The sequence below is a fragment of the Cavia porcellus genome, unplaced genomic scaffold, assembly GCF_034190915.1.
Source record: "Cavia porcellus strain 051 isolate PalLab524CR breed Dunkin Hartley unplaced genomic scaffold, mCavPor4.1 scaffold_1, whole genome shotgun sequence".
In the NCBI taxonomy this organism is placed as follows: domain Eukaryota; kingdom Metazoa; phylum Chordata; class Mammalia; order Rodentia; family Caviidae; genus Cavia; species Cavia porcellus.
Genome location: NW_026947484.1, coordinates 25,162,759 through 25,234,847, shown reverse-complemented (window position 1 = coordinate 25,234,847; position 72,089 = coordinate 25,162,759).

Sequence of the window (72,089 nt, the reverse complement as noted above, 5' to 3'; positions counted from 1 at the left end):
GTGAGGTGATCACCCAGAAATAGTTACTAGTGACCTGAACTTGTATTAAAATATCATTTCAGATTATCAAAATAATATCACAAAACCTTATTGAAAACAGAAGAGGAAAGAAGAAGAGCCAATCAGGAGAATGGGGCAGAGAATAAGGAAAATAAAAACAATCAAAAGAAGCAACAGTCCCAGCACTCTGGGAGGTCGAAGCCCAAGAATCACAAGCTTGAACCCAGCCTGGGCAATTTAGCTGCTTAGGGAGACCTTTTCTCAAAACAAATAGAAATACAGGGGCTAGAGATGCAACTCCCATTTGAAGAACCTAGTTTTGATCTCCATTAATGGAAAAAAAGAAAGGGAGAAGAAGGAGAAAGAGGAGCAGAGGAAAAGAAGGAGAAGGAGAAGGAAAAGGAAGAGGAGGAGAAGAGAAAAAGGAAAAGTCAAAAGAGACTTCAAGAGTGAGAAGCCTTTGGTATGTCCCAGTGGCTCAGAGATGTATACATGAAAAATCTTGAAAAAAGAGCAATGAAGTACACTGAGTATCGGTTTTAAAGCCAGATTAGTGTCAATCTGAGCTCCATGATTTACCATTGTGTTAGTTGATTGTCATTTGGTATGCTATAAAACAATTAGAAGTTTTACTGGAAAAATATTAAAGTTTAATCAGCATGTTTATATTTCAAATCAAGTGTGATATGCTTTTTTCTCCCATGTACTTTCTTCACTCTACACAGAGGTGATGGAGCAAATTTTATGTCCTGCAAAAAGTGGAAAAGTGTTACCCTGTCCATGTGGGATTTCTTGAGTTTCTGACTGAATATAGTATATGCATTTATATTAAACAAGCTAACTAAATTTGTTAGATTTCCACCACTGTGACAAAATATCTAAGGTGAACAATTTAAAAGGAGGGAAGATTTATTTTGGTCCATGGTTTCAGAGATCTCAGTCCATGGTAATTAGCCCTATCTTTCACAGACTGAACAGAGAGAGTGGAGAGTGTGTGGTGGAGCTAAACTGCTCACATCTTGGTGACTGGGACACAAAAGAGAGAGAACAGGGACAGAGTTCCATTATAGTTTTCAAGGACATGTACTTAGTGATTTAAGTCCTTCAAGGAGGCTGCACCTACTACAGTTTTCACCCTGTAACAATAGTGCCATTAACTAGCAATCAAGCCTCCAGTTATTAGCCTTTCAGGATGATTTAAATTCAATCCATAATGGTAAGTATCATAATAGTGGCCTAGTAAATATACTACTTTATCAGTGAAATGTAACAAATAACAGGCTCAGGACTAAGGGTATATAATACTTGTACTATGAGTAGCACTTGTCTGGCAAGCATGAGGTCCTGAGTTCAATTCCTCTTACGGCCCACCCTCAATATTTCTACTATGAAAGCAACATAAAGTTAAGAACTGGTATGCAATCCACAAGGTCACATCATGCCAACAACATACTTTTGTTTTCTTCTTAGCTCGAGGTTGAGCAACGATAAATTGAGGATAACTATAAGTATTCTATAAATTGTTTTTGAAATTAAATGAATACATGTCCTTAAAATTATTGCCTTCAAGTATGGTACATAATAGATATTTAATGAACACTGATTAGTTTCATTTTCTCTTCCCCTACTGATTTACTCTCTTACCTCAGGGATCTATATTTTCCTTTGTTTGATGGTCATCTCATGAACTCATTCAATTATATCTCATTCTCAGATTTAATTCCTTGTTATCCCTAAAAAACCTTACTTTTTGCTACAGCATTTCAATCTTCGACAAAAATAAATTTGATTCTCAGTCATTAAGCAATAAAAATTATAATCATTGCTTCTCAATCATTGTCTTCAGTAAACATGTTAATAAGGCGTGTTAATGGGTTTCTTAATTCATTCTAATTACTTCAAACATAATTCAATAACCTATTATATTTTCTTTGCAATATTTAAAAATCCCCTTAAGTTGGAATCTTACATAATGGCCAATAATAAAGTTTATAATTTATAACTAATAAAGACATTTTATCTTTCTACAGATTTTGCATTACTTTTTGTGGTATAGTTACTATTTCAAAAACAGTCTTACATCATTGTTGAGATTTTAAGTTTAGCTTTATTTATTATTTCCGTATTTTGTAGTACAAAGATTGAATCCAAGAACTTCAGACTGTACATAGTCAACCCTCTTTTAGATATTGTATTTGGAGATAGGGTCTTGATAATTCACTGACTTGCCCAGGTAGGGCTCAGACTTGCAAGTCTCTTGCCTCAACCTTCCAGAATGCTGATGGCATATGGGTATCATGACTGGCAGATTTATTTTTGCCACTTCATGGTAGCAAATTAGTTTTGGAATTTCTTTTTTGCCATACTATTTTTAAGGAAAAGAAATAACTTGTATTATTAAAGTTAAACTATATATAAATATATATTTATCAAATTCTCTTTATCTTAAATTTATATCCATTCAGTGATAATCAGTTTTAAGTGTATTCCACAGCTCAAACACTAAAAACTTTTTGAATAATCAACATTTTACAAAAAAGGCATAGATTTTTCCTTAAGTATAATTTACCATCTTCTTACTCTCATGAATTTATTCTATTGCTTTAGATGAACTATATATCTAATTTGGGAACAAGGGAAAGAATTTTTTAAATTTGAATAATGATCATGCATATATACTTCTACAGACAAGTCTATGAAAACAGAAGAAATAAAATAGCTATTAAATTTTATTTAAAGAACAAGTCTATCACTTTTTTGCATGTAGTACTCATGCATAGGATGCATAGATTTCTGAAACAAGAATTTAAATTAATGTAGCTAGGATGTGAAATTTATATATACAGTTTCATCTGGAATAAGAATAAATGAATTCATTAGAATGATCTATATAAAATCTCTATATTAAGAAAAGGGAGAAGGGTAGTATCTGGGCTGAAAAGAAAAAATGTTTTTATTAATAAAAATCATGTCTAAGAATGGAAAGGATAGAAACTTGCTTTCTTATCCACTCTTTATGATGCAATATCTAGGATTTGACAGTTAAGGTACAATAACTGCAGCTTAACTACAGCTTTTTGGGAAAAAAACAATTTTTTAAGAGTTTATATTTTTCAATGCAACAAAAATTAATGTAAATATATAAGTAGTCAAAAGTAGGGTGGGGAGGGCAATAGGAAAGCAATTTGGTGCCTTGGCAGTTTACAGGGTTATCGATCAAGTGAACACATCACTAGTAAAACTGCAACTATTTCTGCGAGAAAAGTGGCCTTTAACAAAATGACTTTTGGACCAGCGGTCTGTTCTCTTAATTGTTCATCTTGTGTTTAATCTCTTGTTCATCTAATTTATTCTTCTCAGTACTGCCATGCCTTCCTCAGCAACCTCAGATCAACCCACAACACCTACAATTTTCTCTTCAGTGACTTTCAAAATCTTTCAATGTGTTTACTGAATCCCCTCATGAAATCATGGTTTCACTGGACAGTTTCTGCTCTGTCTTACCATCTTACATATCTTCTACATATTTTCCATATTATTTTTCTTTTTCCATATTATTTGCAGGAATGGCATGTACTTTACATTTTTTTCTTAGGAAATTTCAGTGAAGGTAGTTCCAGATATTTTTCATAACTTGGCTTTCTTCACTTTTCATAATTAAACCCATATATATATATGGGTTTATATATATATATGGGTATATATATATATATATATATATATATGGGTTATATATATATATAATTTACCTTACTATATAAATGTGTGGGAAGTTGATAGAACAAAAAGAGAGAAAGACTGCTCTGGCTCACTTATTGACTGAGTTTGGGTGACATAATTACAGACTTGAGTAATAGCATCAACGTATTTGTTGAGATATTGTTCTTAAAACAAGATTTTAAAAATATTTTTATCTAGGGGCTGGAGATTTAGCTCAGCGGCATAAGCGCCTGCCTTGCAAGCAGGCAGTCGTGAGTTCGATCCCCGGTACCGATAAAAAGGAAAAAAAAAATATTTTTATCTAGATTCAATCTGGCTGCACATAACCAATGTATACTGAATTACTTTACAATCAACTAGTATTTCATAGATCATACATTAACTTGTTTTTCTGGAAATGAAATAGTTGACTCAAGAATGCAGGCCAGCATTTAGCATTTAGAATTAAATAAATCTTCCTAAGAAGAAAGAGTGCATATTATACCTGGCAAGGTAATTATTATAAAAACCTTCAAAAGGTAACCAACATTAGAGAATTCTATATAAAAGAGCATTCTTATATACTTTTTAAAAATAGTATAGCCACAATAAAAAGTAGTGTGGCGATTCCTAAAATAATTAAAAATAAAACTGCCACTTTTTCCTATAATCTCACTTCTGGCTATATATCCAAATGAAATAAAAATAACTATACTGAAGAAATAAAGAAATATCTTCAACTCTCATTTTTAAGTAACATTACGCACAGTAGCCAATGCATGTAAGAAATCTAAGCATCTATTAACAGATGAATAAATAATATGGATGCATATTTTCTATAAAATCTAACCTGAATTGTAAGTCACTTGTTCTGCATGTGTTCTGCAAGATGGGAAAAGAGTTCTAATAAATTTTACCTTGATAAACAAGCGATATCTTGCAATACTAGTAGTAATGATGCCAGTGTCACATGTGACAACTGATCCATGCCTCCTCACTGCAAGACTGTGAGTAATGGTCACCTATCAGCAACAAGTTATGGAGCAGAGAAGTAGGAGAAGAAAACTGGAGAAATCCTTCACTTAAATGAGATTCAGAAGATGTGTAAAATGTAGGAAATAATCAAAATTTTACAGAAAATCACCACCTAAATAAGATTACAGCAGTGCTAGCGATGAATATACTTAATAACAATGGAATGTCACAGTTCCAGGAAATCCTCCAGAAGGAAGTAGAACCAAGCCCCACTGAACAGGTTCTTTGTTAAAATTGAATGAAAAGAGGAATAGTCCACTGAGCCAATTGAGAGCAGTGATTCTAACAGTGATAGTACAAGGTGTCCTACACAATAACTCTACTAAATCTTGTCTCTTTCACAGCAGTCTCAAAGATTTTCAAATGTAAGTGCAGGTTAATTTGTTTCATTTTCTTTATATTTTGTATTTTTATTCCTTATTTTGTATTGCAGTATTATAATCATTTTATGAGAATATTTTGGGGTTGTGGAATGAATCATCTGAGTTTCCATTATTTCTTATGAGGAAATTCACTAAGATAAAGAAGTGCCTTGGATTAAAAGCATGTTTCTGGAATGAATTATGCTTGCCAATCAAGGTTTTAATATATACTGCTCACAAATACAGGCTGCCTGTAGGCTATCTCTTAATCTCTAACCATGAATTCTGGGAGATTTTGGGCTTGTGACTCCAAAAATTCCTTATCTCTGCATATTTATCTCATGTATACCTCTGACCAATGCCTCTACACAACACTAATCCTAACCCTAACTAGTTCACTAACTCTAAGTTAGGGATGGAAAAGAAAGATACCTACAAGTAAGCCTTAAGGTAAGCTAATATTCAAGGTTGGAGATATGAGCATAAACAGCTGAGGATAATGAAGAGTTAGAAAAGGAGAGAATATCTGACAGTCAGTTATTGTTAATTGTTCACATCTGGTTGAGAATTAACCTCTGGACTTGATGAAACTTTAGTAGAGTAAGAAAAGAATACGTGAGTCCTGATGAGATTGAGACAATGAGAAATTACAAAAAGCAATAAAAAAAACAAGTACAGAAGTATTTGACTTCTGATAGTTAAGAACTAGTCTATGGATCAAAAATTTTCAGGCACATTTCAATTTGTCTCGGGAGAATGCAATTAACATTCTGTTGAAGAATCAAGTTGAGACTGTTCATGGCCACATAAAATCTCCTAACATTTCTAGAAAGAGAGATTGTAGTAGAGAAAAGCTTTTGTAGATCTTGGTTTCAAATAGACCTGGAAGATAGAGTTGCTATGTGACTTGACAAAAGTTAATTCACAGTTTTAAATTCATTTTATTCAATTTTATTATGGGACACATTGCTTAGCATAAAACCAGAATATAGTTGGCACTAACATGACCTTGTGTTAATATTTTTATTACAAAACTAGTTTTCTTTGTATGTGATACTTTTATTAATGGCATATATTTTTTTTTACCAGTTAAACTTTTCAGAATTTAAAAAAAACTATAATATTTTTTCACCAGTTAAACTTTTCAGAATTTAAAATCTTACCGAGTTTAGCTCTCTCCATCTTTGATAGTGAGCTAGGTAACAAATGGTAGGAAATCCTCTCTTCTTGCTGATTCTTCATAGCAAGTTGCTTAGAAAAGTGGGCCAGCTTCTATTGCATGGTGATTGAACTTTTCTTTCTCTAAAACTCTTAAAACTTGCATGTAGTTAAAGTTATCATGCATCATGGTGTATGGAATAGTGAGTCGGTTGACTCACTATAATTCTATTGACTAAGTTCAGAGTGCCGCTAGTGTAGATAATACAGTGTTGTATGCCAATTTATAAGTGGGGCTGGCTTTTACCTTTGGATTTCTTCAGGTTTCCTGCCCTTTCTTTACCTTCTTTTGAAGTCTATTTCTGTTCTTTTTCCTAATGCTTTTCTTCCACATGTTTTCTCAATATACAGTTAACAATTTTATAATTATGATGAATTATTTTGAAGGTGTTATCAGAATACACATTTTAACATGCAGAGATAATCTGTACTTTATCAGTAAAAGAATATCTGTAAAATCCAGTTTTCACATACCTTTAATAATGGGTTGTTTTAAAACTCATTTGTTAACAACCACTAGAAGCTCTTAAAGCATTAACTAAGGACTTTTGTTGTTGCTGTTGTTAAATTTCAAATCTAATATTATAGGTTGTTATTGAACATTGTGAGTTTGACAGTTTAATTATATCTGTAAGATTATTTCCTGTTGAATCTTTCCAAAGTTATATATTTTAATATCAATGAATATAACTTTAACTTTTATGTTTTACACCTATCTGATAGTTATTAAAGAATGACTCTTGATGTGAAAAAATTTCCTTTTATTTCTAGTAGGATTTTTTATAAAGTATCACTTCCCCCAAAGAATATTTGAATTCTCATTTACATAAGATAAAGAAATGACAGTATAGGAATAGTAGGTCAGTTATGAATATATCTTTTCTATATTGCTTCTCAGTGTCTCTATATGCTAACACTGAGGGCAGGCTTTTAGTTCACACATTCTTTAGTGTCTGCTCTCTATCTCTTAAGAGAACATGGTCATCTACTGCATATCAGACTTCATTCATTTTTGAGGTATAGTTCTAATTTTCTCTTTTTAGTGTTGATTGCTATAAACTGTTCTCCTTTTCTATCTTAATGACAAAAAGAAAAGGATTGTTTGATAGAGTGCTGAGAAGGCTTTTAAGATAAATGACATATTTACATCATTTCTATTCAAACAAAATGGATAATGTATAAATGATAGGAGATAATACTCCATCATAATATGCATGGAGTCCAATTTGATTAATGTTACAGAGTGTTATGTTAGTGTTTTAAAGAATCATAAATCATATGAAATATGACAGGTTTCAGAATCAGATTTTAAAAATTCTAAATGATTTCCTGTGAGATACAGAACTTTAAGTATACATATTAAATATTTGGGTAAAGTTTTTGAACATGCCATTAATGTAACATTTATAATACAATTTTATCTTTAATACTCTGCTTTTCTTTTTCTCCTGATATTTGGAAAGAAGAGCTAGAATCCATTTCAAACTAAAGAGAAAATTCAGCATAGACTCTTTCTTTTTCAAGTAAATTAGAGTATGAATGGAGCCCTTTATCCATCAGATTCAGTGTTCATTAATTAATCATTTTTATCGGTGGCATTTAAAGGTGAATGTAGCATATTCTGCTTCCTTGAAATAATTTCTAGTTTTGGTCTTGCTAAAAAACATTCTTCTCACCATATGTTATCATTTGTCAGCCAGATATAAATTAAGTCAAATTGCATCTAGCTATTTCTTGCCTTGCATTTACTTTTTAATAAGATAGTCATTTAAATAAACACTTTTTCACATTTTAACTTAATATTTTTGTTTGTTTGTTTGTTTGTTGTCTTTTTCCTTTTTATCGTTACCGGGGATCGAACTCACGACTGCCTGCTTGCAAGGCAGGTGTCGCTGAGCTAAATCTCCAGCCCCCTTAACTTAATATTTTTGAGAGTGGCAGAAAGAAAATGGGGTATCTTTCTGTTACTCATCATTTTCATAATAGTAGAAGGTGGAATTCATCCGGCATTGTAAGTAGATATTTTCGGCATCATCAAGAACATGGCTTAAAGTATAATGTCTCCAGGACAAGCAAAAAAAGCATTCTAGTAAGAAAAAGAAATCTGGTCAGCTATCAAGCAATGTCTGCATGATTTTTCTCCCTTTTCATTCAATATTTTTTCCATGAAAAAGAATATTGGCATTTAGTTTATCTGTTCCAGCTACCCATTGTGCATCTCAGACCACATATATACTATGATCAATCATTTGCTTTAAAAATAATTATTATTTTACATTTCAAACAGAGACCATGGAGTTTCAAGTAAATCTTGAGAGAGCAGAGCACAACTTCCTTTGGAATTTTATGTTTTAACTGTTTCTGTACAGGCATCAGCTGCTTCTCTATTCTCCCCCACCCCCATGGAAGGCTGTGCTGCTGTACTCACGCCTGCTAGAAACCAGGAATGGGAAGGCATTCTTGTTACATGGATATTTGCCCATTTATGCTCACCTTTAACACAAAGTGACAAGCATGTCACATTTCATCAGATCATATCAGATTGTGTCTCAAGGAAACAGAGAATATAAGTTAACCCACATCAAAATAACATGTCTCATCCAGGAAGCCCAGCAGAAAAGAATAATCAATTCCTTGGGATTACAGAAGGAAAATTATAACCTATCCACAAGTGGAAGGCTGCCTAAATTTTGATGATATGTTTAGTAACAACAACGATAATTGTGTGCCTTTCTGTTTGTATACGATATAATGATGGCCTTTTTATTCCTGAGATACGATAGTCTTTGCTTATTATAAGAATGTTTATCAGCACAATTTAAAATACAAATTAATTTTATTGGTTGTTTCTTGGCATCTGATGGATTTTCTAAATTGGGTTGGCTAACGGAGTAGCCACTAATCACATATGGCTGTTAAATTAAAATTAAATTAAAATTTTCAGTCTTATGAGACACATTTCATGTGTTTGATAACATATATACTTAGTTGCTTCCACACTGCAAAGAACCAATTTAGAATATTTTCCTCATTATAGAAAGAATTACTAAACAATGCTACTGTATAATATTACAGGTAATATACGGAAACTAAAAAATTGAAAGTAGTTCCTGTATCAAAATAACTATTAGTTGAATACTTGTGACTTAAATACATAAATATACTAAACATATTTATAAATTACATACGTATTTGTATGTGTTAACCTGGCTTATTGCCTGAACTAAAAATAAACATTGCTATATCAATAAGAATTTAAGGCAAATTTCTGTAATTTTCCCAATATTTTCTTTTGTTTCAAGATCCACTAGAGACTGGCACATTCCATTTGGTTGTCATGTCTTGTGAGCTGCCGATAGACCGCGGCAGTTTTCATTCTTCTCCTGTCTTTCACAAGCTTGACAATTTCAAGATTGCTGGTAAGACACTTTGTAGACTGTTTCTTAACTTAGAGTTTAAAATTTTTTTTTCTACTGGTACATTTTTGAAGTATATAATGTCTACATTCATTTTAGGGAGTAGACAGTCTTAATGTCACTTTATTCCTGCTATTCCTCTTTCTCTCCCCTCCTGTCTCCCTCCCACCATGTCTAACCATGTCTACATCTCCTCCCAGTTTCATATATATATATATATATATATATATATATATATATAAATATATATGAATGTTCTTAGCATATAATGAATATAATGATTACATTCATTGTGGTTACTTGGTACATGTACTTAACATATCTTAATTATTTTTATGTCTCCTGTCTCTCCTACTTTCCACCTCTTGGAAATTAAGTTAAATTGGTACCCTTTCCATTTTCAAAATACCCTATCCTTATTCCTCTTACCTATCTTTCATCTGTCTTTTATTTTGCTGTTATTTAGATTTCTCATATGAGAGAAACTACATGCTGTTTAAACTTTGTGTTTCATTTATTTCACTTAACAATATGTTTTAAAATTACATTTATGTTTGTTTGATATTTTGTTCAGTATTATTCTGGAGCTATGCCTTTTTTTTAAAGAATATCACAGTGATAAAGTGGCTTTCTTTCTTTCTTTCTTTCTTTCTTTTTTTTCTTTTTTTTTTGCCTTTTTCTTTTTTATCAGTACAGGGGATCGAACACACGACTGCCTGCTTGCAAGGCAGACACTTATGCCGCTGAGCTAGATAAAGTGGCTTTCAAATCATGTCACATTGGGGAACATGATAGAAGCATGGGATTACTTCACTTTACCCAATTGGGAATGATCCCGCCTTTTACTTGAATACTTTAAATTTAGTATCTTTGCATTTCCATATTTTTTTCTTTCTATTTTTCGGGCTTACTTTAAAAATGTTTTTCAAAATGCTCACGTGTTCAGAGTATGGGCTTTGGTAAAACTATTGGAGAGTAAAACTCTGGTTTCATGAACTGATTGATTCATTGCTATGAAATCATAATCTAATGGAGTTACTGGATGAATGGAGCTGTAGTGTATTTGAAGAAATAGGGCAATGTGGGCTCATCTTCCCAGGGGATAATCTGACTGATTTCCTGATATACTAGAAACACAAAAAGAGGTGTGGTTACTTTTCCCTGCAATATTAAGTTAGAAGGCAGTAGTTCAGCAATGAAACGGCCAGCTCAGCAATGCCCTCAGGAGTCCATGCTCTCATTTTTTCCCTTTTCCATCTTTACATTTATGCCTCAAGCTTTATACTTATAATTCAGTGGAAAGACAGATGTCATAACTGAAGATCTATGTCTGTGCTATAGATAAATATGGAAATACCGAAGGTAATGGGGGCTTAATGGAATTATTATTATTATTATTATTTTGGTTTTATTTGAGACAGGATCTTGCTTTTGTACTTCAGGCTGAGCTTGAATTCACTATGTGCCCCAGGCTGGCCTCAAACACCTGGCAATCCCCCTGCTTCAGCTTCTAACAGTGCTGGGATTGTAGATCTGTGCAACCAGGCTTACCTTACAGTGGTGTATCAGTTGTGCAGCCCCTTTGGACAAAGAATACAAAATATATTGTGAAGTTTTGTTATGTGATTTTTAGAAGAAACATGAAGATAGTAGAGAGTTCATAGTGTTTCTCCTACTTTTGACTACTTGCAAGCAATATTTGTCATAATTAATAATGAATGTTAATATATTCTTTTGAACCAAACCTGTGTTTACTCAGGTTTTCTTAGTTTTTATCTAGGGTCTTCTCTATTTCCTGTCACAGTCTCCTGTTCAGGATCCTAGAGTATATTTAGTTTTTGCGTCTTTTTAGGTTGCTCTTGTCTGTAATATTTGCTTACACTACTCTTGTTCTGGAATGATTTTGACAATGTTAAAAGGCACTGGTCATATACTCTGTACAATGTACCTCAAATGAAATTTTTCTGCTTTTCTTCTTGAGATTAAACTGTGCTAAGGTGTTTTGGGAAGGAGGAACACAGAGATAAATGCTATTTGCTGCATAGCACATTGAAGAAATAAAAATGATTTTTGACTATGAATGACAAATAGATCATATGATTGAAGTAGAAATTTTGGGGTTTTGCCACTAAACAGCTGCTTTTTCTGCCACCCCATCCTCTGCCATCTGGAAGGAGAAAAATTTGTGCAACTCTCTCAACAAAGGATACAGATTTCTGCTGTGTCTCCATGAATGTGGAAAATCTACACGAATTATTTAGAATTCTTCTGCAGGAGGCATTTGTCTTATATATTCATTAATTTATTCAGGCATTTATGTAATTTTGGAAGCAGTATTTACTGAATGCTATTTAGAATAAACCAGTACTAGTTTTTTTGTTCATGAATCACTTTTTGGCATGAAGAAGTCTTAGTTGGCTCTTATTTCTTTTTTGATACATCAACATCATTGTGTATTTCATCATTAGTTTTAATCCCTCTCTTACTTAGGGCCATTACAATATACTTTAGGGCAATTTTGTATATTTCTTTCCCATGTGCTAGATTCTGCGGTTTCTTCAGTGTGCTGCTTTTTCCTTACTGAAGAATGGTGTGAGATAGCAAGATCTGTAACCTTCCAAAAATTGGTCTGAGATTGAAGTGGGAAGGAGCTGTATGCTTTCACAAATTCAAAGGAAATTCAGGGGGAAAATAATCAATTTCTTAGAGACATGGGAAACATGTTAGAATAGGAGGTTCTTAGCTTTGCCTCCTTCCACAGGCACCCAGAATAATCATCAAAATTCTCCTTTAGAGAAATCCAGAAACTAGTTGAATGATTCCTATGTACCAAATCACAGAAAAAAAATCTCCATGTCACAATGGGACACATTGACACACAAACCATGCTGTAGCATTTTACCTTAAAATTATGAAGGAATCACAGCTCTCAGCTTGTCTGTGAGAAGTGAAAGCTATGGACCACGTGCTTAGTCATAGGGTTTGGATTTTAAATCATTTTGCCCTTGGAGTATAAGACATTCAACATGTGTGAGTTTCCCTGGACCATGCAGGCTAAAGCAATGGCTTTGAATGGATATATGAGAATTTGCAGCAGTTTCAGTCCTCAGATCATGTGAATAGATCAGGCTAAAATGCCAACACACAGTCTATCTAGCAGGGAGTTTATTTGCACCACTGAGGTTTTGGCTGCTAGATAAGCTGTACCTAGGCGTTACTGTGAAAGACAAATGACATATTTTAAATGGCTTTATCACATACTCAAAATTAAATAGCAATGGAAGGAGCTGGATATATTATTATCCTTACCTGTCATAGTCATTAATCTGTCTCTCTATAATGTCAGATATCTTAAATATATATTAAAATCCATTTAGAATAATTATATATTAACAAAGTATTCAACTTTCTATTTCTAGTACAGGTAGAAAGGGGTCAGGTAAGGTGACAATATGGAAACCTAAATATGGGACCTGAAATATTTAAAACAGATTCCATGTTTTTTGATGTCTGAAAAAATATTTTAAAATGCATTCATAATTCATGCTCTCTTTTCTTAAAATGAACTTACTATTCCTTAATGCCTTTTTCATCTTACAGATTCACTGAGGTCTCTTTGTTCAAGTTTATTCCTACACTAATAACTAATGATATAAAGCTGAAACAATAGACTCCCAATTTCTCCTAAACACGTAAGAGTTATAACTCTCTTTATTTGTTCTATTTGTTGTCCATCTTTAATCTTTTATATTTTTAAAGCACTATTTCTGAACATAATATCTAGGTAAAATGTACATCCCAGTTTAGAAGATTGTGTTTTTATACATTTTATAGGGTCTTAATCGCACAAAAACCCTAACTAGACCAGCTAATCAGGACTCTCCCTTGAGTGACAGAGGAATGCAGTGAAGTCAATAGACAGAAAAAAATTATGTTTATTAGTCTGAAGTAGATGGGAGAAAGAATATATTGCAGGTATGTAACAACACTATTTTCCCCATATTATATTAATTAATATTAAAGAGATTGGTGTTTCTTAGGTCACATACAAGTTCATTAAAACATAACATAAGTCTGGGCTGGGGATTTAGCTCAGCAGCATAAGCGCCTGGTCGTGAGTTCGCTCCCCAGTACAAAAAAGCAAAACAAAACAAAAATAATGTAAGTTATTTTTTGATGCAAAAATTTTCTTAGTGTCCACTGTGTTTTTTGAGAACAGTGGCTAAAATTACTATTCATAATTAGTCTAGATGCAAACACTGTTTCATTGTCCACTAATGCAAAATTAGGTACTTATTTAGAGATTAATAATGAGAAAGTTAAAATAAAAGTTGGCTTGCTTCTGTTATTCTAGAGAGTACAGCACTCACCTTTTCATAGTCATGGTTGACAGCAAGCATATTACAGGTAGAATATTGCTTATAAATCTAATCAAAATATATTTCTTTTCCAATTGCTGATATGAGTTTTTATATTAAGTGAATTTAAGTGGTTCATACTTGAACCAATATTCTTGAAAAAGATAGGATGAAAACAAATTTTAGAACTACTTATAATATTCTGAAAATAAATTAACTTTAGTATTTCTAGTTCTATAGGCTTTTCTAATAACTCTTCTTCATTACCCTCAGCTATTCATTTCATGATGTGCCTGTGTCTGTTGCAATATTTCCTGTGGGACAAGTGTGTCTTAATATTTTAGCAACAGCACAGCCATGTAATTATCTGTAAATAATTTAGCATGTATTTCATTCATGTGGAAATGATCCAATTAGCTAAAGTGGGAAAAAATAAAAAGACTTCCTATGAAATGTTAAGCCACTCATAGTATAGTTACAGTTCTTAGTATTTCAGTTCTTCTACATTAGTTAAAAATATTTTCTATTTCAAATTATCCTCTGTGTTCCTCCAATTCATGTGAAGCTATTAAAACTCATGTACACTTCATTGAAGTTGGTGACACCAAAACAAATCTGTGCCTATGGTGGTTGTGCGTTTTAAGGAAGGTTGGCTGGAATTGCTTTAATTATAGGTGAGACTTTCTTTCTAACAAATTAATTGCCTCTCTGTATTCTATGCCTACATCACCCTAGAGATATAAACTATGACTTACATCATGGCTGTGAACTTTCCCTCTTGTCTACTCATCACTAATGTAAGGCGAAAGGTGCAGAAGTGACACAAATAATTAAACTTTGTAGATGTCCTATACTCTCTTCTTTGGAAAGGTTGAAGAGTTTAAGGAAAGAGAGAAAACAGGAAGTTTTTGTGGTATGTGTGTTGTAACTTATGACTGAGTAGTTCACATTGTAGACACTCTGACTGCATAGAATTCATCATAACTGAAGTTAAATGAGCAGTTTTTTGTGTTGTTTTCTCTTCCTATGAATTAAAAGTTTGATGTTGATGATTAAATAGTTTCGTTCTAAAAGCAGGTTCTCCAAAAAGATGTTTGATTGTCTAAGGGAAAAAAAGAGATTCATTGCTAATCCTAGTGGATTCAGGTGAGCACCAAGCACACAAGCAAAACTATCATCAAGATAACCCATTCATTTCAAAGTGAGATTGATTGCACAGCTTTCTCCAAGGGCTCCGGCTCATTTATACACTTAGCACCGCGCTCAGCACTTTCACCTGTCAGAACCTGCTGCCTGACACACCGGCTCACAGTCTGTCTTTACTCCAGACTTCTCTCTCAGGAAAGATTTTCTCCAGGTGAAATGCTTTTAAATTTCAATGGAATACTAAAGAAATAGAAGGTGTATATGTTTTAGCGCTAGCTGATTAAATTGCAATTTGCTGATGTCAGTGTTGAGGGTCATTGTAGGGTTAAGGGTTAACATGATTGTGACTATTGTCTAGTTTCTTACCTTACAAAGCGTTGCTTATGTGTGTTTGTTTAAGTTGGTTATACAATACAAATCATTCATTGTTAAATTATTTTGCTAGTTCAGACACAAAATTTTCTGTAGACAAACCTGGAAGGAAACACTACAGTATGACTGAAAAATAAATTGAGCTTTCTATCCCAAATATGTTTGTCCTTTAATACTGTACCTCTTTTTTATTGAAAGTTATATTTAGACCATAGTGATTTCACATTGAAATGACAGTGATTTCCCTTTATTTCCTTAATTCAGGGTCCCCCAATGAATGCATTTTTCAGAATGTAGCACAATGTCACACAAGATATATTGGTGCAATCCACTTATCATACTATGATGTCTCCTCCAGTTTTTCCTGTTTCTTTTGTGAGTCTGTATGTACATACTTAGCTCTATATAGTTTTTCACATTTGTAGATTTGTGTATCTACTACCAAAGCAAGATGCTGCACATTCCATCGAAAGAAGGATTCCATGAGCGGATCTTCAGGTTTACACCCACTCCTACCTCTCTCTGCACATTAACATTTACTGGGTAGTCTCATCTAGATCACAATATTGTGTTCCCTTTTCCTTTCTTTTCCTTTTCCTCATCCTACTTCCTTTCTCTTGTTGAACATTTTTTTCCATTTCACAATATGTACTGTATATTTTAGACCTTATTTACTCATTTAGTTTCTCACATCGGTGAGAATATGATGTTTACACATAGAAGTCTGATTTATTTCACTTATGAGTATGATTTCAAATTGTTTCATTCATCTATAAAAGCCTCAAATTTATCTTTATTTATAACTGAGTAGCACTCCGTGGTATAAAAAAAACACATATTTTTTATCCATTTCTCACGGTGATGGACATTTGGATTGTTTCCAAGATTTAAATATTACAAATTGTGCCACTATAAACACAGGTGCACATATAATGCTGTGGTGTGATATTTTTAAGTCTTCTGGGATAATACCCAAGAGACTAACTGGGTCTAGTAGGAACTCTAGTCCTAGGTTTCTGAAGAGTCTCCACACTGATTTCCACAGTGGTTGCACCAGTCTACACTCCCCCCAACAGTGGAGAAGCATTCCTTTTCCCCTCCAACAGCTCCAGCATTTGTTATTGGTTGAATTATTGATGATGGCCATTCTTTCTGGGATGGATGAAATGGAATCTCAGTGTTGTTTTATTTTCCATGTTTTGAATGATCAACTGCATTGAACATTTTTTCATATAATTATTTACCATTTGTATTTTTTCATCTGAGAAGTAATACACTCAGATTATTTAAAGTTTGTTGATATTCTGAAAAATTTTAAGTGACTATTATATCTATTGCATGAAAACAGATTTGGAAATAGGATCATAAAATAGACAACATATTTAAATGGATAGTATATTTATTTTAATTTATTAAAAATCATTTACCATCATCTTATATGCAACATTAGTTTGAGAAGAAACTTATGATCACTGAATATATTTAAAGTTTCTCTTATTCATTGAGATTATATTGTAATCACCATTCAATGATCTGGGTAATTTTATTTAAAGTAGTAGAAACTTTTCTAAGATTTTGTAATTTTATGGTGACAATTCTGTTTTCATACATGCACAGCTTTTTATTCTATACACAAAATGTAACAAATTGACTCAGTGGGTAAGAACCTGCTTAGATACTCACTAAGCCTCATTTTAAAAAATGATTGAGTCAGTCATATAAAGTTTAATATTTTCTAACTTGTCATAAGAGGAGATGGCACTAAAAATGTTTAATATAAATAAATCTAAATATATTGAAAAATAAAATTTTTCCACATATATGCTTTTGAGTTATCTAGGAAGTTATTTTAAAAATTTAGCACTATGTTTCCATTTTACTTTCTAAAATTTCAAAGTTCCAGATTCATCTTTAAATGTGACTTCCTGTGGTTTGAATGATACTGTTCTCTCTAAAATTCATTTTAGTACTTAATCCTCACTGTAACAGCTTTAAGTGGTGGTGATTTTTAGAAGAGTTATTATGTGATTAGATTTCCTCCCATGGGAGAAGGATTAAAGCCTTTAAAAGAGATTTTCATGTAGGTTGCCTTCTTTTACCTTGTGTCCAGCTGTATGCGAGGAAATTTGATCTTGATCTTTATAGCATTTAGGACATGAGTGTCCTATTTTCTCTAAATTATTATTTTTTTCTAAATTAATTAGTCTCAGATATTCTGTCATAACAGCACAAATGGATTCAGACTGAAAATGGCATCAAGAAGTAGTGATGCTCATACATATATCTGAAAATATTGAAGAGGCTTTGGAACTTGGCAATGGTTTGAGGATTGTCAAGTTTGGATGACCACAACAGAAGAAGCACAGATCGCTATGAAAGGAGTATTAATGGCAGTTCTGATGAGTGATCAGAAGAAGAGAAGAGTGTAGAGAAAGCCTTATTTGAAAATTATGTAAGTATACGGGATCAGAATACTGACGTAAACATGAATAGTAAAATATTGAAGTCATAAAAATAGTAAAATATTGAAGTCATAAAAAGTCATAAAAGTCATAAAAAAGGGCGAGTAACACCCTGTGTAAGGTGGCATATAACTTAGCCCAGCTCTGTTTGTGTTGCACCAATTATGAAAGGTAGAATTTAAAAGAAATGAACCAGGATATTCAGGAGCAGAAAAAGCTAAGCGAAGTGTTCAGAATGCTGCATGACCTGTGCTAACTGGCTATATAGTTAAATGTAAGAAACAAGTTAAAGGCACAATCTATAGTCAAAAGAGAAGCAGAAGGATAAGATATGGAAAATTCCTGGCTTGGACAAGGTAAAATCATCAGCAGAGACTAAAAAGCACATTCCCAAGCAACAGCTTAATAAAGAGATGAATCAGTGCAAGGAAACTGGTTACTTATTAAGAAGCTGGGAGAATAATCTAAAAGGCATTGAGGGGATCTTTAAGGTTGCTACTCCCACCAGAGGTGTGCAACACCACGACCTTGAACAACTTCCATTACCATGACTCTTGATACTTTGAAGCTCACTGTTCAGGAGTGTGTTGGGTCTTTGCCCCCGGCATTTTGGTGCAGTGCTCCTTGGCTACCTTCTAGGAGGCAGAAGCCATTAACCTTGGTGATATCTTCATTTGTCTACAAAATAAACAAGCTTCAGACACATAGGTATCTCAACCAATATTTCAAAGAATAACTAATAGAATTTTGGGGTCCAGGCAGAGAAAGGCTATAAGTGTAGGCCACCACAGAATGTCTCCACTGCAACAATACCTAGAGGAGATGTGAAGGTAGAGTCACTTCAGGTCCCTTCATAGAGCAATGCTTAGTGGCCCTGAAGGAGCAGAGCAAGTTCCAACCCGAGAAATCAAATGGAGTGAGACCATTGTCTGTGAGGGTTTTTGGAACCTAACTTCAACCACTGAGAAGGATGGAAGTGCTTCACCTCTGTGGAAGAGTGTTTGCTTAGCAAGCAAAATACCCTGGGTTCAATTACTAGCACCATAAAAATTGGAAAGAAGACCAAAACGCATGAAAACCAGGGTGTGCATTGAGCCAAGCAAAACTATATGGGCAGGTGCCTCCTGGATTGGGGTCTTCACATCCTTGTGGGTGTGAAAATGCAGGTTATCCTTAAAATTCAAGATCTTCGGGTTTTGGATTTGGTTGAGACTTGGAATTCTTTTCTTCTCTCCTATTTTCTCTTTTGCAAAGGGAATATTTGCTCTATGCTTGCACTGTCATTGTATTTTGGAAGTATATAACATGTTTGGCTTCACAGAGTCACAGATGGAAGATGGGCCAGCGAATGAATTGCACATCAAGTCTCATTTGTAGCTAGTTTAGGTGTTTAGTAGAGTTATCGCATTTAGAATTTTAAAGTTGATGTTGGAACAAATAAAGATGGTGTTCTATGGGAATTGGAATGAAGTTAATCCATTTTGTGTATAAGAAGGATATAAATCCTTCTTTGGATGACATGGGTGGAATTTTGAAATGCATTTCCCAGAAATTTCACATTGCAACTTCTCACTGTGATACTATTAATAGGTGAGTGCTTTTAGGGACTGATCTGATCAGTAAGGGCTCCACTAATGAATAGTGTTATGCTTTTTAAAAGCAAATTTCATATGAAATTTGGCCTCTTGAAGCTTTTCAAAATGCTATTCAGGGATATAGATATAGACAGTGATAATAGGTTGACAATTTCTTATGATTTAAACATTTATTCCAATACATGTGACGTAGTCATTTTCTTAATGAGTTTTTAAAGAAATTCAGCTAGCCTCTGATTCTCTAATTTATTTGTAAATTATTTATAACATTATGTATCTCAGAATAAGACTGTGCCTTATTAGGATTATTCTGGCAAAGCATTCTTGAAGTGGATTACTGTTTTAGTTTAATTTTTTAAAAACCCATAAAGAAAATTGCTTTGGTATGTAGCTTGTTTCTCTTTTCTTGTTGTAATAGAAGCATAGATATTTTTAAAAAGCATTTTTAAAAGCATGAATGCTGGAAAATTAGCTTTTATTTTGTCTGAAATAATTTTAGTTAAAAAAATTGATGGATAGGTTTACTTGATATCATTGTAAATGAGTTAAGAGAAGATACACTCTTAGATGAAATATATTTAAAATTTGGTAGGGCATTTGTTACAAGATAATGACATCTTAGCAATAGAATGAATTAAAATTGCTTAGGCATGAGTAAGTTTACAAGAAGTGAAAATCAGCCCTGGAATTCAAAATAGAGATGATAATAAATAATAATACCTTCCTCATAGAGCACTTAAAGTTGTCAAACACTTTTACTTCCATCATCGCCTTTGATTCTCACCAGTATATTTTTAAAAATAAAAATGTCATTTTATGTAACAAATTTACAATTTTTCCTGGAGACTGACACCGTGTAAGCAAAATAAATTTACCTGTGCATTCAGTCATATTGCGGTGGATCAGGAAAGCATTAGGTTTAATTCTATTTCTCTTTCTCCAGTTTTTCCTTTAATTGTATATGCGATTTCCTGGTTTTCGCCATAGTTAAACTATTTTGGATGCTAACCCTTTCTCAAAAGAGCTATGTTCCTGTATCCTGTTATACATCTTTTGTATTATTCTTTAATTCATTTGTACTTTGTGTCTCTGATGCAAGAGAAACCATGGGATAGGAAACTGGAATTCTTGACTCATAGCATGTCTTCAGCTGTCACTTATATCTGTTAACATTTTTCTCCTTTAATCAAAATCCCTATGGAGGAACCCTGGATCTATTGTCTTCTTTCCAAACTGGAAAAGTTCTCTGCCTCTTTCTACTTCCCTATCTTTTCTCCACTACTTTCCTTCTTCTCTCCCTCTCCTCTGAAATTTCAAAACCTTAATTTTATCCTGGCCCCAGTCTCCATCATGCAATTCTCTCCTGAATATATGTACTTTGCAACATTCAAATATTCAACAGACTTGGAGCTGAGCTTATTGTCTGTGTTACAATGTGTTTTTGCTTCTCTGTACTCCTTATTGGTGAATATGGATTTATCAGCTCACTTCTTTTCTGATCCTCACTGTTTCCCTGAGGCGCACATAGACTCACAGATACACATACAGAACAAATTATATCTACTGGTTTATTTTATTCTACATCATAACTATCTCTTGAAAAATGCTTGCGAGTCTTCCAATTCATGGATAATTGATTCAGAAATGTATCATGTTTTTCATGGACTACTTTTTTTTATTCATCTCCATATTCCTTTGTTCTTAATTCATTCTCCGGTTCCTTTCTCACAGTAATTCCCTAGTTTCTTATTGCTGCTATACAAGTTCCCCTAATTCCTATGCAGTCAATTGAAGCAACTTCTACCTGGGCTTATGTTTGAAATTGATTGCATAGCTTTGCTACACAAAATGAGGTCTGGTACCAACAGCACTGATAGCATTTTGAAACTTGTCAGAAATATACATTTTTATCCCTTTCACCAAATATGCTTAATGATAATCTATATTTTATCATCATCTCCGATTGCTTAACAAGCACATTAAAGTTTGAGAAATACTGTATGGTTGTTCTATTACAGGCTCTGACAATTGGTGTGTTGTAAATCCTGAGAGTATGTGGGCATTTTTATCTATTCTGTAGCATTAGGAGAAAACTCAATTCTATTTGTCTCCGTACAATCTTCCTTTACCTCTTGCAACAGAAATTCTATCCAAGGTTCAATATTATTTGTTTACATAAAGTATTAAATTGTAGCATATTCTTTTTATGTAAATTAGAACAAAGTCCAGAAGTCTTAGAACTCTATTTGAATATTTTTTTCATTTCCTAGATTTCAAAAGTTCTAAGCACAGGGGCTGGGGATTTAGCTCAGCGGCATAAGCACCTGCCTTACAAGCAGGCGGTCATGAGTTCGATCCCCGGTACCGATAAAAAGGAAAAAGACAAAAAAAAAAAAAAAAAAAAAAAAAAATATATATATATATATATATATATAAGTTCTAAGCACAAATTCTAGATAAAAGGTATTTCTCAGTATTCAATAAGTTGCCATAATCTTATAATAAAACTTTCTTCATAAGTGTGAGTCTTGGGACCAATGTGTTTTATGTTTCTTAATATATTTTAATTTAAACTTCTGTGTATACCTCATCATAATTGTTACCTAATTTTATATTTTTGGATGTAAAATATTTTCCAGGATTCTGTAAGAGACTGGTCAGTGTGTACACTAAACCAATAGCATAAGTCATAGCAGTAAGAATCTCTTGTGGACTCCAGGAAATGTAAATTGTTGCACGAATGACACACTGAATGTTCATTCTCTTTAAACTCCTGATGTGTGCTGTCATGTTTCGTCTAGGTCAGTGATGGAGAACCTTATAGAGCTTTCAGTTACAGAACAGCCCACTAAAGCCTGCATGCCTCAGGTTTGCCTCCATTGCTCTAGATAATGAGAATGGAAACTGAAGTTTAGGAATGATTACTATGTCTAAAGTAATTATTCTGATTTCATTTTTACTTGTCAGTGTTTGACTGAGATATGGACATAATATAAGCAGAAGTCGTAGAAAGTGAGAGAAACAGGAGGTAGAAGTCTCTTCTAAATGTTCTCATTCTTCTAAAATAATGAACAGAATGGAATGAAATGTTTCCATATCTGAGTATTGATATGCTATGTGTGACTCTCAAAGTGGCTTTTGCCATTTTACCAACTTAATGCAAAAGTGTCACTTATATGTTAACGTTGGTTGAACTGAACAACCGTAAATACACATTTTGTGGATGATTCATTGAGCCACAGGATAAAGCAGTTCTTGTGAGGTATTTGTGCTGAATCACTTGTTATATGAAATAATAAATCATCTTATTATATAAATAAATTGAAGTTACTTTCTCTGTAATGTGCAGTTGAAAATACCTCAATTTGTATTATATAAATTCCATTTATAGTAGATAATAACATAATAAATGCTACTTAAAACCACTGATATATAAAATATTTAATAGAATTTTCTATCTCTATCCATAAAGATAATACATACTGTATTATAATAACATAATATAATAATGTTTATATCTTATAGTTAGTATACTCTGGGCTATAGGTTTTGTGAGGCAATGACTTCTAGTATAAAAAGCCTAATAGAAGCTAAAACTGAGTCAGAAGCTAAAGTGGATAACATTAACAACCTATGAATAACTTTGAATTATAAAAAGGCCATAATGTAATTAATAATTAAGCTGGATTATATTAGGGCTTCTCCTTTAGTTTCGTAAAAGACTTAAATGTATAAAAGTGAACAAGTACAGTTATTAAAAAGTTCAATAAAATATGTCCATTTCATGAAAATAATCCAATAATAATAGATGTTGTTTAGTAAAAAGAACTGCTACAGGTCTATAGTGAGAACTTACAGGGTTTACAGATATGATATAATTTGTCAACATTGCTATTAAAAATTCTTTGTGATTTACCATAGATGAGATTGAATAACAGGCAATATTATTAACTTCCTTTGCTCTGAATTTACACATGCATGATTGTAAATTTAGTTTTTTGACTATCTTAACAATAAAATGTTTAATGATAAAAATATCATTGTATTATATTCAATGCAAAATAAAATATTTGTACAGAGCTATACCCCAGCCATCATATTCTCTCTTACATAAAAAATGTATTCAGGAGTATACATCAATATTGATTAATGTGATTTATTTGCCTACAAGTTACCGACTTATCAAGCAACCAATTTACCTCATGGTTATAAAACAATTTTTATTTTCCAAAGCTATGAATCAAATTTTGTGTAGTGACTTTCCTGCCACATATTTTATGGGGTATTTTTTTTCTCTTCTGCTAATCATGTTAACTAACTGATTGTTACAACAGCTCTATTATCTTTTTCCAGTGGAATTTCCCATATATCTTCTAAGAGAAGTTTTACATTTTCTTTCTAGTTTGAGCCACCAGTACTACATGCATAATTGTGCCATTGGGTGGCTTGTACCACTGCTGGTATAAATGGATCTAATTGCTTTTATTGGTCTTTATACTAATAAGATTAACAAAAAGCTGCCCAATGTGACAATCATGCATATATCAACCATCATTCAAACAAAACGTTGGTGAGAATTTTTTATTAATTACAGTCCCACATGCGTATATTATTGTGAACAGAAACAAGAAATAATTTCTTTTCATAAGTAGGGCCATGACAACCTTTCCAACTATTTTCATGAATTGTTAGAATATTTACCAGTATGTTAAATTTTCCTGATCTTCTTGCTACTTCAGAATAAGGGCAGAAAACATTTAAACAAAAGTTTCACTTATTTTGTAGACACATTTTCTAGTGCAGGCTGAGCAAAATATGGAAGGCTGTACAATAATAAGTGGTATTATTTTTTCAGCTAATGAATAATAATTCTTATAGGAAAATGTAGATCATTATTCTCCAGAGTATGTTTACTTGTATGGTATTGTTTTGAATTCTATATATATGATATTAAATAGTAGAATTTGTCTTTAAATTTCTGAAAAATAAGATTATAGCAAACCCATATGGAATGAATTTCAATAAAAGTGATGGAATTCTCCATGCTTCTTGTATTCTTGTGGACAGTACTGAAAATTACTTGCAAAGTGTCGGCTGCTCTTCAGTGGTTTTCTTTACCTAGGATGGAAAGATAGGATGGGCTATTTATTACAATTTCTTTCACTGCAGGGGAAAATGTAGTCTTTCTGAGGTCAGAATATAATTCATTCTTTCCTTCACAAAATTATTTGACACTCACCTTAAAAAACTTAAAATCTCAACACTCGCCACGCATTTTCTGATAGACTTTCACTATATTGTAGGAATGGAGGAGTTTTTTTTTTTCAATCTTTTTTTCATGAAATAACTTAGTTAAGCAAAAAAAGGAGTAAAGGCGTTTTGATACCTCGTCCCCTATCCTGTTCATCAAACTACATAATCCTCCTCTTCGCTCTGTTTGATTTTCCTGTGATGCATTTTGCTTTCTGATTTTACTTATTAGATTAAATCAAATTGTGTATGTCCAAAATTATCCCTTTGGGACAGCAAAATTCTGTTTCCCGAGAGAAAAATGTAAAGAAAATTTACTTAGAGATGATTCCTCAGCTTCTGTTATTATCCATTTCCAATTCCATTTCATTTTCCAGAGTAAGTTTGCCTCTTTTCCCAGTAGTAAACTTCCTTCCCTTCCACTGTGTATCAAGGATGAGCACCGGTCATCTATAACAGATGAGTCCTAATGTGAAGTGCAGAAACTTGAGATTGATATGACAGGTTACATAGGACAGATCAGAAAACTTTATCACCTGTGATTGCAGCGACTGCTTTTTCTAACCACAAAACTGCCTCACTGAACCAAGAATTACTTAGAAAATTTTGTTAGGTCATCTAACCAACACACAAGTGATGCTCTCTGGGTGATTATGATGGAACTGCTAAAGATGCGTCACTAGGATGTGGAAGCTGAGTGACATTATCTACTTTGCATTCTATTTCCTCTCCACACCGGTGGAAGGGAATGCTAGCGTGTACAGCCTCGGTGGAAATTAGGTTTCCATTCTTCACAAACTGCTGTTTAAACTTCAACCTAGAGATTTGCACAGAATTTCTTTATTGGGTTTCCAAAATTGCTCAAAAGCCGTTTAGTATTTTATTGTGGTGCGAAAATGAACAAAACATCCATTGTGTTTCAAACTGTAAGTATATTATATGGAGAACCTAATGAATTGTGGGTTTAAATGCCCCCACTGTGTGTGTGTGTGTGTGTGTGTGTGTGTGTGTGTGTGTGTGTTCTCTAACCTCGCTTCTTAAATTCTCATGAGGTCACCCTGTCAGCATCGGTTCTGTGGCCTGGATTTACTTGAATCAATCCTAATTGCAATTCTGCACAGGTCTGGTCCTCTGGTGGAGATTGCAGATGAATGACAGTGCAGTGGCAGGAAAGATAAATATGCTGGCAAATAAGATCCAGGCTCTCCACAGAGGATGGAATAAATTACTTTAGAGTGGAGGTAATATGTTGGAGAAAGAAAGTGAAATCGAAGCCAGTTTAATACAGGTTTGTTAAAGTTCAGAATGAAGCATTTTACCTAAAATACTGATGGTGATTCTTTCCATTCAGAGCATATTCCATTGTTCTGAACCATAAAAAATAATGACTTACACTAATTTTGTTTATGCAGATGACAGCTTGAACAATTTTAATTCATGTTGCATTTTCTGGTAGCTAAGATCCTTGTAACTGTGGTGTAGCATATTGATTTGTAATTTGATAAATACACAAAATGGCACATTAAACTTTAGGTGCTTCATGTAATATGCATATAAATGACCTTGATTAATTGGTGTGTATAGTTTCAAGGCAGTACCTTACATACAAGTGTCTTTTTGTCAGCTTAGAGATTTATGTAAGTTTTTGACAGAAAATCAGAAGACAACTGCACAAAAACATTGTAAGTCAAGGAAGTAGATTTAGAATTCATCAGCAAGACAAAAGCTCATTTTCTCTGGTAAGAATTGTTACCTATGTACTATTAAATTAGTCCAGCAATTTTATAAGTAAAATATATTTCACAGATATTTAACTGAATTCTGGTAAATTGGTTAACACTTATTTTATTGGGATTGAAAATTAAGCCATGAGTTTTATAGCAATCATAAAAGATCATATTATATTCTGCTCAAAGGTAATACAAATTCTTCATATTTCTTATTTCCTTCAGCACTTAATAGCTATGTGAAATATAAATTTCCAAATGATGATCCTCCTATTTGATACATATTTATGATTTAGTAATACATATTATGTTAGGTGCCTATAATTGTATCTTAAATATTATAATTAAGTTTTGGGGACAAAGTTTATATTTTACTGCCTTAATATGGAAAAAATACTTAGCAAATATATGTGGAGTGTTTTAAATATTCATAAGAATAATATTTCAAAGTTCTTAGAATAAGTCTTCAAGATTCACCTGACTGCATATTTACATAACAACCCTCTCTAATAAATTAAAAATATCAGATCATATACAAGCAACTGGATTTTATTCTTTGACCATATAATCTCAGCATTTTTCTGAAGTACACTGTTGTTATAAACAGCTTTTGGAAGCAATGTAAGCAGGGACTTCAAGATGAGATTTCTATACGAATACTCAAAATCTCTGAATTGAATTGAGGCTCATGGGACTGCTCCTAACAGTGTTGGGTACACCTGCAATTGTGCTCACTTTCTTCAGCATGCATATCAGGTGCTCTGGAAGAAACCAAGCACAACTGATCTATTGTCTATATTTCAATGCATTATGCACGAGTATTAGAAATTTGCTGGCATGCTTCAATTTGGGGTGAAATCTGTGCCCTGGATAGAAAAAGCATGAATTAGATTCTTCAATAACTTAGCTCTAAGTCAATATCCCTTTTTTCTTCAATTTCAAATGCCAGTTAATTTCTACTATCCACTCAGAGCATCTCTAAGTGAATTTAGGCTATGTCAAATACAACTTTCTCTGACTCTTGAAAATCACACTTCTCCTCACGTAGTTGCTTAACAACTTCAGAGAGCTGCCAGAGACTATTTCAATTTGGTTTTCATTGTGAGAGGTGTGATTTTGAAAGAATAGATTTTTTAAAAGAATTTTAAAAAGCCACAAGGAAAAGTCTTCAGGGATACTGATATTTTCTCTTTCCAATCCCACTCACTGTAAGTAGAGAATATTTTTATACTAGAAAAAACCCTCAACTCTTAAATAGGCCTAACACTCTGACAATAAATAATAAAGGTATGATACTGATTATAACAGATTATATTGTTTTCAATACTAACATAAATATACATATCTATATCTTTATCTATATATATCTATCTATATACATATCTAATGCTATAATGACCAAGGAAGCAAACAAGATATATAAAAAATGATATTCACTTAAGACCAGCTACACGTTCTACTATGTTTACAACTAGGCATGTAATCAATCGTGAAAAGTAGTATTATGAAGGATAAAGTACTTCATGATAAAAATCATGCAAGCATTGTGGTAATCATGAAAATGTAAAACTTGAGAAATTTAACAAACAGTTGAGAAAATTATTATAAGCAAGAAATAGGATTGAGCAGAAGATGAAGGCCGTGTAGTTTTTATCTAGAACAAAGAGCAAACAAGGATGAGAGCTGTCCATTTTAAATCAGTTTCAACAGAGTTCTCAATGGAGTCCTTTAGCTTAACACACATTTTTCCTGGTCAAATTAAGCTAAAATCTTTGTAAATGATTGATGAAACAAAATCACTTACTTAGATGTTTTAATTATGATGTTGTATACTTGTGACAGATAACTTGTGACAGATCAACAAGCCAGGCTTTAAGGCTCACTCCCCTGAAACGTGATACCTGATATCCACAATTTTAAAGGAGGAAAGATTATTTTGGCCTATGGTTTCGGGAAGCTTCAGTGCATATTCCATTGACTCCAAGGCAAGGTATCATGGCGGAGGGCATGACAGAGGAGAAACAGGATAGAATGGAAGCAGGAAGCAGAGACATCAAGAGGGGAAGCAGGGAGACACACTCTACTGGACTATGCTGCCAGTGACCCATCCCTGGGTTAACCCATGGATGAGTGTCATGCACCTCTGATACAATCATCTCCCAAAAGCCTTCCCTATGAGTATATAAGTCTTTGGTAAGACATTCAGATATAAGTATAAAGTTAAGCTTCTAGGCCCAAAACATTCATGTTTGTCCCTCTCTGTAAAATGCATTTTTAGTATGTCTTTAAGCATTGCTGAAGTCTAACACTTTTATCATTGTTGGAATGTCCGAGTCCAAAATTTTTTAGCTGTGAACAAGACAAATTTTTAACTATGCACCCCTGTAAAAGAATGCTAACCTCTGATCATATATAAAGGCACAAGACAAACATTCCCACTCCAAAAGTGAGAAATAGGGGAGTAGAAAGGAATGGGTTGAATGTAAGACCAAAACCCACAATGGCAAACATCAAATTATACAATTTCATGTTCAGCATATTGGTTGGATGTGAAGTCCAAGGGGCTTGGGTTGCTCGTCTCTATGCCATAGCAGGTGGTTGGAGCAGGTGGCCTCTCTTTAGGGCTGACTTTGTTCACTCCTTGAGACTTTCATCAAAAGTTCCACATTCCTGGCTTTTCTAGGGAGAGATTTTATTTTATTTTGTTACCTTTTTTATTGGGAAATGAACTCATGCTTGTGCTTGCCAGGCAGGCACTATGCCTGCTAAGCCATACCCCCAGCATCCTGGGATCTCCACTATGTTTTGGCTCAGTCTCCCAGGATCATACTCTGTCCTCTCAGGAGCATATGAAGTGGCCTCACAGAACTTCTTGAACCTGGGTGAAAGCCTTCCTCAGTCTAAAACTTTTGCATTCTCTATGTACACCAAACCAGCACTACGTGGAGGATAACAAGGACAGCTGCCAGAAGCGCAGGAGCTGATCCCTTTTGCACCTTGCTGGTGGCTCTAGAGGCCTCTCAGGGCCTGAATGACTAAGTATTGTGAACTGAATCCTAGGGAATTCATTCTGCTTCCTTAGGCCTGAGCCGTTCTGGAGCGTGATATCCTATGGTTCTCTTTACAGAGCAAAGTCCTTCACTTTTGAAATTTTGAGCCTGTAAATCATGGAGATCTTTCTGTGTCCTCCCATCCTCTTAAGGCAGTTTTTCTGCTGTCCAGTCCTAAAGTGCTTGTCTTCTTACTAATGCTAATCACTAATCTTTTCAGCAACCAAGCTCTCCTGTGCTTCACATTTGCTGGTTGCATCTTTACAAGACCTTCCTTTTATAACAGGATCATATTAATGGGTGCCAATGATTGGCTGAATCTTTACTACTTATAATTGACTGAAGTTTGAGTATTTGTTTTAAGAATGATATTACTGATCTATTTGCTTACTAATTTTTACTTCAATTCATTTCATAGAAACTCAACACAGGGACAGCCTATGAAAGCAAAACTTAATTAATGTAACACCTATTTCTGTTTATGATAACACTATGTACCCAAGCAAGCAGCACCCAAATGTTTGCATTAATTCTTAATTCAAACAAATTCTACTAATTTACTCTACTATTTGCTCCAACAAACTCTACAGATTTCAATATAATCAATAGCTATTAATCTGATTTTTTTCTTATTCTTCTACAATTTGTATTTTACTCTTAAATTTTCTTTCCAGCTCTACTTCTGTTCTTTGTTGTCTCTGACTCAGAGAATTATTAAATCTTTCATTTGTTTTCTTGACTTCAGTCTCAGCAGTACCAAAATACTATTGTGCTGTGACATTAGTGTATTAGTTTTCCTGTTGCTGGAACAAAATACATGATGTACATAATTTAAAGAGGGAGAGGTTTTTAGTGTCTCATAGTTTTGCCTGTGATCATTTGGCTCCAGTGCAAAACATCATAGCAGAAGGATCCACTTTATGTCAGGAAAGGAATCAGAGCAAGGGAACAGCAACAGACAGGAAGGATTCTGGCACCAGATGGAGACCCTGAAATGGAATACCCATTTGAAGTATGAATCTTCTAGATCCTATCGAATATCTAGGTTACTGAAAAAAAGGAAGTAGTGTCACTGCTGGTCTGCATCTCTCCAATGCACCCTTTGTCCAGAGAACAGGCCACTTTGGGAGCAGGTTTTTTTCTATTTTCTTTTTTCTTTTCTTTTCTTTTCTTTCCTTTCCTTTCCTTTCCTTTCCTTTCCTTTCCTTTCCTTTCCTTTCCTTTCCTTTCCTTTCCTTTCCTTTCCTTTCCTTTCCTTTCCTTTCTTTCTTTCTTTCTTTCTTTCTTTCTTTCTTTCTTTCTTTCTTTCTTTCTTTCTTTCTTTCTTTCTTTTGTACTGGGGATTGAATTCATGACCTAGTACTTGCCAGGCAGGTGCTTATGCCACTGAGCTAAAACCCCAGCCCTGGGAGAATTTTTTAACAGCCTGAAGGAAGGAACCAGTGTTGCAGAGTAAAGGCTTTTGGGACAGGACCCCCAAACAACATTTTTTCAATCAGGAAGAGGAAAGCTGGTACAGAAGTAAACAGTAGTTGAGACGCCAGGGAAATCAGGAATGGGAATAAGAATAAAGGAGATTTAGCCACATAGAAACTGACTGTAATTCCATTGCTCCATAATTCTCCCAAACACCAGTAACACTGCCTTCTAGAAGCATCCTACACACCACTCATGCCCTATGCTGACAAGAAAATTCCCCCAACTAAGACAGGGGAAGTTTGAACACTATGATGGTGGTGTTATGGAGCCCCCCAGCAAGGAACTATGACTGTCTTTTCTGAATGTATGGGAGAAGCAGATTGAATGGAGCCTGCAAAAATGGGTGTTTTCCTATTGTTTCTCTAACGACAAGAAAAGTTTGAGTCTGGGAGAGTCTAAGCATTGTGCAGCTTCCCACAATAGGAAAGGATGCCTTCTACTAGACTCAGAGATTGTGCCAGAGTTCACAGGTTGGAAAACAGAACTTTTCAGTCAGGCATGGTTTGGGATCCGAGTGTGATGAAATACAGGTCAGCTGAGGCAGAAAATTTCTAGCCAAAAGCCCCTAGCGTGACAGACAACACAGGATTTGACTGGTAGCAAAGAGAGCAAAGATAGGCAATTGGAAAGTGCACAGAAAGCTTGGTGTTGAATGAAGTATTTCAAAATCTCTCCTATTAATTGATATATTAGTATTTTAGGACAGACATATGGGTCTATAAGGATGTGAGAATATATATTAAAAGTTAACCATGCCCAAAGTACCATTTGCAGTTAAGAGATGGATTCAGAAAAACTGACAGTCCTCACCACTCCCATGCAGGCAATTAAGCAGTCTGAAAAGGTGTGACAAATTGCCCTGCTAACCTGCAAGTGGAGTATGAGTACAGCAGGAAGGAAATTTGGGGACATGACTATAAGGTATAGTGCTGTTATAGTGTGCTCAGAAGGCCCCACTTAAGCCTCATGTACTCATGGGCGGGATTGAGTCTGGCATTCGTGATTGGTTCGTTGTCTGGCACTGGGATTGGTGGTGTGAGTGCTGTATGTGCCCAGTGGTGGAGCTAGGATATAGTGTAAGAGGGGGAAGAAGGCCTGGTTTCTCTCTCTTGGCAGTTCATGCCTTGCTGTTTGCCTTAGCCATGAATGGCTGCCCCTCAGCCACACCACCTTCCATGCAGCTTGCTGAGTATGGACTGAAAACTCCAAGAAGTGTAAGAAATAAGCCTTTCCACCCATCATTTTGGGTGTCAGGGATTTTGTCTCAGCTAGAGAAAAGAAATAAAACAAATGGCCACATATTTTCTGGCAACTGTGTCAGTTCTGGGTTTTCTCTGATTTTTTCCACTCTAATTATTGCTTCTCCACCAATATTATTTATTCTTACTTTTAAATGTTTTATCTTTAGAGTTTTTTCTTTATCTTTTTTCTTCTTTGTGTTTTTTCTTTTCTGTTCTAATCATCACATTTTCCTACTCTATTCTCTTCACTCTTCCTTATTTACCTATCCCTGTCTTTCCTCCCTTCTTCACTTTTCATCACACATACACAAATGTATATTATATAAACATATATATGTATTATATATTTATGTACTATATATATATATATATATATATATATATATATATATATATAGCATTGTTATATATGTATTATACCAATGCTTTAACTTGGATGGAAGCATTCATACTTATATCTGGTAATCCTTAACCGAATTGAGTTTAAAGTATTTAAACAAAAGTAACCACAAAAATATTAACATGTTCCAAAAATCTCACAGCTACACTTAATATCTCATTATATCTCTCGCATCCTACTTACCTCCTCCTGGCTGCTAAAATATTATCTTAAACCCTCTCATGGCTAACCCTTTACTCCAGTGATAAAATAGCTCTAACAGAGTCTGGTCATCTATTTATCTTATTTATTTAACATTTCCCCTTAGTCACTCTCCTCCTACTAACTCATTCCCTCTACTTCCCCTTTCTCTTCCCCTTTGCTTCTTCTTCTACATGCCAGACTAACTGCCCATAAAGTTTGTAGATTGTAAGGGAAACTGATTTTTAAAAAGTGTAAAAAGAAGCTTCAGTATTTGTGATTGGTATATGGGATTTGTTAATGCTATGACAGCCAGGAAAATTTTTCCCCTTAAAAAAGTGACACAGTTCAACCCACTTAAGTGATAAAATGTACACCTTGAAAAATGAGGCCAAGAATACATCATTGGAAAACAGAATCTAACTAACGATGTTGTCATAACTACAAATTCTCTTCACTCTCTATGATTCTTTTTGGGGAGTACTAGGAATTGAACTCATGAGATCAGGCTTGTAAGACAGGTGTTACACCACTGAACTAAATCTCCAGCCCCCATTCTCTATCATCTTAACCGTAAGTAAACACACATACTCATCCCCCCGACGCCCCACACAAATAAAAACATGAAAATATAAAACAACAGAATGCCTCGAAAGATTTTCAACTCTCCCAAATTAGAGCCAAGGAAATCAAACATAGCTGAGCTGGATGAATGAATTAAAGAAGAGGCACGGAAGCTCAATAAGATCTATGATGAAAAAAATCCCCAAAATAGTGGAACTAACAAAGTGACAAATTTAATTATAAAGAAGAAAATAAAATATTACAACACTTTTTAAAATATGAATGATGAATTGACTAAAGAAAAAGATTCCATGAAAAGGTGACAAACTAAACCCCAGAAATACAAATTATATTTAGTACATAAATAGCAAAAATGATCAATATGAGGACGTCTCAAAAATTGCAGGAAAAGATACACATACATAAAAATATAATGTAAAGAGAACAAGGGAAATATATTCTACACTTATTAGGTGATGCTAAGACCCACAGGAGTTAAGGTGAAATCAGAGGGCAGCACCCATGGAAAAATATCTGCAGAGATTAAAGAACAAACTTTCCAAGTATAAGGAAAAATCTCAGCGTACAGGTAACTGAGGGTTACAGAATGCAAACTACAAAGAAAAACTACAAAGAAAAAGAAGCTCCCCATGCCTTATCCTAGTTAAAATTTGAGAAGTCCAATTCAAGGACAGAATTTTTAAATGTTTAAATTTCACTTTAATAAGCAAAACAGAAAAAAAGGGTAGAAATGATACAGAATTTCAAAAAAAGGGAAATTAACAATAGTTAGTATATTTCATATTCTTATCTTAGAGGTAGTTTTTCAGGTTATAAGATTTAGGCACAAAATAATCAAAAAATCAAATACTGCTAGTGAGAGGCAAAATAAAAATCTCTTATAAAATCTTATGATTATAGTAGACTTTTCTGTAGAAACTCCAAAGGCCAGAAGAATTTGAAATGAAATATTTCAAGACACACAAGAAGCCAAATTTGTTCCCAGAGTAACATATTCTGGAAAACTATTCTTCAAAATTGATGGAGAAATAAAATTCCTTGGTAAAAATACACCTTAAGACAATCATGAAGATCAAAGAAACACATCAAAAACTACTCAAAAACATCCTCAACTGTGACAAAAAGAACTCATAAGGCCAGAATTTCAAATGGAATTCATGAAACATTATTTGAACAAAAATGAAAAATAAAGGAGGTAGCAACAGAAAAGGAACATAATGATAGAAATAAATCAGTAAATTTTCAGTAATAAATCTCAATGTAACTAGTCTCATCTCCCCAGTTAAAAGATGCACAGTAGTAGCCTAGAACAAAAAATAAAGCCTCAAGGTAAAATTGATCAGAAATAATAGAGCTGCCACATGTTAATTAAGGAAATAAGTCAACAGAAAGAATTAACAATTATAAACATATACACACCAAATATTGTTGCATATAGCTTTATAAAACAAACACTACTGAATATAAAAGATCAAAGAAATACAACATAGTAGTTGATCTCAATGTTCCACTTTTACAAATGAATATATAAACTAAACAAGTAACAAAAAAACAGAAGCAAAGCACATTTTTGACTGCTGCTTTCTAAATGTTCTGCCTTACTACAACAGAATAGACATTATTCCCAGCAGCACACATTTTTCCAAATCAACTATTGTTGCCCATAAAAATTACTTCAATAATCAGCAAATAATCAAAATCATTTCATGTATACTATGAAACATGAAATGTATACTATGAATAATTTCACATGGTGAAATTAAAAATCATTTGCAAAAGAAACCACAGAAATTTTACAAACAACTGCACAGTGAGTAACACACTCCTGAATACTCAGTGAGTCACAAAAAGCAACAAGGAAGAAATAAAATAAATCCTAGAATCAAATGATAATGCCAATACAACATACAGAACCTACTGGACACAATGAAAAGAGTCCTAAAAGGGAAGTTCAGTGACTTGAAATCTCACATTAGAATAACAGACTAAGCTCAATTAAAGAAACTAATGATTCACCACAAAGTTGTAGACAAACAAGAACAGTTCAAAGTCAAACCTAGCATAAGGAAAATGTTCCTATAAGTCAGAATTGAAATGAATACAGTTGAGACAAAATAAACAACGTAAAGAATGCACTGGAGAGATGGTTCTTTGAACGAATAAATGAAATAGACAAATCTCTATCCAAACTTACCAAAAGAATGAAATAAAATTACCCTCATCAATAAGATTGGAATTCAACAATGAAATGCTGTAATGAAAAGCATCAAAATTCACAAAATCATTAGTAACTAGTATCAAAAATCTTATTCCAAAAAATTGAAGAATCTTGAAGTAACTGACAGGCTCCTAAATAATATAAATTATCAAAACTGAGCTAAGAAAATGATGAATAACCCAATAATAAGCTACAAAATTGAGATTGTAATAAAAATGTAGTAACTAGAGAATTCAAGGAGAGAATCACAACTGAGTTCTTTAAGACCATCAGAAAGGATTAATACCAATAGTCCTTCAAATGCTTTGAAGAAATGTAACAGGAAGTAGTGCTTCCAAATTTATTTCTGGAGGCTAACATTACCCTAGTTCTAAAACCAGATAATGACCCAATTAAAAAATACCTTGACAAGAGACTAGCAAACAGAATTCAAACTTCATCAGAAAAGATCTTATATCATGACCAAATAGAACTCATCTGGGGGATGCAAGGATGGTTTAACATAAAATCAGTAGTATACCACATAAACAGAAGCAAGAACAAAAATATCACATGTTCACCGTAAATATGTTAAGTTCTTGAAGAAAACAAATACTGAAAAACTTTATCTCAATGTGAGAGTTACTTGTGACAAATGTACTTCCAAGTCATCATATTAAATGGGGAAAAACTCTAACTTTTGCTGTTAATATGAGGAAGAAAAAAAGGTTGTCCTCTTTCTGATGATAAATAGTACTCAAAAGCATAGTCAGGGCAATCAAGCAAGAAGAAAAAGTAAGAGGGATGCCTGCAGGAGATGAAGAGGTCAAATCATATTTATTAACAGTTTCCAAGACCTTGTACATTAAAGGACTAAAAAATTCCACCAAAGATTTCCAAAATTAATAACTACATGCAGCAGTGTATCAGGATACCAAATCAACACATAAAGTTAGTAGTGTTCCTATGCAACATTAATGAACCAGCTGAGAAGGAAATTAGTAAAAGAATTCAACTTACAATAACACCAAGGAAAGAAAGCAGCATACATACTAAAATCCAAGAACACTACATACTTAGGAATTAACCTAATTAAGAAAATGAAAGACTGCTACAACAAAAATAGCAATATTTTGAAAAAGAGAACTTAATAAGGACATAAGAGAATGGAAAATATTCCATTTTCCTGGATAAACAGAACAATTAATGTCAAAATAGTCATATTTACAAAATGGATATAGAGGTTTAATGCAGTCTCAGTCAAAATACCTACAATCCTAACATTCATCTGGAACCAGAAATACCCAGAATAGAAAAAGCCATCTGGGGCAACAAAAGCCAAGCAGAGACATCACAATTCTGGACTTGAAGCCATAGCAAAAATCTACTGAAGGAAAAACAGCATGGTGCTGACACAAAAAAACATTAGGATCACTTGAATAGAAAATAAGATGAAGAAACAACCCCACATCATCACATTATTTCCAAAAGAGCCTAAAACAGAAATTGGAGGGATAATAATGTATTTTGCAAATGGTGCGGGAGTAATTGGATATAAACAACAATTGAAACTAGATCTATGGCTGGGGATTTAGCTTAGTGGCATAAGCTCCTGCCTTGGAAGCGTGTGGTAGTGAGTTCGATACCTGATGCAGATTAAGAAAAAAAAACTAGATCCAAATCTCTTATCCTGTACTAAACTGAAATCAAAATACATCAGAGATCTAAATTTTAAAGCTGGAATACAATCCACTGTAAAATAAATGCATTAAATTCTTGAGACATAGATATAGGGAAAGATTTTTTTGAACAAAATCCAACTCTACAAAAATATCAAGAATCAACAAATTTGATTGCATCAAATTATAAAACTTCTGCACCCCAAAGGAAGCAAACAGAATGAAGAGATGACTTAGAGAATAGAAAACGTTTTTTTGCTTGCTATACTATATAATATCCAGACTGCATAAAGAACTAAAAATTTTAGATCTCACAATCAGATACCCAATCAATAAATTAGCAAATAAAACTAATTGACACTTAGAAGTATGAATACAAATGGTCAACAAATACAATAAAAATGTTAAAAATTCTGGCTAATATAGAAACACATATTAATTGATCTTTTTATACAATGGAGTACTACTCAGTTACAACGAAGGATAAGCTGGAAACTTTTATAGGTAAATGGATGCAACTCAAGACCATACTCATAAGTGAAATACACCAGATGCATCTGTGCAAACACTGTGTTGTCTCCCTAGTGTAAGAAGCTGAAAGCCTAAATAAGATTCAAAAGGTACAATAGATATTGTGAAATGGGAAGAAATTGTTCAAAGGAGACAGAAACTAGGATGGAGGTAAAAGAGAACAGAAAGGAAAAGCAAATAGATTTTAAGAGAGTTGTACTGCTAATTTTTCTTAATCCACTGTAAAGAAAGATTTGCACTAATATTTTCTGGACAATTAAATATCTGTATTTGTACTCTTTGTAACTATTTTAAAGATAACAATATGCAATGCATTAACCATTGTTACCCTCCTATTATCTTGTTTTGGAATTTTATTTTATATTTTTTCTCTTTAAAATTAAAATAAAGAAATACAAATAAAACACCAAGATTCCATCTTACTCCAGAAAGAGAGTTGTACTTAAGAAACTAATGACAAATGCTTCTGTGACTGCAGGAGCCTTCTGCATTCATGGTAGGATTATGAAGTATTACAATCCGTATTAAAATTAATGTGAAATTCCTCAAAAATATAACACTAGAAATTCCATTAGCACAAGTATTCCTCTTTCAGGTATTTTCCCAAATGAATTAAAGACATTGTACTACAGTTTTTCATGCATATTCATGTTTATAGTAGCACAATTCATAACTGCTAAATCTTAGAATCAATCTATGTTCACCAACATATGAATGGGAAAATAAAATGTAGCATTTCTACCCAATGGCATTGCACTCTTCTATATAGTAGGATAGATCTGAGTCATTCTGAAGATAATGGCTGCTCCTTGAGACCCTAATACTAAGCAAAATAAATCAGACCCATAAAGGTAAATATTACATGGTCACTCTTATATTTGAGATAAAAAATATAATTGGAGAGCAAAATAAACAAAAAACACAGATAATAGTAATCAGGAAAGTAAAGTTTTAGGAAATATGAGGGACACCAAGAGACAGAGAGGGTATGAAAATGGGGAAGGCGGCCTAAAATGCTTTAACATGTTTTCTGACCATGTACCGCTGCCCACAATGAATGTAATCGTTATGAACTGCAAACGCATTGCAGTGAAACAAAAATTTACAAGAAAGAGAACTTTCGGAACTACTTCAGAGGGTGGCAAGATCAGTGCAATAACACTTTGAAGCAAGGGCTCTATTTTAAGGGGAGTTATTGCATTTTTTTTCAATTTCAATTACATTTTTCCAATTTAAATATTTACGTGTTTCAGCCACACCCCGTGGTTATTTTGGTTGTGGAAATTTAGAGAACACTGACCTAGACAATTTGCAACAGAACTGTAACTGGTCACAGTGGTCACCATTCTTTTTCAGCCTTGAACTTTGCTACCAAACTTATCTTAGGGAACAGCACTGTGCCTAGTACATAACTTTTTTGGTTTAAAGCTTTTTCTGAAAATGTTTAAATCTGCTCCATAATTGTGGAAAATTATTCATAATGTCATATCTCTGAAATCTTACATTTCCCTCGTTTCCCACCAATAAAGTATCACTCATGGGCAATAAATTGATGCATTCTATTTTCATGTTTTTAAATGAAAATGTCAAGTTAATTCACAGAACTAATTATACATTGTCTGTCACATCTCTATGTCATTCTCTGTCCCCCTGCCTTACTCTCCTTTGCTCTACTTTACCTATATTCCACTTGTGGCTTTTTTTTTTTTTTCTGAAATAAATTCTGCTATCTTTTACTCATACTCACATTGCTCTTCAGCACTTTTGGGAACAGCTGCTTCTCGGGAACAAGAACATATTTTTCATTTCTTTGTTAAGCAACTTTCCACATTGCAAATGTGGTAGGCACTCCCTGATAGTTTTGAATTTAAAAAGTATGAAAAAATGTTAAACACCTCATATTTGATTTGTAAGATTACTATTAGTGGTACGATAGTATGAGGAGTTACTCTTAATTAAATATCTTCTAAAATCATAATTGCAACTACAGGCTTTTGAGAGTCATTGAATATATGTGAAATTTCTGATTTTTTTCAATTTATATATGGTTCATGTATCATTTGATTAGAGATCTGCAGAATAACTTCTAACTTTTAGCTTATTGAATGTTGCATAATACCACTAAAAGACCTCTGCAATAATTCACAGAAAAAACCTAACACTCTTAGTTTTTATTTATGTAAATCTATATTTTGGGGATTTGTAGATGGAAGTTGTTCTAAGATATACAAGTAGGTATATTATATGTGTAAATACATACACAAGCACACACATATTCTCCTGACTCTTATGGAATAACTGATTTTTACTATTATCATATTTTATAAAAATATAAAAAAGTGGAGAGATTACTCACCTAAAAGTCGCCTTCAAAAAACTTCAATTTGAAATCATGAATTTAAATGGCTTCCAAACTGAATTAAACCTGAAAATATTCACATAGTAACAGGATTGTGAGGTCTTCTTTGTCTGTCACTGAGCTATCTTGGCAGCATCTGTGAACTGAATTTATCAAAATACACATCTTCATGGTCATTTCGACTTTGAGGAAGACAAATAGGTTGCAAAGTGCCAGAGTCAGTAAATAAGGTAGATGAAGACACTAAATTTTTCTAGTCTGCCTTTCCATTGCATGGTATTCAGTGGTAACATTCACCACGTTTTTGACTTCATAAAATCACTTGTAAAAGACTTTTAGACCTGCTTCAAAAAGTGGGATGAATAATGTAGTAGGCATATCCAAATTAAGGGGAAGTATTTTGTTGGAGGTTAGTGACAATGTATCTTTCTCTGTAATGAATTATTTTATTAAAATACTCAGCATATGTTTTAGTCATACATTAGAATCACAGATTTATGGAAAATTTGTAGAAATAGATGTTAAATGTTAACATTTTATGCATTTGTATGAGTTTTTGTTTTGATATTTGTTTTACACATTTATCTCACATATTTGTAGCCCTTTGCATGAAAGGTTTCACATACCAGATTAATCACTTATTATTAATTTACATATTAATACCCAATTTTAGATTCTTTCATTTGTCTATTTATGAGCTAATGTCATGTGATTTTAATTATAGAGGCTCTCAGTAATACTGGTGCTCCTTTATGGGTACACAGAATGAAAAATTTCTATGTATGAAAACGACATGTATATGAAAAGACAAAACATATTCAGAATATATTCAGGGTAAACACATTAAAACATTTGAGCAATGGAAAAGTATAAAATATCAGAAATAATAATATATAATAGTCATTAAATAAATAAAAAATGAAAATCAGTGTTAATACACTTAAGCAATCACACACTATATTCAGCATTCTTTCATAACTTTAAATACATTAGATTCCCTCAGCTCTAAAAAATATTGAAGGATCAGCTATTACTCTTCTTTATTATTTTACCAAAAAGTTCAGTAATTTATGCTAAATAAAATTAGTATGTCTGAATGCCTTCAGAATCTGTCTATATAAACAGTATGTGGTTTATTTCCTCGCTCTTAAACCATAATACATTGTTTTAATATAGAACTGGATTAGAAAGTGGGACAAAACAAAGAAATCCAATTTGAGTTTAAAAGTACCAAATTATCAAGACACACAAATTTGGGGAAAAAATTCTAGATTGTATAGAGAATGCAAAAAATAGTGAAGAGAATAGAGCAGAGATTCACATAGACAACCTACAGGAAGACACAGTGATGGCTATTACCTGTCATTCAATACGCCAAACAAATATGTGGAACAAGAAGCTGTAATAACATGATATTAAAAAATACAAAGTTAAACTTATTCCAAAAGTCTCAAATATTAGATAGATTTAGATAAATTTTCCTGTTAAAAATAAAATAAAAATAATACACATCAAAACAAAGGATTGTAAAATTTTTCTGAATTAAATGTTTATGTATATAAAATAAAGGTAGATGGAATTTCAAACAAGAAGTGTAAACGTATAAGGTAATTTTTATAATTTAGAGTGACAAATGACTGCAACCCAAGATTTGTTGTCCAGTTATCATCCAGATTTTATATTTATTGGAAAAAATATCAAAAGTCATTTATATTGTGATACTGAGTCACAAATAAAAAAATCCTCAAGCATAAAGGCAACAAAAGTAACAAAACTGTTATTATATACTGACATTATTCAAAAATTACTATTTGACTAATATCACTAAATTTAATTGCATTTATAATTTTATTTGGGTGCTAAAAAGCCTAAGTGATAACTCTAACCTTGTAAAATATTTAATGGGAACAAATTAAAAATAATTGGGTTCAATGTAGAAAAGAAAATTTACACTTTGGGCTTGGTAAACAGCATTTAAATCTAACTCTTTAATACTTTTGAAATTTATGTCAAAATTATTTAACTTACATTGTTCTATAATCACATATTTTACTGTATCAACTAAGAAAATTAGATTTTATCTGCAGACATATACAGTTTGGTACATATGATAACATACTATGGCAATATGACTAGAAAATAATAAATTTTTATGTTACAAAAAACCTAGACCTAGTGATTCTACTTTAATATTAAGAGTTTAATATCATCTTAACAGAGAATCAATCACATGGTCATAAAAGATATAGGACCTCTTTTTCAGAATTGGTCTTGATGATTCTAGATGTGTGACTTAGGGTAGATTATGCAACCATTTCAAATTTCACTTCTTACTTGTGTAATTAATATATAAATAATAATCTTTTAAGGTTTTTGAAAAGTTTAATTATAAAATGTGTAGTACATTACACATCAGCAGCAAATAATAACAATTATTATTTATCAATAGTATTGTTAATTAGCTATCTTTCTAATACTGAATACAAGATCAGGTAATTCACAAAGAAAGACTTTTAGTTGGCTCATGGTTGTGGATGCCAGGAAAATGGTTTTGCTGAATGAGATGAGAACTTGTCAAACATGGCAGAAGGGCATGGATACTTTTGCAGGAGAAAGCCCAAGGGCCAGGTTTCCTTCTGTCACACCCTGCTCTTGAGCTAAGCAGCCCATTTCCAAGAGAACTACATTAAATCTACTTCTGGGGTTAAACCACTGTGATAAGATCCTCCCAACGTAATGGAAGTACTCATCCAAACTTGAGCATTGGATACATATATCATTCAGTTCAAGATAGCTAATTAGTTATCAATGCAAAAAGGATCAAACAAAGAATAGTTTTACAAGAATACCTCAAATTCTAGACATACTGAAAATTAGTTAATTCAAAATATGTAGTATTTTAAACAAACTGACTTGAATTGGCATAGAAAAATGATCAAAGTGAACTTTATTATCAATCTCTGTAATTAAATTACAAATGGAGGAGAAACTTTTTATTAATTACCAAGTAAGGTTAATTAAATGAAAGATAATGAAGCTTTCCTGTCAATTTCATTAAAGAAGATTGAACAGGAGAATAGTAAATCACAGCGATAGAGAGAAGTCTGAAACAGAGAACTGTGGAACCTGACTTGGCTGATTGGAGTGGGAGGACTCAAGCAACTTCCACGCAAGATAGAGGTTTCTCATGTCACTATTTTGAATTCTTTAGTCACTCAAGATTATGTAAATAAAAATAAAAATTTGGTCCCTTTGGACAGAAACCTTTACAAAGTCTACTCTCACATTTTCACAAAGTCTACTCTGACATTTCACAGTAATGTTATTCCCATTTTATTGGTAGAGAACCATGTGCTTATCTAAATAATAGTTTTCTAGATTAATAATAAATTAGCAGTTGAAATTATTGGGTGGGAGTCCAAGGAATGTGTATTAAAAAGGGATGTCACACAATTGGCATGTACACTATTTTTACTCTCTTCCTTCGCACTCATTCTCAAAATTCAAAGATCTCTGGAACTCAGCAGATGTTTAGGGCTGTAATGTTACATTAAGAACAAACTTCTTAGGCAAAGAGCATAGATCACAATGATAGTGGGAGGCTGTATTCCTGGTGTACCATATGGCCATTGTACAACCCAGAATTGCCTACTTCTTGTTTTAGAACAAAGAATTAAACATTTATCTTGTTCAAGCTTTGGCTATTTATGACCCAAATTCCTAGAAGTGTTTCACATGCTTAAAAGATCTGACATGTGGCATTGAAAGACAAGCTGCAAGATGCTCTTTTAAAAGCAGCATGCCTCTCCTGCAGCATAACTCTAAATTGATCATCACTGTCTCCTTCTGTTCACTGTAAATTCTTCTCAAATACTTGAATTCTGGTTTCTCCATCTCTGCAGTTAGAATATATAATCCACGATGCTGCCAAAATGAAATGATGAGATAATTATATGTGGAAGTACTTGTAAAAAAATAAAGTTCGTGTGAAATTACATTATTAAAACAATTAATGGTAGTTAGGGTCTGATAACTGTAAAGAATTGAAGTTATTCTGCTATGTGATCTTGTTTTATTTCTTTTCACTCTAACACAGCATCCACCTAAGTTTAGAATCTAACACATCATGCTTAGTTAAAATTTGAGTTACAATGTTTTTGGAAAATTCAGTACAGATAAAAGAGGAAATGGAAAGAATGCACTTGAATGTTTTTGCAGGGCACTGTTACTCATTTTTATGAAACAATAATAAACAACTCAGCTAATCAACCTATAAAAAGGAGGGTTTATTTTGGCTCACGCTTTTGGAGATTCCAATCTGATTGGCTACAAGCATTCACTCAATTGTCATAACCCTGAGAAATCTACATTATAATGCTAGCGATGAGGCTTTGGAATTAGAAAATCTAAGAACTTTCAAAGACTAACTAGATAAGTAAGAGACATAGAAATTGAATATGTATTTTGACCAGAGTAGAAGGAATGATTTGCTTATGCGTGCATTATAAATGTGGTACAGGACAGATGAAGAATCATCTTCCTTTTTTTGTTTTATCTTCCCCTCATTCATTTACCAATAAAAGTCTGTCTATTCAGTTGCCTAAAATGTTTTTTTCTGTCTTCAATACTGTACCAAAATTAAATGGTTGTTTAGATAGCTAAACAGCAATGGATTTAGAGAGATCTACCAAAGAATACAAAGACTTTACATTAGAAATTCCTAGTTGTACTGTCCCTCAGCCACAGGACTTCTCCTAAAACATATAAAGAATTTAAAAAAATCAGATCCCCAAAATTCAAAGATCCAATCCAAAAATGGGCATCAGAGATGAATATACAGTTCTCAGATGAAGAAATACAAATGGTAAATAAATACATGAAAAGATGTTCATCATCATTAGTCATTAGAGAAATACAAATTAAAATCACACTGAGATTCCATCTCACTCCAGAAAAAATGACCACGATCAAGAAAACTACCAACAACAAATGCTGGAGAGACTGTGAGGAAAAAGGAAAGCTTCTAAGTGTTCGTGTTAGTGGAGACTGGTGCAACCATTGTGGAGGTCAGTCTTCAGATTCCTCAAAAAGCTGGGATTGGAAGTCCCATTTATTCCAGCTCTTCCACTTCTAGGCATATTCCCAGAAGAACTGAAAACATCATACCACAGTGATATATGTGCACCCATGTTTATAGCAGCACAATTTGTAATAGATCTTGGAAACAACCTAAATGTCCATTAACTGAGGAATGGATAAAAAAGTTATGGTATTTTTATATGGTGGATTACTACTCAGCTATAAAAAATGTTCACATTGGGATATGTATAAATAAATGGACACAACTTGAGACCATACTCATATGCTAAATAAATCAAACTCACATGTATAAATACCATATAGTCTCCCTAATGTAAGAAATTGTAAGAGTACATAAGATTTTATGGTAATCATGATTCTCTGTTACATTGTTTTGAAGCCTTATGTTTTCATTCATTAGTTGGAGTGATTTTGTTTTATTTTATTATCAAACAGAGACATTATGGTAGCTACTGTTGATACCAAGTTGTCTTGTGGTGAAGTACTGTGTTGCTTAAATTGTTCTGTTCTGGTCTGCTTTGTTCTGTTCTCTTTTGTCTTAATCTCTTTAAAATAAAAAAAAATTAAAAATTCCTAGCTGTTTGTAGACTTTATACTGATATTTTATGTAGACATAAATAATAAATGGAAGTTGAGTGGCTTAAAAGACTAAATATTTATTACCCCACACTTCTGGATACTAGAAGCCCAAAATCAAGATTTGACCGTTTATATTTCTTCTCCAATATGCAGGGAATCCTTCTTTACTTGTCTGGCATGTGGTTGTTTCCCAAAAGCCTTTACTGTTCCTTGGTAAACAGATACATCACTTTGAACTCTGCTTTTGTCATCATGTGATATTTTTCTGTGTGTCTATTTTCATTTGATTTTTCCTTATAAGAACATTAAGTATAATTAAATAGAAGTCCAGCATGAATTTATCTAATCACAACTGGGGTGAATTTATTTAAAAGTGATATCTCATTCTGAAGTATTACAGGTTAAGATTTCAACATATCACATGCATACATATGTTTATAAGTATGTATGTGTGTATGTATTCTGTGGAACAAAGGCACATTCCAACCTATTACAGAGCACAAATACTATTTCTGAGGATGGGAATATTAAAATGCATACATAAATATGAAATAATGCTGAACTTTATTTTTCATGTAAATGAACTAATATATCTGTTTTGTTTTATGATAGTTATTTCTTTGCTTAGTATGAAAATAAACACTTTGGAATGATAGAGACTATTTCTATGTTGTTTTAATTCATACATTTTATTTGCTAGAAGAGTTTTAAATTAACAACAAATTAGAGTAGAATCAGAGTTCCCAAATGCCCCAACTACACACGAGTGTTAACATGTATTTACAACCAGGGAGCTTACACTTTTACAACTCTATCAACCAAAATCCAAAGTCTACGGTAGAGCTCACTATTAGTATCGTGCATTGTGTGAGCTTTGATAAAGAATATAATTACCTGTATTCTACTTGTTTTTCTCTTCTCCCTAACCTCTGGTAACCTTTGATCTTTATCATCCTCATAGATTTTATCATATGTCAAATAGTTCAAATTATACAGTGTGTATACTTTCTAGATTAGTTTCTTTCATTCCTTTCACTTAATAAGTACAACTGTTTCAATTTTTTATCTTGACTAGGAAGCTAATTAGTTTCATTGCAGTATTAAACAATATCCCATTGCTTGATTTATCACATTCAATCTATTCACTTACCATATAACATTTTGATTTCTTCCAAGCTATGGCAATTACAAATAAAATTCTATAGACAATCATGTGCAAGTTTTTGTGTTAGTATTAGCCTTCACTTTTTTGGGTAAATATGAAAATATGAGAGTGCAACCTCATTTTGTAAGAGTATTTTTAATATATTAGAATCTGTTACATTGTCATCCAAACAGGTTGTATCATATTGCATTCTTAGCAACAGTAAATGATAGTTCTTGATGATCTACATCTTCTCCAGAATTTGAAATTGGCAATATTTTCAATGTTTGACATTCTATATATATGCAGTTTTATTTCATTGTTTGAATTTGTGATCTATAATGAAATAGATCTGTTGGCAACTTCTCATATACATATTTGGAATGTGTACTTGCTTTTAACGACGTATCTACTGAAGTATTTTGTACATTTTAAAAATTGATTTGTATGCTTTCTTATTTTGGACTCCTAGTATTTTATATCTTAAGTAACAGTCATTTAACATAAATATGTATTTTGTAAATATTTTATTCTAGTATGTGGTTTGTTTCCTCATTTGTAGATTGTATGTATGTTTTTAAAAATCATAACTTTTTTCTCAAAATTATGTTAAAATATTATTTTATTTTTCAGAACAGAACAATTTAAGCAACACAGTATTTCACCACAAGACAACCTGATATAACAGTAGCTACCGTAATGTCTCTTTCTTTGAAACAGTTAAGCATACCTTAACTTTATTTTATAAATAAAAGTTATTAATAGTCTGTGCAGTGGTATGAAAATTACATTTTACCTGTTATATTATTTTATGTATACAAGTATCAGTTTTAAGAAAATAAATGCAATTTGGATGTTTTAAAATTGAATGGTTTGGGGCTGAAGATTTAGCTCAGCGGCATAAGCACCCACCTTGCAAGTCTGTGGTTGTGAGTTTGATCCCCGGTACCAATAAAAAAGAAAAAGACAAAAAAAAAATTAAAAGAAAAAATTGAATGGTTTATTCAATTTCCAAAGCTATTAAGGTTAGGATTTTGAGTCCATAAAAATTCAAATAAACATAGTATTAAATTAATAAAAACAAAGCAATATTTAAATTTAAGATGTATTAAATATTTTGTAATGATGAACATACAGTATCAATGAAAATGAGTGAAAAAAATGTACTCATGTAATCAAAAGACTTGTATTTGTTAGCTTTAAAGTGGTCTTTCCCACAGTTATTTCTGTATTCATCCAAACTTTGACAGTGTTTTCAGTTAATTACATTCAGTAAGCCCCATTTTAATCCTTATCTTATGCATCTTCTGGAGGCATCAGGAAGTAACAAAGAAAATGACAGTAGATGAGAAAGAACTTACATTAGATCATCAGAGGTAATTGAAGCTTGATGATAAATATAAAACTCTAGAACAAAATATTAAACCAATTTGTATATTTAAAAGAATATTGTAAAACAGAAAGAAATATTTGAATCAAATATTATGCTCAGAATAGTAATTAGAACACAAATTAATTACTATGCAGGTTCTGGAGTAACAAAATAACAGTTACTGCCATTATTACTGTTCAGATATCATAAAAAGCACATCTTACTATAACTTGGAAGAGGTGAAAATCTGATAATGCTTCAGCAATGAATAAGTGCAGCTAATCCCTAAGAAATTAAGATAAAAAGTTATAAGAATGGATTTTTTGAGTCTTAACTGAGAAACTAAATTCATTTAGTGAGATGCAATAAGATTACAGAAATAACGGAAGCAATCTGAAAAGCAGAATAAAAAAATGTGCAGACATAAAAGTCAAGATGACACAGAAATTCTATGAGCTATGAAACAAATTTCCTACATATTTTGTCATTTGATGTGAGCAAGGAACTCTTTTGGAAGAAGTATGTTATCTTGTTTATATTGGTAGGCAAAGTAAGTGTTTTTTTTTTTTTTTTGTTTTGTTTTTTTGTTTTTTTTTTTTTTTACCATCAATGGTGGGCAAATAACTGTAGTGAGTTTGTGCAAATGCACTCACATTTACTTTGTGACTCTTACTGAGTGAAATTTGTACATGTATTGCAAACACACATCATATACATTACATGTTTGTAATCTTTATGAAACATGTATACATACATGCAGAATTACCTGTTATTAATTGATATTCCATTTTATTTATGAATGCATTACATGTGAAGACTACAGAATGATGGAATTCAGTACTGAGACTATAAAATCAAATAACCAACATGTGTAATGTGGAACTGATATAAGAAAATTCAGACAGATTATCTTGTAGTTTTTTCTTTACCACAAAAGAAATAAAGATATTTGTCATTGAGGAAATTCAAGAAAGCAGATGCACTGAAAGAAAACCCCTATTTTCAGATGTGACTTAGCTGTAGCTGCAATCCCAACATTCTGAATTTAACAGACCTGAAATGCTTGGGAAAGCATTTTCTGTTAATATCAACATATGAACCCATATTGGAATCGCTTTAATTGTGCAGTGTTATAGACACACAGCAGTTTCCTGAAGTCTATCTTAAATATATAGGTTTTAAAAGCCAGAGTTTGCAAAGTATATAATTAAAAGCACCTCAAATTGCACAGTTCATCTATTCTTAAAAAGGTAAGAGAAAATTAATGTTTTGTACAAATGAATTGTCAAATCATATTTTCAATAAGAGTGTTTGCAATGTGAATAACTTACTTTTATTTTCTTATATCATGTGCATAGAAGTTTTTAAAATTTAGTATGCTAGTCATTTTGCTATGTAACCTTTTTCATGATTTCTCTTCCAAACTCTATTAAGTTTTCTAATTTTAATAAATCTGACAAACTCATGTGCCACTGCAGTGTCCTGAGGACTTACAATATACTGCGAATAGAAGATTTTCAATGGTACCTTTTGAATTCAATAGATAGGAATAGTTTTCAGAAAAATGCCTATAATTTTTCATGAAAATTATGATCTTCATAATATCCCATTCCTCAACTCTTTATAATATTCTGAAATCAACTGAGATAGGTGTATTTGTGTTAATTTTCAGTATGACTCTACTATGTTTTTAAAACATTTATCCTTAAGAGGTTTATGAGTAGTTCTCCTGTGGGACATTTGGTTGAAGACTTACATTAATTTCATCGGTTTGGCCCTTAATCAGTACCCTGCATTGTAGCTCTGGGGTCCTTTATTGTTATGTTTGTAGCATTGTACTGAAAATCAGTCCAGTGTTTTAATACCTGAAGGGATGTGTTCTCTTGCAGTTTTTTAATGAAGAATAGATCCCATTCATGAGCCTCAGGCTAGTGACTCAACTGTTGCTATTTATTCAGTCAGTATTTTATATCTACATTCATGCATTTTAAAATTTCTAAATATGAGTTTTCTTCAACTTTCCCTGTCCATATCTGACTCCCAACAAGCTCTTCTCAAGAATCTTCTCATTAAAAAACAAAACATACAGTAACAACAAGAAAACTGATATTTTAGAACCCACATGGAACTATGTTGACCAAATGATCATAAATTCTGACTCATCTTGTTGCCTAATAACGTGCCTTCCCCAGGGAAGCTAATGTCAGGATTTTAAGACTCAGCTGGACTTTTCAACTGTAAATAGTAGAATAATGGATGATCTTTTCAACAGTAAATAGTAAATTATGGTTATACTGAGGTAATTTTATTCAATCAGAACAACAATTTGGTCTAAGTAAAAAGTATTAATTTCTGTATAATTCCTGGTCTTTCACTAAAAACTGAAGTTACATAACAGATTCCTCAATATATGTTTGGAGAAGCCAGTCGTTTGGTAAGAAGCACTGCAAGTCAAGCTCTGAAATATACACCTCTGAAACAGATGTCATCTTTGCAGCAATTCTGCTATTGTCTGGGTTATAACTGAAACTCCACTTTATTTCCTTCATGTTATCTTGGTAGGTATCAAAGGGCTTGTTACCAGTTCTAGGATTCTGGCTCCTCCACCTTAAAAAGAAGGCACTGAGTAAGCTGCTCCACAACAACCTAAATCTAGAAGGCGATTCTCAACATTATGTTAGTGACTAGACTTTGCAATGTCTTATAAAAATTGTCTCTTAAATCTAGAAATACCTGTCTAGCAACAGAACTGCAGGGCTCTTGCAAGTTTCCTGATTCATAGTTGTGAAGCTATTACTGTATATGCTGGACTTTGCATCAATCTTAAATATTTATACCCAATGGTTTTGCCTCAGGATGTGCAAATATAAGGAGAAAAGGACATTCCATATATTGTACTTTTTCTCTTGATCATTTTCCTAATTTCCTTGTTATGCATCATCCTTCAATTGCCATAAAATTATTAAGATGAAAATTTTGAAAAAACATTGTATTTTATCTATAATAGTTTATTTTCAGTGATAGAGACTAGAAGGGAGTTTTCCAGAAAGGGCTTCATTATACCTAAGTACTACAGTGTAATTAATGAATGAATAAGGGGATGACACCTGCAAGCATTCCAGGAAATTGCTACATCATAGGTGTGTGAATATTCTTTTTAGATTTATAGAACCCAAGCATTTGCCAAATGGCCAGAAGAAAGTAATTACTATAGCCTTATTTGGCTTCAAGCCTAAAATGAAATGTAGCATTAATATCACTGAGTACAACTAAGATAAGATTTTATAATGTTATACAATAAAACATAAGACTGACTTAGATGTTATCAACAAGATACATATCTATGTTCTCTCAAATCAATAACAATTTACTACCATCAATGAATAAAATTGCAATTGACAAAGATTTGAGATTCAAAAAGGAGATTGCAAAACCTTGATGAAATCTAAGATTAAGAAGGGATATTTTGAGAAGTTAGGTCCAATGTACTATTTTTACAAATGTTAACTGATAATATTTTCCAATCAAAACATAAAGGAAGTAAAAAGGTAAGTACAAACTAATTCCAAAGCACTAGTACACTAAAGTCAGAAAATAACAAAATCAGGCTGGCTGATGCCACTAGAAGGCTATTTCCTGCATGTGACCAGTGCAGGTAGAGCCAGAAGGTCTGCCTCTACCTGCCAGCTACCACCACCAGAAGGCTCTTTGCTGTGGGCTGCCAGTGTGGACAGAGAAAGCCAGCAGATCCACCACTGCCTGCTGGCCACTAACAGTAAAAGACTTGTTTCCTGTAGGCAGCCAGTGGGAACAGGGATGTGTAGGCAGGTAAGCCCCATGAACCCCACCCAGAGGCCACCATTGGAGGCACTTGATTCCTTTAGGTAGCAATCCCCCACCAAGAGAATCAGACAAATACACTCCTGTGTGCCTGCCTGCATCAAGGGAGTCCTCATGTAAACACACAGACTGACAGAAGGAACCCATTACCACACCAACCTGGCCATCATGGAAACCCCAGTGTAGCTGCATAGGTCTGGAGAAGCCTGCTGCATGACCTGTTGTCTCCCTGTAAGCCTGGGTTCAGAGAAACACAGGTGGTGTCCCATTCCCCTACACCAAGGAGGGGAAGTCAACATGGGAAGTTCCTGGGGCCTCACAACCATTTTTTAGGGAGGAATCCAGGAGAATGTCAAGATGAAGGAGCAAAAGGCAAAGTCAGACCTCTAGGCCATACAGAACCACAGACCTCTAGCCCACACAGTCTGGGAAATGCAGTCATGGAAGGAAATGGAAGACACACCTGAAATCTCTGAGAGGATAGCAACTGAAGTAATGAAACAACTTCAGGAGATTGTAAAAGCGATCAAATCAGAAACAGTGTCTCTGGTAAAGAAGAAATCACAAACATACTGAAAGAATTGCTCAGCATACCTAAAGAAGACACATATAAAAAAAGAGAATCATAGGAAAATGATGGAAAACTTGAGTGAACAATATGGAAAGATTGAAAAAGATATCCAGGAATGTAAAAAGTTGATCAAAAACTAGCAAAACCACTTGAATGAGACTGAAGATAGACTTTCAGACCTTGAAGATAGGATTGCAACTAGCTATCGTGAAAGGAAAGATCTTTTAAAATAATAAGGAACCAGAAAAGAACAATTCAATGGCTTCAAGACAATGGAAAGAGAAATAATTTAAGAGTGATAGGTACCAATGAAGAAGCAGGGGTCAACACAAACCAAAAAAAAAAAAAGGCTATTTATAGTAGTAATAGCAGGACTCCAACTAGCCATAAACAAATTTAATTAACACACACACACACACACACACATATATATATATATATATATATATATATATATATATATATATAAAATCAAGATACCAGAGATTCACAAGAAGCTGTTAGGGAAAAAAAAAAAAAAAAGATCACCTATAAAGACAAACCGGTCAGAATTATGGCAGATTTCTCAACACAAACCATCAAGTCAGGAAGAGCTTGGAGTGAAGTGTTTCAAATCCTGGAAGAAAAAATCTTCAAATCCAGATTGATGTGCTCTATAAAACTATCTTTCAAAATTGATGGAAAAATAAGATACTTCCATAATAAAGAACAGTTGAAGGAATTGATAACCACCCAATCCTACAGAGTGTGCTAACGGATATTCTAGAGAGAAATAAAGATGACCATGTTTCTAGGAACAGCAGCAGAGGAGGATCACCAAACAGGAAGAGCACCTGATGAAGAGAAAAATGGAGGGTCCATAGCAGGAGGATAGCATGGCAGAGATGAACCAATGTATGTTGGTTTTAACTATTAATGTAGATAGCTTCAATTCAGCAACAAAAACAGGAGAGTGGATCAAGAAACAAGATCCATCAATAATTGTACACATGAAACATTTAAATGGAAAGGAAATTCACAGACTGAAAATCAAAGGGCAGAAAATCATTGTTCCATGTTACAGGAGACCAGAAACAGCAAGAGTAACTTGCCCAGCCACAGAATGAGTAAGAAAGATATGGCATTTTCATACAATGGAAAGCTACCCAGCTATTAAGTAGGATAATATTGAGGCTTTTGTAGGTAAATGGATGCAACCTATGGTCATGTTCATGAGCAAAAGTTTGAACTCATGCAGGTGAAAACTAGCAAAAAAAAAAAAAACTGAAGGTGAGTTCAGAAAACACAATAGATATTATAAAAGTGATAGGGGAGAACACATCTAGGAGGAGAAAGTGGTAACCAATGTTAATTTCTTATTGTCTTGTCTTGAATTCTTGTATTGTTTTCACAACTTTGTTAGGTTTGGTTTTGTTCTGTCTTGTTTTGTGAGATTTTATTGTGTTTGATAGTATGGACAGCTATTTTGAACATAACGGAATGTATTATGGTAATCATGGTTGATTCCCTATTACCTTATTTAGAGGTCCTATAGTGCTTTCATTCTTTTGTTTAGTTGGTTTTATTTTTTTTTTTTTTGTTTGTTTGATTTTATTACATGTGATGGTATAAACAGCTATTTTGAAGAAAATGAGCCATTACAGTAACCATTGTTTATTTACTGTCACCTTGTTTTCAAGTCCTGTGTTGCTTTCATGCTTTTGTTTTGGTTGGTTTAAGTCTGTTTTCTGTTATTTGATTTCATTTTGTGTGACAGTATAGACAACTATTTTGAAGAGAACAAGAAACATTATAGAAGCCACTGTTGATTTCCTACTGTTTTGTTTTGATGTCCCATTATGCTTTCATTCTTTTTTCGATTGGCTTTATACTCTTTTGTTTTGTTTGATTGTGTTAGGTGTGAAGATATGGACAACTATTTTGAAGAAAACAAGACACACTCTGGTAGCCACTGTTGATTTCCTGGTCTTGTGGTGAAGTTCTGTGTTGCTTGCATTGTTCTGTTCTGATTTGCACTGTTCTGTTATGTTGTCTTTAAAATAAAAAAAATTAAAAAAGAAAACAACAAATTCAGACAAGAAATAAATGAAACAGACTAGAATTGCATTAGAAAATATGAACAAGACAAAGTTGTTTTACTAAAAAGAATAAAATGATAAATGTTTATTTGGATCAACTTGTAAAAAAAGAGAAAAATTCTAAAAACATCATCAACAGCAGCAACAACAAAAACAAAAACTAAAGATGAATTCAGAAGAGGATCATGGTGGTAATCTTAGCACCCTGGAAAGTCTGATGCAAGCAATTCAGTGACTTAAACCCTGCCTCAAGGTTTTAAAAGGGAATAAAAAAAGATTGGTACTATCTTAGCGTTAAGTCAAGAAAGAGAAGGGCAGGGAACCTAAAGAGCCAGATGAGAAACAAAACCTAAATGTTTAGGAGTGTCCAAGCTATCAAGACAGAACCATGAGTAAGGCAAAAATCTACATAAACCCTTAAAAGGTGAGTTATTTGAAGAAGTGATCAAAAATATCTTGGGATAAGGAAATATCTCAGAATAATAAAATATCTGAGAATAAAGAAAGATAAAGGGTCTGATGGTTTCAGTGGTGAGTTTTAATGCCTTAAAGAAAAGTAACAGTTCTTTTCCAGTCTTTCAACAACCACTGGTAAAATGAACACTTTCAAAAATATTTCCAAAACCACTACCAGATAAACAGGGACACTACTTCCCAAGAAGATCCAAATCACATACCCATAAATGAGCATAGAGGCAAAAACCCTCAGTGAAATATTAGCAATCCACATTCAATATCACCTTGTAAGGATCATAGACTACAATCAAGGATTTATCTCTGTACTACTTACATAAGTCAATGAATGTGAATTATCACATTACCTGAATGAAGGATAAAATTCATGTCACTATTTCAGTTGATGCAGAAAAGAATTTTCACAAAATTCAACATTCACAAATTGGATATCTACCACATGTAACATTTTAGAGACCAAGAGTGAAGGCAGTAAATGTATTTACTGAGACCTTTATAAACATAAAGATGACAATTATTTTTAATCTTTTATATAGAATATACTGTCAACAAGAGAGTACATGAGAAGAGGGCTTACAATGAGAACAGGAGTGGAGTGATCTCTAAAGGGTCAAGCATGCCCTAGTAAAGAGTGGCTTGGATACAAGAAGACATGCTAGAGGGGGTAATACTGGTATCTTGAACCCAAGGACATAGGAAAGAATGTCAGGGGAGACAGCACTATATTTTCTTAGGCTCCTTTGGATCCACAATTAATATCATTCTTATAAAAAGATATGAGTCATGGATATGGGCAATCCAGTGGTCACATTCATTACTGGAAGAAGTGGTAATGGTGTAAGTTTGTGTATCAGCTCATTTTAAAACAGAGTACATGATTCTGATACATGGCAATAGAGATCCAAAGTGCCTCCCCCAAATTCCTTAGAATAGCATCTTCACATGATAAAAACTGTTCAACAAATTGTAAACAATCTATAGGCAACATACCTAATTGTTAATTCCCAAGTTCAATAACAAGATAAGAATGCATACTTTGATCTTTTCAAATCACTATAGTGTTGAAATCAGTAGTCAAAGCAACTAGCAGAAAATTGAAATAAAGGCATTTACATAAGAGAGAAATAAAATGATCACTTATATATATAGTATATATAGTAATAACTAATGGCTTCACTGAAATATTAAAACTAGTAGATGTTTTAGTAATGCTTCAAGAAACACAATCAACATGCTAAAATCAGTTCTGTTTCTACACACTAAAAAGTCTATCAAGAAAATAAAACAAAATAGTATTTACAATAACACCAAAGAAACTCCTAAAATACTGTAAATAAATTTAAGTAATGAAGTCAAAGATTGCACACAAAATGCAAAACATAGTTCAAAAGTTGAAAAAGACATATATGTTTTTGGGTTCCATAGGTGATAGTTTAAAAATTTCCCCACTTTTCAAAGTGTTTTGGAGATTTTAATGCAGTCAGTACCAAAATTGGCATTAGACATCCTCCCACTTTCTGGAACATAGTACTGGACACCTGCAAATTAAAGGTGGAGTTTCATCTTGTTCATTGTTTCAGTGGTAAATGTCATGGTGGAGGAAATCTGTTCACAGCATAAGGGACAGGGACCATAGAGAGTGAAATTCAGAGCTGTGGACAATAATACAACCATCCAAATCACACAGATTGTGACCAGCTCCTACCAGACAGGCACTACTTCTGAATATAAGAGTTTTGGGCGACATTTTGTATCTAAACTATAACACTTAGCCTCTATCCCTCAAAACGGCCATGCCCATTAATTATGCAAAGTCAATTTTGTTTTGTCTCTAACAGTTGCTAAAGGTTTTAGAATTCCAACATTACTGAACAACCCAAGTCCAGTCTCCTTTGAAATCTTAGCAAGTTCTTAGCTGTGAGTCTGTTATGGTTTGTGTTTGCATGTCCCCTCAAATCTTCAAAGGCCATAGCAGGGGCTTTCTGGAGGTGGCTGAATCTAGAGTTTGTGATTGGTTCATTCCTAGTGCTGGGATTGGGGTTATGAATGCTACAGCCACGATTGGGTGGATAGCCTATATACAATATAAGGGAGGAAAGAGGCTTGCTCCTCCCTTTTGCACCATCTTTAACTCTTGTTGCTTTTGGTGTCATCTTTTGCCATGAACTGTTGCCCCTGTGCCATACCACTCTGCTTTGAAGCCAGCTGATTATGGACTGAAATTTGCATAAAGTGTGAGCTAAATAAACATTTCTTCCTTAATTTTGAGTATCAGGCATTGTTTTTAGAAAATGCATTGAGAGACAAGTAACCAAGACAGAGTCTGTGAAAAATGAAACGAAACCTAAACTCTTCCAACATACAATATCACAGGCTAAATATTTCCAATCTAAGAGGGAGGAAAGTTGAGCGTGGTAGTGCAGTTCTAGGTTGAAACTTGATAGGTTGAGGCAGGAGGATAGCTGTGAGTTTTAGGCCAACCTAGACTACATAGTGAGTTCAAGGGCAGACCAAAAAATGTAGCCAGATCCTGTCTCTACTTCTTCCTCAAATCAGAAACAAACAGCAAAACAAACACATAAACAAAATACAAAATGACAGATTTGGGAATTCACAGAGACTGGACCACCACAAGAGCAAATTCCAGGATAGCATATATTAATCCTGCACCTGCATGCACATATGCACAGCATGTCATCTATGGCAAGTTGTGGTGCTGTGTGAACTCCAAAGGATTTCTAAAGCCTCATCTTTATAGCCTTGCTTGCCGCAGTCCACATCGCCTCTCTCTTGGGCTGGCTCTACTTATTGCCCGTGGCTTTGCTCAGGAGATGAACCATATTCACAGGCTCTCCAACATCTTGGGTTCTGTATTCCAGTTTTACATTCACTCTCAGTTTTAAACATTACCTTCTTAGGGAAACATGACAAGAACCATGATCCTGTCACATATTTATTGCCAGCCTCCCAGGTTATCAGAAATCTGAGTGGAAGCCTTAATTACCACGTGATTCTTGCATTTTGCATTCTTGAAAACCAGAAACATGTTGATGATGCCAACGTCTGCAGACTTGAACAATAGCCTGAACTCCTGAGATCACGGCTGAAGCAGACCTGAGGGATTAGATGGCTGAACTTGCTGAAACTCTTCCCTTTTTAGTCACAACTCACCAGGGGAATACAAGGCAAATTCTTCCAAAAAACTTATTAACCATTTTACATCACTGAGAGTAAATATCAGAATTTAGTCAATACATGAGATGACGTCAACTGTCTTTCTTCCTGTTCCAATCAAAAATACTTGGTGTTTTTTTAAATGCTAATCTTCATATCATTGCTGTTCTGAACCCAATTTTGAGACACTCCCTTTTAGTAAAACTTCAAACATTTAAAACCATTCAATTATCTAGTTTTCTCACAATTCTTTTGTAAATCTGGCTAGAAAGAATCAGCATTATTTATCCATTCTAAATGATGGGCTTCCTTGAAATTTTCTTCACCAGATTAATTAGTCCTTCACCTTTAATCACAGTTTCCTGCAAGGTCTCAGGACAGATGCAAAATTTAGACAAATTTTATGCCAAAATGTGACACATACAGCCTTCAGTTCAAGTGCTAATAAATTCCTAATTCCTACCTGAAATGTGCTAAGCCTGGTCTTTACTGTACATGTTAATATCAACATTTTTATCTGATGTCTGGGCATTATCCCATATTTAACATTACTCACAATGTTCTAGGGATCCTGAAGCCTACAATTACAACACTCCCCAAACTCCTTCTGCAAATATTCTAATAATTTCTAAACCTTACAATCAGGTGCAGCCACAGCAGCACCCCACTCTTTGTACCAATTTTATATACTAGTCATTTTCCCTTCACTGGCTCATAATACTTTACACTCCCTTAAAGGAGAAGATGTTCATTTTGACTCCGTGTTTTAGTCCATAACTGGCTTACTCTAAGCAGAAATAGATTGGCAAGTGAATACTCTTCACCACATGTTAGCTAAAAAGCTGAGAGAAAAGGGAAGAACTAGGGATGAGAAGAAGTAGGAACAACATTGAAAATGTTAAGACAGCGTAAAGAAGATCTTTATTTGTCAGAAGAAATAGGAGACTAAATAAGATGGCCTCAGGATATCACAAGAAGTAGCAGGACTCTACCCTTTATAGTCCCAAATTTGCAAAAGTGAAAGGCTTTACTTTTGGAAGCCTCAGAATACCATGTTCTGGAATGGCAGCAATATAGAGATTTTTTTCCTTAGCATTACATTCAAAGTGCCTAGCAATCAAGTTATTTGACCTCTATGACCAAGAAAGAAGGGAACTTGGCTACTGTGCCAGCTGTCTGCAGAACTTAGCATCTCCATATGGAACTGATTTTAGGAGCATGCAGAATACAACAGTTATGAGGTTAGGAAAGCTTCCCAGATTTCAGAAGATTTGAGGATCTAGGCAGTGTGCCTATAGAAAGAAAGTATGTGAAGCTTTGATTGTGAAGACAGGGTTCAGTGGTGACCTCAGCAATTTGGAGAAGCCAGAAATGTGGATCATCTGAGGAAAACTGCAAGAGGGAGCTAATCTGGCTCAAGAGAAAAGCAATGAGAGCTGTAGCCACCTGCGCAGCTATAGGGGTGGAGCCACTGATGATGTTGGAGTTCACAACTTCCACACATTGCCTGGGTGATGCACATGGAGTTGCAGGATTTAATTGTTGCCCTGCTTGATTTTGGACTTGCTTTCATCTCATTTATTGGTGTCTCCCTAAATTCCTAAATTTTGGAATGGAGATGTTTATATTGTGTCATTAATAGTGAAAGTGTTTAGCTTTCTCTTTATTTGTACAGGGGCTCACAGCTAAGATTTTGCGTTTACTTTTAGAGGAGACTTGGGGCTTGGACTTTTCAGCAATGCTGAACATGTTAGGACTTAGGAAACTCTTAGAGATGGACTAAATGTCCTTGTGTAAAGGAATGTACATGAGTCATTGGGGTCCAGGAGTGAAATGTTATGGTTTGTGTCTTATTGTCTGCTGAGTACCTCAAGAAGTAATGAGGAGTCACAGTTTTTGGAAGCAGCTGAATCTAGGGTTTTTTAGATTTATTTAGAATCCAACGCTAGGATTAAGGTTGTTAGTACTACACCTCCCCTAGGGAGCATGGCCTGCACACAATACAAAGAATAGAAAGAGGCTTGTTCCTTTTTCCTTCTCTTTTGCGGCTTTTGGTGGTGCTTACTATCATGAATAGTTTTCCTTCTGTCATGCCACCTTACCTTAAAACCAGATGATTATGAACTGAACCTCCACATACTCTAAGCTAAATAAACCTTTCCTCCTTTAACCTTGGGTGTTGGGTATTCTGTCTCAACAATGAGAAAAGTAACTGATATATTTGTAGCCCATGACAATGTCTTTTGCAAGCCTGTAAAAAGATCTTCACCAGGAAGGCCCAAAGCCCAGTGGTGTAAGATAGAAATTCTGTGCCACTGGAGTGAGGATCCATGCCACAAGGTTAAGGAATTTTCACTAGAGCAAGGAAGCAATGTTCAAGGCAAAGACCAGGGCTTCCTGGAAATAGAAAATCAATAATTCCCAACAAGAGTGAGAACCTGAACCCCTCTAATGAGTTTGTATCAGAAAAGTCTGCTGTGGCAAGCATCTCTTGGAAAATAAACAGCATGCAATCTTCCTTCCACATTTTCTTTTTATGTAATTTAGGCAACAATCTTCAGGTGGACCTTTCACACTGAATCAGCTCCTCTGAGAGTATCCACCTAAGTTGACCTTTAATTAGTTTACCACAATAAGTAACTCAGACACGCAGTAACAAAAAAGTAATCTCATTAAAATGTTTAAAAACCTAAATATCCATTCTTTCCTCCTCCCAAATAAAACATATCAATAGGTAATGAAAAAAATGCTAAACATCACTGATCATCAGGAAAATACAAATCAAAATTGAAATATGATATCCCCTCACATTAGTTTAGGTATTGTTTTAGTTGCTTTCTTTATTGCTGAGACACAATACTCACAATTTAAAGGAATAAAGATTTAATTTGGATTCACAGTTTGTGGAGCTTTCAATTCATAGTAGACCGATGCCAGGCACAGAGGCATAGGAAGAATTGTTCATAAAATGGCAGCAGGAATCAGGAAAGAGCAAGGTAGGAGGGAATGAGATACAGCCTTCCAGAACACATTTCTAGTGACACATTCTTCCAACCACGCTTCAACTCTTAACATAATATTTAGCGATAAGCTCATCAGTGGACTAATTCATGATGAATATCACCCTATTATGATCCAATCACCTCCTAAAAGTCTGACCTATGATTGCTTGGGTCTTTGGGGGACATCTGGCTATAAACAATAGGAGGTATTGAAACCACTAGTGGTAAAAAGGAGATATTATAACTATAGTTGAGAACATGGAGAAAAGGAAATCCTTGTACATTGTTGATGTGAATGCATGCTATTATATATGTTAGGAAAACAGTATAGAAGTTGTCCAAAAAGTTCAAAGTAGAATTGCATTGTTATTCTATAATTTTACTTCTGAGTATCCAAAAGATGGTATTTACTTTCAAAAATAATGGGTTTTGATACTAGAGACTGACACCTTGTTGAGATAAATGTACTCATATTCATTTTAGCACTATTTTAAATATCCAAGATATAAAATATTTATATTTTCATTAATGTATCAACAGAGAAAGAGAAAGTATCACACACATATACACAATCAAATATTAATCAGTTTTTCAGCCTTAAAAAAGAGAGATTCTGTCACTTGTAAAAATAAAGACATGTCTAGAATATGTCATAGTAAGTGAATTAAACCAGATACAGAAAGATAAATACTGCACTCTTACTTATATTTTAAATCTACAAAAGTCAGCCTGAAATAAGTGGAGAAAAAAAAAGTTATTGCTACCAACTTGTAGACAGGAAAAATGTGAAGTTGTTGGTCAAAGCATATAGACTTCCAGTTATAAGGTCAAAAAAATTCTAGAGAAATAATGTACAGAAGGATGACTATAGTTAATAATAATATATTGCATACTCAAAATTCCTTTGGCAGTAGATTTCAAATGTTCTCATTTTACATACAATGGGAGCTGTGAGATGGGGTTATGTTAATTATCTTAAATATTTTAAAGACTTACATATATATGTACAAAATAACACATTCTTTAGCTTACATGTGTACAATTTTTATGTGTCAGTTATAGCTCAATACAGCTGAAAAAAATATAAACTTTTTCATTTTCCTAAGACTAGAGAGTTATTTCCAAAAAGTGGAAAAAAATGATTTCGTAAATCATTGAAAATTAGTAATGAAACCTGTGTTGTTATGTCCTCTTTCATCTTAATCTCCCCCTTTATATATTTTTAAATAAAAAATTAATAATGGAAAAAGACACTAGTTCAATCTGTTGACAATGTTGTGAAATGCTAGGTGATAGTTGGAGAGTTCCACACAGGGTCTAGTGTATTTCCAGCCTCACTTGCCCTCCCATTAGTCAGAACTAAATTAGTTGATCAAACAAAAATGGTTACTGTTAACATGTCTTAAATAGGTAGATTGGTAAATTGGTAGAACTTAATATAAATGAATAACCTAGGTATGTTGGAGAAACGTTAAAACTATCTTCATTCAGTTATTTGGTATCAGTTGTGTAAGGTTTTTAATGTGTTACTTTTGACATTTGTGGGTTTTCATTATAGAAAGAATTTGGCCCTTATATCTGTGTAACTAATGTAGAAAAAAGCACCTAAATAAACTTTAAGTTTTACTCAGAATTACTCTTAGAAATCTACAAAAATAAGGTTCCAAAATAAGGCTAATTATCTCCATCTCAATATTCAACTACTGTCAGTTCTATTTGTTAACCTAGGCAGCTATTCAAGTATCAGATATTTTAGTAGCTGTTACAAGTTTCCAACTGGTAGAACAGCATCCCCCAGTAGACAGATGTTTTGCATTTCTCATCAGGAAATAATGACCTTAATATGCACCTCATGGCTGCTTGTCATGGAGCAAGTACACTCTTGGCTGGATCTTCCCATGTCCATCTGCTGGGCTGGCTAGGTGCCTGCTAAAATTGGTCAAATTCTTGCCATGTGGTATAGGCTTTAACTTTGAGAGCTTTTCCATGAATAGCCAGAATTTGAACAAAATCAATCATCAGCCTAGTATTAGCCATCTTTCATCTAGGGATAACATATGATGTTTTCTCCCTCTATTCTAACTTAATTTTGATGTCTGCTCTTTTTTTATGTTCTTTCCTTGCATCCAAAAAGCATGATTATGTGTAAACACAAATTTAGTGCCTATTTATAATATAGACAATAAACAATATTTAAAAATAACCAATCTATTTGAAGGTCATTGCTTTCAATTAGGAAATTATTCATGGGAATTACATAAGAAATGACTTATGTTTACTAAACGCAGCAAAAAGAGTTACAGCTTCCTGTTCCAAATGTCATCAGTTTAATCGTTTGTAAATTCTTGTACCTAGTAAAGTAACAGGAAACTAAACTTTGAGTAACTAAGAAAGACACTATTATAAAGCTTATGAGTTTGAATCCCGCCACGTAAATTTTGGAAATATTACAAAATGGTCATTGTGAATCTAATTATTTAAGATGGAACTTGAAATAGCTTGTCATCTAGCTTTCATTGTAAAGTACATTACAAAACAATTAGAAACTTATAATGAAGGCTGAGTTAAAGACAGGCTATTGATCCCTCTGCTTGTACCATAGACACCAAGTTACGCAGGTTTACTAGTCAAACAACGTGGTTTGTGTTTATCTACACCTATTCAGTGTCATTCCTGTTGGCTGGTGTTCTTGGATTATGTAACTGATCATCTAAAATATGTATTTGATGACTGTTCTCAGCCTTATAAGGAAGCAGGTAAAATTTTGAAAATCTTTACAAAATATGAGAATGAGGGAAAAGAACATTTGGGGCTTAAAATCTAGCATTTTCATTTTTACAATAGATATAGTAGTGTAGTTGTGAGTTTTTAAAGCTACACTCTGATATAATAGATTTAGGTAAGAAGACTTATTTTGTATTTTCATTAGAATACAGTTGAGGTACATATTGATTGCATTTAATTTATGGAATTAGCTTTCTTTTCTTAATTCTTTATTTTATCCCTTATCAATAATACAGATATTTTTGGAGAGAAGGGAATTACATGGATCAAATTAATTTCATTAATTTCATGATGATAAGCTTTCTTTAAGATATACCAGTAGTGATTAATCTGTGGTCAAATTAAATTTTGTTTTGAGTCCTTGATTTATTTTAGTTTGAAGTTGAAAGATGAAAAAACATACTTTATGTGACAGAAACACACTCAAGCATGAGGCATTGCATTTCTATAAACACAGAACTAAAGTCAAGCTTTCACATTTTATTTTATGTATTTCACTCAAGTAACTGTAAACATTTACTTATGTGATTTAAATGGAAGTGTGAATTTTAACACTAAGACTTCTTTCTGTCTCACTCTCAACTGATTGACATATGGCAGATTTGCAAAGGCTGGCCACACTAAACACAACTTCCACTGTGTTTTCTCTTTTTCAACAAAGCAGTTGCATGAGCCCATTCAGTTATCTGAATTCATATAATCTATACATAAAGCAAAAGAAATTAGTATCATATGTATCTATATCACATGATTAACTTTGGGGAATTTTATGGATAATATTTGTTTGTTCATCCAAAGATATTATCTTGAAGTTATGAGCGGAGTAGTAGTGCTGAAAAGTATTCATGTGGTACCCTTAGAAAAGTAGTCTCTCAACATTAGCAATATAGGAATGCTTGTTAACAGCAGCTAGAGTTAAAGAACTATTTGGAATAAACAAATCCTCTGTGGTAATCAGTTTTTCATTGCTACAAAAACTATGTAGGTTAATAAAATTGTAAAGAGAATCAGTTTACCTTGGCTTACAATTTTGGAGGTTCTAGTTTATAACCTACTGACCTATTCTTAAGTTTGCAGTGAGACAAAATATCATGATGAGAATGTGTAGTAGGGAAAACCAATCACCTCATGGTCAGGAAATAAAAAAGAGAGGAAGACACTGTGATTCCATAATCACCTTCACAGTCATCCATCCAATTCTTTACCTCTTAAGAACTCCATTTGCCCCCAACACCACTGCTCTGGGGAGCATGATTTCACAGAGACACTCAACATTCAAACTACAGCAGCTTTCTATATATGAAGTAGTAATAAATTGTGGCTATTCTAATTCTACTTCACAAGAACCTTGTTTTTGCCTGCTAATTGCACATTGAAAATATTACTCAGCAAGTCCTGGGAAAACCAACTCTATGATATGTGCTAAGTGCTTCAAAATATCACTTTAGTGAATCTAGGGAACAGGGCTGCCAGAGGTGATTTCCTGCACACCAGCGGCAGGGAGATGGGGAGAGTTTAAGATCATCACTCCCAGTGGTCAAGGACCCACCCAGGTTCCAGCCACACTAGACTAGGCATGGGAGGTTTTGCAGCTGGACTAGACCATACCCAGTGACCTTTTTTCAATCAGAGGAGTTAGGGCACCTGAAGAGAGTTCCAAAACATTGGGACTTGCACAGGGAGAGCTTTAGACTATCATCCACAGTGGTTAAGTGTCTGGCCAGCTTCTTGGAGCACTGAAGGTGGCACAGGAGGTCCTCTGGGCCTGACTGGAGCACATTGAGCAATCTCCATTCAGTCCCAGGAGCCAAGGGCATAGGAGAAAATTTCCAAGACACCCAGGGGAAGCCTTGGAACAAAACTTGAAACACAGAAATATAGGAAAATGACAAAATGAAAGACCAAAATGCAATATCAAACCTCCAGCCAATCCCAAGAAATCCTAGGAGCCATGTATATAGAAAGAAATATATGCCATACATCTGAAATACCTGAAATAACAGCAAGTGAAATACAGAAGCAACTCCAGGAAGTTTTGAAGGAATTCAAATTAAAAATAATCTCCCAGGTAAAAGAAGAAGTGATAAAAGTAATGAAAGAGATGCTGAACACATCTAACGAAGACACAGTTAAAAACTAGAGGAGCAAAACAAACAAACAAGAAAAACCCTTGATGAACAATATAAGAAACAAACAGAATACATGAAGCAGATTCAAAGAGATATACAGGAAATCAAAAATTCCATAAAAGTTGTCAAAACTGCATCACCAAAAGTGAAGATAGAATTTCAGACCTCAAAGACAAGATTGCAGCTAGTGACTAGGAAAGGAAAGATCTTTTAAAAATAACAAGGAATCAGGAAATAACAATTCAACAGCTGAAAGATGATGGAAAGAAAAACAACATAAGATTCATAGAGAATGAAAAAGAATGGGACAACACGAATGATATCAATAGACTATTTACAAAAGTAAAAGCTGAAAATTTCCTAAACATCAGAATGAAAACTCACATTAGGATTAGTGAAGCACATAGAACTCCAAACAGCCATGACGAAAATAAAACAGACATATAATAATCACCATGCCAGAAATACAACATAAGAATAGAATATCAAAAGCTGTTAGAGACAAAAGACAGATCACCTATAAAGGAAAACCAATCAGAATCAGAGCAGACTTCTCAGCACAAAAAATGAAGCCAAGAAGAGCATGGAGTGAAGTATTTCAGATCCTAAAGGGAAATGATTTCCAACTTAGAATAATACTTCCATGACAAAGAACAGCTGAAGAACTTCATGATCACCTAACCAACCCTGCAAAGAATACTGAAAGACATTCTAGATACACATAGGAAAAAGCCACAAAGCAAGGCAGACAATTAGATGAATGGAAAGATAAAGATGCAACAGCAGAAAGATAACGTGTCAACAATAAACCAATACATAACAGGTATATCCATTAATGTAAATGGTCTCAATTCACCAATTAAAAGAAAAAGACTGGCAGAATGAATAAAGAAACAACATCCAACAATATTCTGTCTATAGAAAACCCATTTAACCCAAAAGGATACTCACAGATGGAAAGTCAATGGATGGAAAACAATACTTCACGTAACAGAAATCCCCCCCCAAAAAAACAACAAAACAAAACAAAACAAAACAAAAACAAACAAACAAACAAACAAACAAACAAACAAAAAAACAGGAGTAGCTATCCGGTTTGGAGACAATGTGAACTTCAAACCAATAATGATCCAAAGAGATACAGAAGGTCATTACATAGTAATTAGGGGGAAACTTCAAGAGGAAGAGAGGACAGTTTTAAACATATATGCACCAAATTTCAGAGCATTCAGCTATACAAAGCAATCATTAACAGAAATTAAAAATCAAATAAGCAATAACACAATTATAACAGGAGACCTAAACACACCATAGACACAAAGTGACAGATCAACCAGATGGAAAAACAGCAAAGAAAGAACAGAACTGAATCACATCTATGAACAAATGGACTTGAGAGACATATACAGAGTGTTCCGTCCAACAACATCAGAATGCATATTCTTCTCAGCAGTACATGAGACATTCTCTAAAATATACCAAATACTAGCCCACTGAACATATTTAAGTAAATGCAAAAGAATTGCAATTATCCATGCATGTTATCAGAACACAGCACCATGAAACCAGAAATTAATGACAAAAAACTGCAAAAATTCCACACACTCATAGAAAGTAAATAATACACACTTAAGCTATCAGTGGGTCACTGGGAAAGTTAAAGAAGAAATAAACAATACCTATAAGCAAACGAATATACAAATAAAACTTACTGGACTCAAGAATGCCATGAAAATGGTCCTCAGAGGAAAATTTATTGCACTGAGTTCCCACATATGGGAAACAGAATGAATACAAATAAACAACCTGATGCTACACCTCAAACATCTAGAAAAAGAAAAGCAAGTCAAGCCCAAAGCCAAAACAAGGGAGGAAATTATAAAAATCAGAGCACGAATTAATGCAATAGAGACTAAGAAAACAATCCAAAGCATCAATGAATCAAAGAGTTGGTTCTTTGAAAGAATAAATAAAATCAAAAATCCCCTAGCAAACCTTATTTTAAAAAGGGAAGAAAAAGCTCAAGTTCATGCAATAAGGAATGAAAAAGACAAATCACTGTAGACACTGTGGAAATACAAAAAAGATCATCAACACCTATTTCAAAAACCTCTACTTTCATAGTTTACTAACACAGAAGAAATGGATGGATTCTTAGAAACATATAAAGTACCAAAGTTGGGTCAAGAAGATGTAAAACTGTTGAATAACACAATTTCTATTGAAGAAATTGAAAATGTAATTAATTCCTTACCTACAAAGAAGAGCCTAGGCCCGGATGGATTAACTGCAGAATTCTACAAGAAATACAAAGAAAATTTAATACCAACACTCCTCAAAACTCTTTGATGAAACTGAAAGGGAAGCAATTCTCCCTAAGTCATTCCTGGAACCAAATATTACTCTAGTACCAAAACCTGAGAAAGACCCAACTAAAAAAGAGAAATAAGCCAATCTCCCTAATGAACATAGATACAAAAATCCTCAATAAAATACTAGCAAACATAACACAGCAAATCATCAAGAAGATTATATACCATGATCAAGTGGGATTCATCCCAGGCATGCAGGGAAGTTTCAACATACATAAATCAATAAATATAACCCACCATACCAATATAGCCAAAAATCAGAATCACATGATCATTTCTATAGATGCAGAAAAAGCTTTTGATAAGGTCCAACATTCACTAATGATAAGAGCCTTACAGAAAATTGGAATAGATGGTCTTTACCTCAATATGATATAGGCTATCTATGACAAACCAACCACCAGCATCCTATTAAATGGCCAAAAACTGAAGGCCTTTACCTTAAAATCAGACACAAGACAAAGATGTCCCTTATCACTGCTCCAATATAATACAGTACTGGAAATACTAGCCAGAGCAATTAGACAGGAGAGAGAAATAAAAGGGGTAAAGATAGGAAAAGAGGAAGTTAAATTATCATTATTTGCAGATGATACTCTACATAGAAGACCCCCAAAACTCCACTGAAAGTCGCCATTTAGATATAATAAATAAATTCAGCAATGTAGCTGCATACAAAATCAACACTCAAAATTAATAGCATTTCTATACACTAACAACAAATTCACTGAGAGAAATACACGAAGCTACCTCTTTCATACTAGCAACCCAAAATTGAAATACTCAGGAATTAATCTCATGAAAAAAGTAAAATATCTATACAGGGAAAATTATAATACCCCAAAAAAAGAAATCAAAGAGGATCTCAGAAAATGGAAAGACATCCCTTGTTCATGGATAAGAAGAATAAATATTGTGAAACGGCCATTCTCCCAAAACTGTTACACAGATTCTATGCAATCCCAATGAAAATAGCATCAACATACTTCATAGATCTAGAGAAATCACCCCTAAAATTCACCCGGAAACAGAAGAGAACTAGAATAGCCGAGATAAGTCTAAGCAGCAAAAGCAAAGCAGGAAGTATCACAATGCTTGTCTTGAAGTTATACTACAAAGTGATGGTAATGAAATCAACATGATACTGGAATAAAAACAGACCTGAAGATCAATGGAATAGATTAGAAGATATAACCACAACTACCAACACACTCAACAACCTTATCCTTGATAAATGGGTCAAACATGTACACTGGAAGAACGACAGTCTCTTTAATAAATTGTGCTTTAAAAACTAGCTCTCCATATGCTGAAAACTAAAACTAGACCCATGCCTATCACCACATACTAAATTAAAATCTAAGTGGATCAAAGATCTGAATATTAAAACAGAAACACTAAATCTATTGGAAGACAAACTAGGTAAAAATCTTGAATACACAGGGGTAGATAGAGAATTAATGAATAAGAATCAAACCGCATGGGAAATACTTCCCAGAATCAATAACTGAGATCATCAAAATGTTTCTGCATGTCAAAAGAAATCTCCATCATAGTGAAAGGAAAACCCACAAACTGGGAAAAAATATTAGTGAATTGTCCCTCAGACAAAGGACTTTTGCCTAAAACCTATAAATAATTAAAAAAATAAGATCCATGAAATTCAAAGACCCAATTCAAAAATAGGCCTCAGAGATCAATACACAGTTCTCAGATGAAGAAATACAAATGGCAAATAAATACATGAAAAAATGTTCATCATCATTACTCATTAGAGAAATGTAAATTAATACCACACTGAGATTCCATCTCACTCTAGAAAGAATGGCCAGGATCAAGAAAACTACCAATAACAAATACTGGAGAAGCTGGGGGAAAAGAAACTCTCCTTGCACTGTTGGTGGGAGTGTAGACTGGTGCAACCACTGTGAAGGTCAGTCTGGAGATTTCTCAAAAGGTTGGGACTGGAAGTACCATTTGATCCAGCTATTCTGCTTCTAGGCATATTCCCAGAAGAACTGAAAACATCATACCACAGTGATATATGTGCACCCATGTTTATAGTAGCATGATTTGTAATAGCCAGATCTTGGAAACAACCTAAGTGTCCAACAACTGAGGAATGGGGAAAAAAAAAAAAAAAACTCATGGTGTTTTTATACAATGGAGTGATACTTAGCTAAAAAGAAGGAAAACATTGATATATTTATAAGTAAATGGATGCAACTTGAGACCAAACTCATAAGTGAAATAAATCAAACTCACTTATATAAATACCATATAGTCTCCCTGGCATAAGAATGGTAAGAGAACATAAGAGTTTATGGTAATCATGATTCCCCATTACACTGCTTTGAAGCCTTATAATGTTTTCATTCGTTGGTTACAATGATTTTATCCTTGTTTGTTTGATTTTATTATCTGTAATGGTATAAACGGCTATTTTGAAGAAAACAAGAAATTATGATAGCCAGGGCTGATTTAATATCATTTTGCTTTGAAGTCCTACCATGCTTTTGTTCTTCTGTTTCCATTGATTCTATCATGTTGTATCTTACTGGATTTCATTATGTGTGATATTATAAACAAATTTTTTATGGACAATGAGATGATATAGTAGCCATTGTTTGTTTTCTGTCATTTGGTTCTGAATGCCTTGCAATACTTTCATTCTCTTGAATGGTTTTATACTATTTTGTTATGTTTGATACTATTATATATGAAGGTATGCTCAACTATTTCAAAGAAAGAGACATTATGGTAGCTATTGTTATATTGGTTGTCTTGTGGTAAAACACTGTGTTGCTTAAATTGTTCTGATCTGCTTGTTGTGTTCCTATTTTGTCTTAATCTCTTTAAAATAAAAAAAAATTAAAAATATCACTTTAGCAATGATATTACTTAGTTTACCTGTTTGGGAATATAAATTGATTATGTATATAGGAATATGCTAAATAACTTTTATTCTACCACTTTCTGTAGCTCTAAGGAAATTAACTCTCTCTATAACTCAATTGAAGGGCTAGATTACATAAATAAGAGTAATAGAAAAGTTCTTCCAAAACTATGACCTTTAACTGGGCCTCTACCCCCCCACCCCCAGCATACAAAAGATTAAGAGAAAGGCTA